Source organism: Bidens hawaiensis, unplaced genomic scaffold, assembly GCF_021521415.1.
Source record: "Bidens hawaiensis isolate Kalapana, Puna unplaced genomic scaffold, B.hawaiensis_p1.1 tig00002525_1, whole genome shotgun sequence".
In the NCBI taxonomy this organism is placed as follows: domain Eukaryota; kingdom Viridiplantae; phylum Streptophyta; class Magnoliopsida; order Asterales; family Asteraceae; genus Bidens; species Bidens hawaiensis.
Genome location: NW_027491138.1, coordinates 565,456 through 637,054, shown reverse-complemented (window position 1 = coordinate 637,054; position 71,599 = coordinate 565,456). Strand labels below are relative to the sequence as shown.

At 34.6% G+C, this 71,599-nt stretch overlaps 6 protein-coding genes and 5 pseudogenes across 9 annotated transcripts in view; 6 read left to right on the top strand and 5 right to left on the bottom strand.

Moving 5' to 3' along the window:
* The window catches only part of LOC143619873 (uncharacterized), a 682-nt gene extending 56 nt beyond the window's left edge, over positions 1–626 (top strand). Inside the window, exons 1-2 of the mRNA XM_077091699.1 lie at positions 1–398; positions 487–626. The exon at positions 1–398 is cut by the window's left edge and continues 56 nt beyond it. Coding sequence (XP_076947814.1) covers positions 22–398; positions 487–559 — 450 coding nt within the window. The 5' untranslated portion in view covers positions 1–21 and the 3' untranslated portion in view covers positions 560–626. The remainder of the gene's footprint in view (positions 399–486) is intronic.
* Positions 627–10,488: 9,862 nt separating this feature from the next.
* Positions 10,489–12,880, top strand: LOC143619872 (inactive LRR receptor-like serine/threonine-protein kinase BIR2). Its single transcript, XM_077091698.1, has 2 exons — positions 10,489–11,378; positions 11,942–12,880. Exons 1-2 carry the CDS (start codon positions 10,497–10,499, stop codon positions 12,860–12,862), a joined length of 1,803 nt encoding a protein of 600 aa, XP_076947813.1. The 5' UTR covers positions 10,489–10,496; the 3' UTR covers positions 12,863–12,880.
* A 4,814-nt stretch (positions 12,881–17,694) lies between these two features.
* LOC143620051 (probably inactive leucine-rich repeat receptor-like protein kinase At5g48380) lies at positions 17,695–19,588 on the top strand (annotated as a pseudogene). The gene is made up of 2 exons (XR_013151283.1): positions 17,695–18,540; positions 18,719–19,588. The product of XR_013151283.1 is annotated as a probably inactive leucine-rich repeat receptor-like protein kinase At5g48380 (transcript).
* Positions 19,589–20,810: 1,222 nt separating this feature from the next.
* LOC143620050 (inactive LRR receptor-like serine/threonine-protein kinase BIR2) lies at positions 20,811–23,906 on the top strand (annotated as a pseudogene).
* Positions 23,907–27,700: 3,794 nt separating this feature from the next.
* Positions 27,701–33,565, top strand: LOC143619871 (cyclin-dependent kinase C-1-like). The gene is made up of 12 exons (XM_077091697.1): positions 27,701–27,828; positions 28,736–28,817; positions 28,953–29,043; positions 29,123–29,152; positions 29,295–29,404; positions 29,936–30,008; positions 30,097–30,217; positions 30,297–30,414; positions 31,594–31,733; positions 31,830–31,887; positions 32,767–32,837; positions 32,914–33,565. The coding sequence occupies exons 1-12, from the start codon at positions 27,719–27,721 to the stop codon at positions 33,452–33,454; spliced, it is 1,545 nt and encodes a 514-aa protein (XP_076947812.1). The 5' UTR covers positions 27,701–27,718; the 3' UTR covers positions 33,455–33,565.
* A 2,764-nt stretch (positions 33,566–36,329) lies between these two features.
* Positions 36,330–38,520, bottom strand: LOC143619870 (tubulin beta-1 chain-like; annotated as a pseudogene). Its single transcript, XR_013151245.1, has 3 exons — positions 38,101–38,520; positions 37,358–37,626; positions 36,330–37,260 (listed from the first exon to the last, which is right to left on the bottom strand). The product of XR_013151245.1 is annotated as a tubulin beta-1 chain-like (transcript).
* Positions 38,521–43,612: 5,092 nt separating this feature from the next.
* Positions 43,613–46,184, bottom strand: LOC143619869 (uncharacterized). Its single transcript, XM_077091695.1, has 5 exons — positions 45,936–46,184; positions 45,323–45,434; positions 45,120–45,193; positions 43,858–44,261; positions 43,613–43,742 (listed from the first exon to the last, which is right to left on the bottom strand). Exons 1-4 carry the CDS (start codon positions 46,149–46,151, stop codon positions 43,953–43,955), a joined length of 711 nt encoding a protein of 236 aa, XP_076947810.1. The 5' UTR covers positions 46,152–46,184; the 3' UTR covers positions 43,613–43,742; positions 43,858–43,952.
* A 1,050-nt stretch (positions 46,185–47,234) lies between these two features.
* On the top strand, positions 47,235–48,508 carry LOC143620049 (uncharacterized). The gene is made up of 2 exons (XM_077091843.1): positions 47,235–47,363; positions 47,477–48,508. The coding sequence occupies exons 1-2, from the start codon at positions 47,235–47,237 to the stop codon at positions 48,506–48,508; spliced, it is 1,161 nt and encodes a 386-aa protein (XP_076947958.1).
* Positions 48,509–51,916: 3,408 nt separating this feature from the next.
* On the bottom strand, positions 51,917–55,166 carry LOC143619868 (AP-2 complex subunit sigma). Its single transcript, XM_077091694.1, has 6 exons — positions 55,149–55,166; positions 54,949–55,047; positions 54,810–54,860; positions 54,096–54,269; positions 53,141–53,200; positions 51,917–52,111 (listed from the first exon to the last, which is right to left on the bottom strand). Exons 1-6 carry the CDS (start codon positions 55,149–55,151, stop codon positions 52,070–52,072), a joined length of 429 nt encoding a protein of 142 aa, XP_076947809.1. The 5' UTR covers positions 55,152–55,166; the 3' UTR covers positions 51,917–52,069.
* An 11,794-nt stretch (positions 55,167–66,960) lies between these two features.
* On the bottom strand, positions 66,961–68,388 carry LOC143619979 (malonyl-coenzyme A:anthocyanin 3-O-glucoside-6''-O-malonyltransferase pseudogene; annotated as a pseudogene).
* A 2,501-nt stretch (positions 68,389–70,889) lies between these two features.
* LOC143620048 (hypothetical protein At1g04090 pseudogene) overlaps positions 70,890–71,599 on the bottom strand; it is a 2,174-nt pseudogene continuing 1,464 nt past the window's right edge. Inside the window, exons 2-3 of the transcript XR_013151282.1 lie at positions 71,327–71,599; positions 70,890–70,990 (exon numbers count right to left, since the gene is read on the bottom strand). The exon at positions 71,327–71,599 is cut by the window's right edge and continues 927 nt beyond it. The product of XR_013151282.1 is annotated as a hypothetical protein At1g04090 pseudogene (transcript). The remainder of the gene's footprint in view (positions 70,991–71,326) is intronic.

Below are 71,599 nucleotides of genomic sequence, written 5' to 3'. Positions count from 1 at the left end.
GAAAGGAAAGAGTTAACGGAAATGATTGACGGCTTGCCAGAGTCATGGCACGAGTTGTCACTAAAAGATATAGTTGCAGATCAAGATCCATATGATTTAGGGTTGCCATTAGAAGATACGGTTGATATGAAGCCTAAGTTGAAGGGAAAGAAGAAAGTAGCGAAAAAAGGGCCAATTTCAAGGAGTGTGAGCCTTGACACTGGAGTTTTCCTTCTCAAGATGTTTGTCCCGAGTTCTTTTGGCTCGAAAAAACATACGGTTACTCGAAGTAATTCAATGAATTGTTTGAGGAAACGAGATATTGATGTGAAGCAATTGAAGAGTAGGTTTTTTGATGAGAACAAAAGTAACATCAGTAGCAGATCATATGAGGATAATAGACGCGCCAACAACAACAGGTTACAATATTTTTGTTGGTATCTTTTTTTTTTAAAGGAGGAATATGTACTTTTTAGACATCTGATTGTTGGCTTGTTGTGCATGCAGCTATGAAGAAGGGACGTTGAAGCCTGGATGCGGGTTTGAACCGACAAACCAAAAGTGGTGCGTCTTCTTCTGATTGAAAAGGAATAACAACAAACCCTATGGTTCATGTTTTCTTAGAATTATTCTAGATTTTTTTAAGGGTTATGTAGATATATCATTATTAGTTTTTGTTTAATTTCAGAACCAAATAAATATTTTTCATATGAAGTTCTGTTAAGAAAATTACTACATTGTAATTTGGATAACAACTTTGATCTTCTAACATCGGAGTTGCATCACCTTCATGGAAGGATCGATTCGAATATTTGATTAGTATAATTGGTTTTCTTTAATACCAGAATGAAATTAGAATATATATACTGATACAAGTTAGGACGTGTGGAGTGTACACTTGTTTGAGATTATTTTTAGGCACCAACAAACTCGAGGGTTTAGTAGTGACAAAGCATCAATAGTAGCATAGCATCAGGGATAAATGTTGTTAGCAGTAATTGGTCCACCAGTAGCAATTTGATCAACATATGGTTCATCAATCAGTAACAACTGCTAGCAGTAGCAGCCATTATTAGTAGGTAATTATGTATGTGCAGTAACAATTGGGAGATCATTAGTAACCAAGTTAATACAAGATGCTAAGCATTAGTAATAATTAAGTTACCATCAAAGAAGTTTCCGCTGACAATTTTCGTGTTGAATAACTGCTAAATGTTATAACCAGCAACTAGCACACTCTTTCATGCATGAGGAGTTGCATCATTTCATCTTAAATGCTGTGGTAATGAGTGTTTACGATTATGGGAAAAACGATAGCTGTGGCTTTGGAAAACAGCAAACCAAACAGGCTAGCTGTAGGGATGGCAAACAAACCTGCACTCGAAGGCCAATCCTGAAACCTGAAACATTCGAGACAATGTACTTATTGTAACACTACAATACTAAATGCATGTTTTCATAATTTACGCAATCCCATGGGTTCCACATGTTTTACAAATACATCTCCTGAGACGGGTTTTGTCATAGGACCTGCAACCATATTGTGCGTAGATATATACTTCATTTCTTGCGACCATGCCTTTGACATAAATATGTTTTTAAGTCTGTGTGCTTGGTTTAACGATGGATCAACTTCGGACCTTTTGTATATGCTATAGCGACTTGGCTATCAGAATTTATCGACACTCTTTCAATATGATCAGTAGTTACTCCCAAACTATTTAGAAATTCAGAAAATGATTAAGCCACATGGCTTCTTGTACTGCAACTGTAATGTGGCAAATTCAACTTCCATTGTGGATAACGCTATTATAGCATCAGCGTAACCTTTTATTTGCAGATCATTTCCATCATAGCAAAATGAGTAATTAATGGTACCGTTTAGGTACTTTAGTGTCCTCTTCATTAATTTCCAATGCATGAGTTTAGAATTTGATTGATACTAACTTATCATGCCTACTGCAAAGCATATATCTGGTCTTGTGTATGTCATGATAGCATAGACCAGACTTCCAATTGCACTTGAAAAGGGCGCATTTTTCATTTGCACCTTTTCTTGTGGAGTGTTGGGACACTTTCTTTTGCTCAACTCTTCATTACTCGTCATAGGAGTATCAACAGGTTGCAGTTTTTCATATTACTAAGTTAAGGCTTTAGAAATTAAGATGCAGCAACTTCTTAGAACGATCACTTGAAATCTTGACTCTTAAGAATTATGTAGCTTCACCAATATCTTTCATTCCAAAGTTAGATGATTAACTTCTTTTAACTTCAATGGCATATTGCCTTGTCATTTCTACCTATTTATATATCATCAACATATAATGATAAAATGACAGGTATTCCCTTACATGTTTTGTTATATACACAATGATCCTCAGATCGTATTGAAATCGTTTGACATGATAACATTCATGCATGTGCCACTGTCTTGAAGACCGTTTGAGACCATAGATAGATTTCAGTAATCTAAATAGTTTATTTTCTTGACCTTCCTTTATAAAACCTAAGAAAAGTGGTCTAGCTTTACATCCATTTGATGTAACTCAAGATCCACACTTGCCACTATAGCTTAAATTAGACGAATCGATGAAAACCTTACCACGGAGAGAAAGTCCCCTGATAGTCAACCACTTCCTGTTGGTCGTGACCTTTTGCTGCTAGTCGAGCATGCTTTGCATTTTTCAATACTCTCTTAACATGTCCCAATCTTGAAACTAGATGGTGAAAACATGCAGCGTGAATTAAAAATTATCAAATCAAGCATATGCTATAAACCTTAGCAGGATTTCTAACCTTCATGATCTTCTCTTAGTTTGCTGATTTTTGTTGCAATTTGTTCGTTTTTAAAATTATTAGATAATTAAACAATACTTAGGTTTATATTTATTTGTATTATTATTTGTGACATATTAATATTAGGATTAAAACATAGGGTTATGGGATTATGAAAACAGTTAACAAAAACCGTCATTAACGGTTTCTTGTTAACCATCGCATCCCTCTCAAACCCTAGGCTATATAAAGACTTATCTATCATTGTAAACTTCATCAAGATTAGTCATTAATCCAATATATAATCGTTTATATCTGCTATGCATATATTCAAGTTTGTGTTTCTGATTCTGATATACCAACAAACTGGTATCAGAGCGCACCAGGTTGAAGATCAAAATCGCTGCATAACAAGTCTCTATCCACGATCTATCATGATGTCCTGTCAACAGTGTATTATTAAACAAAAGAAGATGAATCAGAAAAGAGGCAGAAGGAATCAAAGGCAGTGTTTTTACTGCAAAGAAATCGGTCACTTCATTGCTTGCTGTCCGATTAAAGAAGAACATGAGGCTTCACAACTGATCCAACAATCTTTAGATGTGGAAATAAGAAATCAATTCAATCTAGAAGATTATCAAGAAGATCTACTCGTTGCTGGTTTTGATAAAGGTTTATGGGCAAACATATTGTAATACCCGTAATTTGAATTGATAATAATAATAATAATACAAGGATGGTTAAAATGTAAATGTTTAAATTAGTTAAAATTAGTTTGAGGACTAGTTTTGCCAATTTCTAAAACACAATTTAAAACCAGGCACACACCTACGTTCCTTTCCGATGACTACGTGAGCAACAACAAACAAGATTATATCGGGATTTGATTTTTGTTTATAACTCGTTTAATTGCACGCACACACACACATATATATATATAAACGATAATATCCATTCAGAAAACCATCTCTCTGCCGTATACACCGCCGCCGCCGCCCTGCAACTCGCCGGAGAAACCGCGAGGAATGCAGCCACCAGTTACAACCACTACAGCCTCCACGCACCGCCGTCTTGTACCGTTGTTGCTTCTTACCATCTGATTTCTTGCTCCGACCATCACGCATCCGTGTTCGCATTAGCTACGTTAGGTCTCGCGGCTATTGAGGTAATAGTCGGTTCTCTGTTAGACGTTCGTTTGCATGAGTAATTAGTTGAGTTAATTCCGATTTGTTTCCGGCGACTAATATGTTAAACGTGATTTGTTAAAGAACATAAATGATAATTTTGTCACTCAAGAGTTTTGTTTATTCGTTTTATACTCAGCTCCAAACAAAGTTTTGATAAAGAGTACAGATATGACTAACAAGTGTTCGGAAATGCATAATTACAAAAACAATATTATAGAATATAAAAGCCACCCAGGTAGGCCTGTAAACGAACCGAACGCTCGGTGAACTGTTCAAGTTTGGCGGGAAGTTCGTTTATTTACTAAATGAACTGTAATACTCAGAAATTTTCTTAAACAATAAAATAATATTTGTCGAGTACGGAAATAATTAAAAGTATTAGCGTCTTGTTAAACTGGTAGAACGTTAATGGTAAATAACCTAATGTTTTCATATATATATTATTTTAATATATAACTTAGTAATAGTAGTTATGAGTTCAGGGGTTAGTTAAAACAAATAATAAAGTAAAAGGTTTGTTGTGTAAATATGGAAATAAACTAAGGACCATAGTTGCTGTTTCTTAAAAACCAAATTTGAGACATGCACATCATCTAGTCATCTACGTATCCAGAACTAATGATTATATCCTAATCTCAAAGTTAAACGATTAAACCGAAACTTGTGGTCTTTATTATTATTCCTTTAAATATCATACATTGAACCATTTTCTTTGGAAAACCCTAAATCACTCACGCCACCCATCGTCCCCGTTCAAAGACCCATACCATAACCTCTACCGCCACCATCTTCTTCCGCCGCAGCCGCTTGTCACGCCACTACGGTCGTTGCGTACTGTCACTATTGCTCACCGTTTGACGTCGCGTTCCGCTTTTTGGCCGCCATCACGCATCCGTATTCTCTCACCGCTCTCGCTCGATCTTTGATACGTTCGGTTCGGCTATATATATTTATATATATTGAGGTAATAACCATGTTATGAGTTTTAATATGTTATCTTTGAATTTGGCCACTGACTTTTGATTCGTTTCCGGCGACTAACCAAACATACCACACGAAAAACCGATTATCGATATATGTATAAGAATGTTTTTGTCCAGTTTTTCTTCTGTTCGGCACATATGGAGCCCTTTGATTAATGCTTATACATAATTAATATGTAAAGTTGACAAGCAGCTTAAGAGTAAATTACGATGAATACAACATGATAATTCATGTGATTGTATTACAAAGAAGTAATGAAGTTGGTACTGCATAAGCTAAGTAACCTATATATAATTTTAGATGAAAACTCAGTTTGGTTTCATGCATACATGTTCAAATATAATAATCAATAAATCATGTAACCTTTATTCAATAAAGTATCTATTATTTATTACTGTTAAAGTCATCGAACCCATAAAAACATATTTTCTAGTTTTCTTAAGCCAACTTGTCTAACTAGCAACAAAAATAATTGGTATTGTTAAAAGTTATTGCAAGTTACTAAGTAATTATGAATTCTAAACAATAGTAAAATATATATATGTTTAAGTATAAAGTATTCGTCGCCGGAACATCAATCAACAAACGAATTGGATCGCGGTAAATCCTAATCAAGATGACTAAAGTGTAGGTGTTAATACAGTTTAAGGACGTTGCCATTGTGTTACTTTGCCTTGCTAAATTAAGGTACGGTTTCCGTCTTTGTTTCCTTTTAGTATTATTTCTATTCCGTTACTTTGTAGTACGGATTCTGTTTTTGTTTCCTTTTAGTATTATTTCTATTCCGTTACTTTGTAGTACGGATTCTGTTTTTGTTTCCTTTTAGTATTATTTCTATTCCGTTACTTTGTAGTACGGATTCTGTTTTTGTTTCCTTTTAGTATTATTTCTATTCCGTTACTTTGTAGTACGGATTCTGTTTTTGTTTCCTTTTAGTATTATTTCTATTCCGTTACTTTGTAGTACGGAATCTGTTTCGTTTACTCTTAGTATTATATATTCCGTTACTTTGTAGTACGGATTCTGTTTCTTGTTACTTCGTAGTACGGATTCTGGTTTCTGTCACTCATAGTATAAATTATATTCTGTTACTTCGTAGTACGGTTTCCTGTTTTTGCTATTTTTAGTATTAATTATAGTCCGTTAGTTTGTAGTACGGATTCTGTTTCTTGTTACTTCATAGTACGGTTTCTGTTTTTGTTACTCTTAGTATTAATTATATTCTGTTACTTGGTAGTACGGTTTCTGTTTTTGTTACTCATAGTATTATATTTTGTTCCTTCGTAGTTCGGATTCCGTGTTTTTCTTCTTTTAGCTTTATATTGTTTTCACCGTTCTCGTAGTGGTACGGATTCTGTTTCTTGTTACTTCGTAGTACGGTTTCTGGTTTCTTTCTCTAATAGTATTAATTATATTCCGTTACTTCGTAGTGCGGCTTTTGTTCTCGTTTACTAATAGTATTGAATCTATTCCGTTACTTTGTAGCACGGATTTTCGTTACGCGTCGGTCATATTTTGAGTTCAGTTATTTTATATAATATATTTTAGTTATATGTTACTAGTTTCTGTACTCTGTTACCCGAGCATTTTCTGACTTGTCGTTGGGGCGTCAACGACATGGCACTTATCGTGACAGTGCGTAATCAAAGTTCACGGCGTCTCTAACTAGTACTTTTGAAGTATTAGGGCCACTTAGAGGCGTATAGATCGATCTTAGCTCCGACTCCTGACTCCTGACATGGCACTTATCGTGACAGTGCGTAATCAAAGTTCACGGCGTCTCTGAAAGTACTCATGTAGTACCTTGGCCACTTAGAGGCGTATAGATCGATCTTAGCTCCGACTCCTGACTCCTGACTCCTGACTTCTGTTTGAGATGGAACAATGTGTGCACGCCACCCACACCGTCTCCTTGGTGCATGGACTAGCTAGCTGTGTACCCCTCTGTTTAGGCTCTGGGTGCTTCCGTATTACACGACCTATTTATTTTAACATCATCGTCGTGTATATTAGTAATTATATTTTGTTTCGCTATATTTCTGATCCGTTTTGATATGAGTATATGCATTTGATTAAATTTGAGTATATTCAGATTACGTCCCGATCGTGTATCGGATTATGTTTCGCATTTAATTATAGTTCAGTTAAATGTTACACGTTATATGTTACACGTCACACATTTTATGTTACAAGTTATATGTTTCTAGCTCTGGGTGTTTTCGTTATAGTTCTGATATATTTCCGCATGCGTTTGACCATGTTCTGGCCAAGTGTCGGATCATACATCCGAATTTTATTAAGTATATGTTTCAGTAAAAAAGTTGGTTTCGAGTTTGAATTGAAGTTCGTATATTTATTCTCTTACGTCTGTCCTTACCTATACTATTGTTCTTTCCGTTACTGGGCAATTTTTGGCTCAGCCGTGTTTTCTTGTTTTGTTTTTCTTATTTTGTTTTCAGGTAATCTGGGATTCTGGGTATTTTAGTGAGGAGAGATAAAAAAATGAAGTTCAAGCTTCTAAAAGTTAATTCATTTTGTTTAATAATATGACGTAGGTTGCATTAATTTTTGTTGTATTTTGGATTGTGGCGTTGTTTTGATATCTGTAATAGTAACACGTTAGCCTGTTCCGGGTTGGGGTGTTACACATATGGTACATAAGTCTCTATGCAAATCATCATGTATCGGGTAATTTAGAATTATTTGATCATATTAGAAATTCATATGGGATAGAAACGAATGTTAAGGGATTGGGAACTGTGTTCATAAAAGGAATAGGGACAACATCTGTAAAAACAAAATCAGAAAATTTACACATTCCTAATGTATATTATATTCCTGAAATTGATAAAAACATTCTAAATTATGATCAATTGATTCTTCAAGGATATACTATAAAGATAGAGGGTCCTACAGGTCAGATATTTAGAATGTTTAAAGGAAGTTCGTTTGATATAAAGAGTAAAAATGGAAAGGAAATTAACAGATTAAGAAAGGATAAGAGGAATAAGGAATTGGGTAGATTAAGAAAGGATGAGAGGAATAAGGAATTTGTGAAAGAATGTAACAAAGATTATAAGAATTTTTTAAGATATAAGAAAGGAAAATCTGTTAAACAAGAGAAGGGTAATACTTTGGAAAGTTATATGGAACATATAAGTCTTGAATATGAGACGTTTAATTGGAACAAGGTAATCATTCTTACTTTAGAGTTTGAGTCATTTAAAGATTGTATTACATTGATAAGTTTACTTGATGATTCGGAGTTTGTTTCTATATACAAGGAGCTCTTAAGAGATAAATTTGAATCAATGATTTATTAGTTCTTGAACATATACCTTGCTCTAAATCGCTTAGTACCTCCTTATCAAAACAAGAAGGTAGAATTGTTGGATCTTTATATGCTAGTTAAGAGAGAAGGTGGACATGAAAGAATAGAAGAGAAAGGGTTATGGGTATTGATTGCTAAAGAATTGGGATTTGATTGGAGTGATAGATATGTTATGAAATTAATCTATGCAAGATACTTGGATGTATTTGAATTCGAATACAGGTTATACATGAGAGATTTAGGAAACGTAGCAGGTTGCAGTCGAGAAGACGAAACTGAAACGCATCAAGAAGGTGAAAATCAAGATGATCAAAAGGGTTCCGGTGAATTAAAAGAAGATAATGCAACAGCCGAGATCAACAAAAGACTTCAAGAAGCACACGAGTATGCAATGTTTATGGGAAACGATTGGAGTGGAGCAAAACAAATGTTTAAGAAGAGAAATGGCGAACACAAAGTGCGAAAGACTGATTTCAAGGCAGTAAAGATCGCTCTAGATGATGCACATCAAAGTTTATCTCCAATCAAGAACTCTCTTAAACCTAACTATGTTTAGGGGAGTGTATCAGATATTTAAACAATACTTAGGTTTATATTTATTTGTATTATTATTTGTGACATATTAATATTAGGATTAAAACTTAGGGTTATGGGATTATGAAAACAGTTAACAAAAACCGTCATTAACGGTTTCTTGTTAACCATCGCATCCCTCTCAAACCCTAGGCTATATAAAGACTTATTTATCATTGTAAACTTCACCAAGATTATTCATTAATCCAATGTTCTGCTGTGCATATATTCAAGTTTGTGTTTCTAATTCTGATATACCAACAAAAATTTGGGTCGGTGTCTAAGTTGAATTTGTTTCAATTTTTTAACATTTAGATCAGTGTCTGATTCAGCATGGATTTGCTAAAATCCAAGATCAATGTCACTTGTAACCTAGATCTAGCTACAACTCGCATACCATATTCTAATGAATCTTGGGGTATGTTGAGCAATAACCGAACGGCTAACCGAATTAACCGACAGTCGTTATCAGTTATTTTTGCACCCTTGGTTAACCGAAATTAACCGAACTAAACAAAACCATTCACATTTTCATATATTTCTAGCTTTTGTACCTCAATTTTATGTATTTGTTATTGTATGCCTCCATTTCATGTATTTATACCACCATTTCATGTTGATCAAAGCGGAAAATTTTAGCCCAAATTTGGTTTTGGTTATTAACCGAACTTAACCGAATTGAACTGTAAACCAAAAAACTAACCGAATTAACCAAACCAAATGGTTTATAAAATCGAGTAATATATGACTTTGGTTTTGGCTAATAACCGAACCAAACCTTGCACACCTCTAAGTGAATATGTTGGTATTACATTTTCAAAATCCAAGATAAACAAGGACATGTAAGGATTAATAAAAACAATAATAATTCATGGTAAGTATAGTACATGCATCCAGTTTTAATTTCTAACCGTTGTGAACGATGTTCTAGATAAAATGCAGCTGTTAAAAATAAATAAATAAATAAATAAAATTAAATAACAAAAAAGATTAATAATTGGTAGGCTATTTGGTTGAGCCACTTTGACTTGCTCAACCATGACGGAAACATCTTTATTTCCAACTTTGACTAATTCTTCGACCTTAGTGATATTTTGGACCGAGTTCTATGCACCAATTTCATATACAAAATTGTTTTGTATTTATTCTACCCCGTCACTATATATTATAATCTTTGAATGTAGAAAGAGTATTTAGTCATAGTCATATCCATTTATTCTATTACAATCATTTTCAACTTTTTAGCACGTTATTGCCTTTGAATACCCGAATTTCTTTGTAGTAAGTCCCACAAGAGACCTGGATTAATGGAGTTGTTATCTTATCCTTATTGGATGTGCATTACATGGCCATCATATACCTCCATTACATATTACAATCTAAGTGACTCATGTTTTGTGATCATGAAATGGGGACAAATGCTTGAAATTAACGGTTCGATCGGCTCAGTTATATTTCCCCTTCCTTTTAGGGCCAATTTATAGAGACTATAGTTTCATTATTATATTATTTTTTATTTAACTTTAGTTTTTTTGAGATCGAAAAGAAACATACACCCTTATATAACCCTTATATAGTAGTATTCTTCTTTCAACCCAACATGTTTCATATACTTTATAATATATAGTTTTTTTATTGAGTGATTATCATGCAAGATTAGACTCGTGATGGAAAGAAATAGCACTTGTAGTTTGCTGATCAGCTTGCATATGTTAATCATACTAGCTTACTTTGTTACACGCAATTATGCGGTTCAGTCAGATATTGATTGTCTGAGATCCATCAAGGATTCCCTGGAAGACCCCGAAAATCTCTTGTCTTCGTGGGATTTTAGCAGCAATACTGAGGGCATCTTATGTCGATTTACTGGAGTCGAATGTTGGCACGATGACGAGAGCAAGGTTATGATTATTCGCTTATCAGACATGGGACTCAGAGGACCATTTCCAATGGGCATTAAAAAATGCACTAGCTTAACCGGATTAGATCTTTCTAACAACAAACTTACAGGACACATTCCTTATAATGTTGCAGAAGTTTTATCATACGTCGTAACTCTGGACCTCTCATTCAACAATCTCTCAGGTTCAATTCCATCTAGCTTTGCCAAGTTAAGCTTCCTCAATGTTCTGAGGCTTGATAACAACCAACTTACTGGCGAAATCCCCCTAGAACTGGGAAGCCTTAATCGTATCAAGGAATTTAGTGTTGCTAACAATAGATTAGGACAAGTACCCATGTTCCAGAATGGCTCCATCTCAGAAGAAAGTTATGCAGGCAACCTTGGGCTTTGTGGAGGTCCCTTGCCTCCTTGCAAGATTAACGGGAACAGCCATCATGATCTCTTTTACACAGGGTTTGCTGTAGGATTTCCTTTTTCAACTCTAATTACGTTGATTGTGGTCTGTTTATCGCCTAGATTGTCTGTGAGAAACATGAGATATTTTCTTCTTCTCATGGTCAACAAAATAAATCGAAGGAAGCGTCACATGATTACACGAAGCTCCCATATCCTATTAACCGAGCAAAATAACTCTGAAGAAAGCAAGGTTAGACCCCCTCTCTCTCTTAATTACACAATGGCTAAGGCTGTACCTTTATGTCTAACACTCTAATTTCGATTTTTAACAAGTTTGATGTTCAACAATAACTTGTGTTGATTTTTTTGTTTTTATTCTTTTGCAAAATAATCAAAATAATATTTTACAACCATAAGAGGGTAATTATGCAATTTACTCAAATTAACAAAAACATTTGAAATCGAATCCCCTCTACTTTATCAAGTTTAGGCAACAAGCTAGCTAGCCCAACTAAGACGCATGCTCGTCATCATCAGAGTTGTGTCAAGTATTTTTTGAAAGTAAGACATGTTGGATTCACTTGGTGCCTAGATGTGCCCAATGACCTTATGTGGACAATTCCTATTGGATATGCCTATTGTGGTTGGGTCTTTTTTCAATGCCCGGCAAAGAAGTTTATTTTGATAATTTTTCCTTTATTTAATTAACTCGTATACACACACATAAATGTATGTGTGTACACAGCATATGCATGCACACACACCAAAAAGTGTACAATTAAATACTCACATGTAACAATGTATCTAAAACAGATAACAGCAATGGAAAAGTATGTTCGTCGATTGAGTTTGGAGGAACTCAAATTGGCAACTAATAACTTTGACACTAAAAAGGTAATTGGCTATGGAAATATGGGACTTATGTATAAGGCCATGTTTCCAAACGGTTTGATGCTTGCGGTGAAGAGGCTTCATAAGTTTGAGAGCTTTGAGGAAGAGTTCTTATTAGAAATAAAAATTTTAGGAAGATTACGCCACACAAATTTAGTACCGTTATTATGCTTTTGCTTTGAAATGGAGAAGAAATTCCTGGTTTACAAATACATGTCTAATGGAACTCTCCATCAATGGCTACACTCTAAGCCACAAGTGGAAGGTAAGAAGATGGGATGGAGTTTAAGATTGAGGATTGCGGTAGGGATTGCACGAGGACTTGCATGGCTTCACCATAACAATGTCCTTCGAGTAGCCCATCTCAAAATCAACTCAAAATGTATCCTACTAGATGACAAGTTTGAGCCTAAGATATCAAATTTTGGAAATTCAAATATTATGGTGAATACAGATGTCATCATTTCAAGTGGTATCACATTTGTGGATCCACATTCTAGTCATGGTTCTTACCGGGAGGATGTTTATAGCTTTGGTATTTTGTTGCTCGAGTTAGTTTCTAGTAGAGAAATGCCATTTGAAGAGACCAACTCATCTGTGAGAGATAATGCACATCTATTCGATGAGGAGTTTAATATGATTGATGAATGCTTAGTGGGACAAGGATTCCACGAGGACATAAATGAAACACTTAGATTAGCAAAAAGTTGCTTTCGGTCACACAAAGATGGGGCAACAAGTATGCTTGAAGTATATCAATCAATCCGTGCCATTGGAATATCAAGAAACGAAATTTCTGACAATTCGCCTATGGATTTAGAAGGTAGTGAGGAAAATATGTAGCTTCACACGTACGGTTCATGTTCTTACTGGAAAGAAAAGAATATTAATACACTTGTTGTTAACACATGAGTATTGTCAATATATTGTATGCTAGACATCTCATATTTCAAGATTTGAGTGTAAGTTAGGGTGGTTAAAAATGACCACGAAATATGTAGTACATAAATACTTCGAATTGCAATGAACTAATATAAGAAGTGCTTCAAATCTATAAATTATTGAATACTTAGCAAGGGTTGTTAATCCTCGTTCTCTCTCTCATTCCAAAAACTAGAGACCCGTTCCTTTTATTGGATTGTAGACCGCTTAATTTAATTGATTGTATGTACAAAGTCCTTTCTAAACTTCTTGCTTTGAGCCTCAAAACAGTCATGTGCAAATTTATTAGCCATAACCAATTGACTTATGTTAAAGGGAGAAGCATACTTGATAGTCCTCTCATTATTAATAAGTGTTTCTTAATGGGAAAAAGGTGAAGAAACGTCTGTTTTTTAGAATCGACTTTGATAAGGCTTTTGACTCGCTCAACTAGAAATAGTACTTGGATTCGGTTATAGAGCCAATGGATTGTGATAGGAGATGGATAGGTTGGATCAAATGTTCTCATGGTTCGGATAAGGCTTCTATTCTTTTAAACGGTTCCGGAGCCACTAGCTAGAGAATTAAGTGTAGTTGAACAAGTGGATTAACCATTAATATACAAGCCATTTAAACATGAGTTTTTAATTACACTATTGAGTAATGACCCCCACCCCCCCCCCCCCCCCCCCCCCCGCAAAAAAAAAAAAAACTCCTCTTCTCAAATTTAATTAGAATTTTCATTTAAATCCTATACTATTTTTATGTGTCTTCTAATATTTTGGCCCAACCACTTTATGACGAGTTCCACATATAACCTTTTTTTAGTTGATACTTTCTAAAATGTGTTTTTATTTTTTATAAAATTCTTAACTTAAAGCTGCATTATGCTTATTTTTATCTATGTTTTGATGTAAGTTTTGTTCAAAACGGAGTTATGCATGATAACGTACAAGACGTCGAAGCATAGAACATGCTGTCAAAGCTTTTCTAGGCTTTTTTTTTCTTTTTTATTTTTATTTTTTTTAGGTTTTTTTTTAATTAATAAAACAGATTGCTTTTAAATTAATTTAACTTTTTATTAAATATATAGTTTTTACAATTAATTAGTTTTTTTATCAAATTTGTATACGTTCCATTAAAACTTTTTCCAAAATGACTCGCCATTAATATGTGCTTACTTTTATTAATATTTCAACATTAATTTTGTTTTGTGAGGCTAATCTTATACCATTATAATATAAAAAGGCTACTTCATTTTGTCACCTGTCAAACTCTCATCACTCCTCACTTTTTTAACACATATTTAATAAATGGTTTTTTTTATTTTGAGTCAACCAGCCCAAATAATAGTTTCTGGATCATTTTATTATTCTGTCAATTTCTTTTCATAATACACGCCCAACCCAAATAACATACCCTAATTCTCACAACCGTTTATCCCCACCGCTGTCTCTAATAAAAGACTACATATTCTTGCCACTTATCAATCTCATAGTCATCCTCATATTTTTTTCAACCCAATTCAATATATAGTCATTATTCTTTAAGCCATTTCAATATATGAATTCAATATTTTTATTAAATGTTAATCATAATCGATTTATTCATTAGCATTAATGGTGAAATAAGAAAATGAGAAATTATCAAAATTGAAGTTGCAAGTTTGTTAGAATAAAATTTTAAAATCACAAATAATTGCAAATTAAATAAAATAAAGGTGCATCATCGTCGAAGAATTTGAATTTGTATGGTAAACTACATATTGTTTTAAAATGCGATTTGAGCAGCAGTGCATAATTTTTAATACAAGATTGGTTTCAAATTTGGATTTAATAATTTCTCATATGCATTTGAACTTAGGAAAATGTCTATTTCTTAATTTTCTCAAAACATTTTATATAAATATTGCAAACTTAGAGAATACCTATTATATATATATATACGGGTGTTTAGAATTAAATCATTGGAATTGAATATTATAATTATAATCCTATGTATAGTGATTTACTATATAATTTATCTGTCATTTATTAATGTGATTTTTTTTGTGTAGTATAAAGGGTTTAAGCAATAAGAAGACCAATATTTAGTTTTCAGTATTTTTTTCAATAACTCAAACCAAAATGCTACATAAACATATATTTTATGACTTGATTTATATTTTTTTATACATTTAAATATATTTAACTTAATATGCTTTATAAGACAAATTATTTAATTAAAAGCATTCAAAATGTTAAACAAAAAAATCTGTATCAATCACATTCCATTATTTGTGTTTTCCAAAAATCATTTAAGATATTGAAACCTATAATATCGTTTTTATCAGTTATTTACATAATTTCAATATTATATTAACTTAATTAATTTTATTAATATACAAATACAACGAATTAGGGTTATATTGGTGTTACCTGTTGGTTAGTACATAATATACAAATTCATTATGTTTTATATTCAAACAATAAAGCTATACAAAATTTTTTTAAAAGTACAATTATAACCTTTATTATTAAAATCTGTTACAAAAATTCATTAAGATTCACGGCTTAATATAATATAATTTAATAAAAATATTTATTACTTTTTTATTATTTGTAACTTAATCATGCTCCTCATTACATTTCAAGGATATTCCATTTTCACATTAATTTAAGAAAAAATTAGTTAATCCAGTTAAAAGCCATTTATCATGCTTCTATAAAATCCAAAATCTTTGGATCTTTTTTTCTTTATAAGTTGTTAATATATATATATATATAGGATCAGGATCATGTGAGAACTTTTTAGGAATTGAGAACTATGAGAACCATTTTGGACCACAAAAAACCCAAAAATAAAAAAAATCATTAAACAACAAAAACACAAAAATAAAAAAAGTAAAAAAACAAAAATTCTTATTTATCATCCGGGTTTCTAAAAAAAACACGAAAAAAAAATTTCTCGGTTTAGCTAGATTATACATATATGTATAATATGTACATATATATACACATATGTATAATTTAAGGTAAATGATAATGTACATATGTGTACATTACGTAAACTAGAGATTAAATGAAAGTATACATATGTGTATAGGCATGATATGAATAAAAAAAATTTGATTTTTTTTAATGAAACCGGAATGAAATATAAGAATTTTGTTTTTTTACTTTATAAAAATTTTTGTATTTTTTTTGTTTTATAATTTTTTAAATATTTTTTTAGAGATTTTTTAGTGGTCCAAAATGGTTCTCAAAGTTCTCAATTGCCAAGGGTTCTCTTAGGATCCTTACCCTATATATATATAATATATATATAAACGAAAACCCTAAAATCCTACGTGTCGTGATGTGGTCGCTCCCCCCCTTTTATGGAAGCCTCCAGATTACTTGATTTTTAAATGAAGGCCTCTCATTGATTTAACCCAAATTCATGGGTATGGATCTTACCAAAACTAGATAGCTCTTAAACGGATTATAATATCTCATTAAATTAAAAATTAATCTTACCAATTAATGGATATGAAAATCCTATAAAATAGGGATATACTAAAAATTAATATCCTATTTTATTTAAAAAAGATATTACTTATAATTAAGAAACAATTTTATAATAAAGAAAATAAACGGGTAATAGGTATCACCAAACCCAGATGGCTTTTAAACCGGATTATAACATATCATTTATTTGTGAAACAATTTAATCATCAAACCTCAAGTATATTAATTATTAACTTTCTTACAATAAATTAAATTAAAATCCATATATATATATATATAAGGTCTGGCTTGGGATATACTAAAATTTAATATCCAATTTAAAAAGAAAAGAATATTATTTATAATTAATAAACAATTTTATAGTAAAAAACATAAGCGGGTCATGGGTCACCAAATCCAGATAGCTTATAAACGGGTCATAACATATCATTTATTTATGAAACTCTTTCATCATTAAAGCCTAAGCATATTATTAACTTTCTTATAATAAAGAAAATTAAAATCCAAAAAATAAATATTAAAAAATGAAAAATGTAAAACAAACATTCTCTCAAGCCATCAGATTGCTTTATTTGTAAATGAAGGTTTCTCACGCATTTGACCCGAATTCACGGGTAAAGGTCTCACCAAACCCAGATAGCTCTTAAACGGGTTATAACATCTCATTATATTAAAAGTTAATTCATAAAATATTTGATATGAAAATTATATAAAATAGGGATATACTAAAAATTAATATCCTATTTTATTTAAAAAAAGATATTACTTATAATTAAGAAACAATTTTATAATAAAGAAAATAAATGGGTAATGGATATCACCAAACCCAGATAGCTTTTAAACCAGATTATAACATATCATTCATTTGTGAAACTATTTTATCATCAAACATCAAGTATATTAATTATTAACTTTCTTACAATAAATAAAATTAAAATCCAAATATGCATATATAAATATTAAAAACGAATAATGTAAAATAACCCCCGTAATACGGGGGATAAAATCTAGTATATATATATATATATATGGAGAGGATTAAGAGAGAACTCCTTTTTAAAGAGATAACTAGAGAAATAATAAAGAAATATATTTAATTTAATTAAAAAAATATTTTTAAATTTTTGTTTTTACAATTATTCTTATATTTTGCCTTTGAATACCTATTTTTCTTTGGAATGGGTCCACAAGAGACTTGAGAGTTGAGATGTTAGGCTATAATTTGAAATAATTGTATTCACGGTGTCAACAATTAATAGATTAACCATGCAAATGAATGGCATTAGGAGTTTGCTGTTTCAGATGTTAATCATACTAGCTTGCTTTGCTATACACAATTACGCGGTTCAATCAGACATTGATTGCCTTAGATCCATCAAGGAATCCCTGGGAGACCCTGATAATATCTTATCTTCGTGGAATTTTAACAACAATATTGAGGGTTTCATATGTCGATTTACTGGAGTCGAATGCTGGCACCCTGATGAGAGCAAGGTTCTGAATATTCACTTATCAGACATGGGACTCAGAGGTCCATTTGCAACCGGCTTAAAAGATTGCACCGGTTTAACCGGCTTAGATCTTTCTAGCAACGAGCACACAGGGTACATTCCTTCTAATGTTGCAGATGTTTTACCATATGTCATAACTCTGGACATCTCAAACAACAATCTGTCCGGTTCAATTCCAACCAACCTTGCCAATTTAAGCTTCATCAATGTTCTGAGGCTTAATAACAACCAACTTACAGGCCAAATCCCTCCAGGATTGTCTGACAATACACGACTTAAGGAATTTAATGTTGCTAACAACAGATTGTCAGGACGGATACCTGCATTCCAACATGTGAACATATCTGAAGAAAGCTATGCAAACAACCTAGGGCTTTGCGGAGCTCCCTTGAGTCCTTGCGAGAGCCATCATGATCTCTTTTTCTCAGGGTTTGCTGTGGGTCTTCCCGTTTCTACTGCCATAACTACGTTGTTTATATTCTGTTTGCCTAGACTGAGTAATCTTTCTATGATCAAGAAAATTAAGGGAAGGAAGCATCACCTGATTCCACGAATCACCCAAGTATTATTTAAGGAAGAGAACAACACAGAAGACGGCAAGGTTAGATCCTCTCTCTCTCTATATATATATATGTGTGTGTGTGTGTGTGTATACACACACACACACACATACACATGTGTTTGCACATATGTATAAACACACTCACATAGATGCCCACACACACGCTCCAGGATTCTACATGTATAGATACTCATATGTAACAATGTCCTTAACACAGATAACAGCCATGGAAAAGTATGTCCGCCTATTGAGTTTGGAGGAACTCAAACTGGCAACCAATGATTTTGACATTAAAAATGTAATTGGCTTTGGAAACATGGGACTCATGTACAAGGGTGTGTTTACAGACGGTATGATCCTTGCAGTCAAGAGGCTCCATAAGTTTGAGAGCTTTGAGAAAGAATTCTCACTAGAAATAGAAATTCTTGGAAGACTGCGGCACAAAAATTTATTACCACTGCTAGGTTTTTGCTTAGAAATGGAGAAGAAATTTCTAGTATACAAATACATGTCAAATGGAACCCTCCATCAATGGCTACACTCTAGGCCACAAGTAGAAGGTACGAAGATGGGATGGAGTTTAAGGTTGAAGATTGCAATAGGGATTGCACGAAGCCTTACATGGCTACTTCACAACAAATTCTTTTGCGTAGCCCATCTCAAAATCAACTCAAAATGTATCTTACTCGATGATAAGTTTGAGCCCAAGATATCAAATTTTGGCTATTCAGACGTATCGATGAATACAAGTGGTTGCGCTTACAAGGAAGATGTTTATAGCTTTGGGATTTTGCTACTTGAGTTAATTTCTGGTAGAGAATGGCCATCTGAAGAGACCGGCTCGTTTGTGAGAGATAATGTATTTGGTGAGTAGTCTGATATGATTGATGAACACTTAATAGGACAAGGTTTCGATGACGACATAAATGAAACACTTAGAATAGCAAAAAACTGCATTCAGTCGCATAAAGATGGGACAACAAGTATGCTTGAAGTGTATCAATCAATTCGTGTGATTGGAATGTCAAGAAACGAAATTTGTGACGATTCGCCTATGGATTTAGAAGGCAGCGAGGATGATATGTAGTGTCACACATACTTTTCCTGTCCTTATTTGATAGAAAAGGATACAAATGCACTTGTTAAAACAAAATCATTGTCAGACTTGATAGTTGTAATAATTTAGACTTATATTAGCATTGAATTATTGTGAAATTAGGATTACCCCTTCGAATTGTTCTTCATCCTATATATAGCTCAATTGCCCTAAATCAAACCCCTGTTCTTCGTCGATACCTGCACTAGTATAAGAATCAAAGATTCACTTGATTGTTTCTAACTCTAATTAGGATATAATCCTTTGTTGATCAAATTGAAGCCATTGCATCATGGTTCGATCAAATTACATTGAACCCCTGTTTTATAACCGAAAAAATCGAATCAACATTTTCTAACATTCATCTTTACCCTTATTTTGCTGATTTTTGGTGCAATTTGTTTCGTTTTAAAATCTGGATTGGTGTCTTATTTGAATTTGTTCTAATTTTTTAAAATTCAAGATCAGTGTCTGACTTGTAACCTAAGTCGAGCTACAAATGACATACCATATAGCATGATTATAGTGAATTTGTTTGTATTACATTTTAAACCCAAGATCCTTATTCTTGTAAGGATCGATAAAAACAATAATAGTTCATGGTAGATATAGAAGATGTATCCAATATAATTTCTGACAGTTGTGAAGGATAGTGGGAGATGATTAAAGAGTTTTCTTTAAAGTTTATAAAAGTAAAATAACAAAAAATATTAAAAAGAAAAGTAACTAGAAGATGTTGCATGACTAAGATTTTATCATTGGTAAGTTATTTGGTAAGTGAGCCACTTTGACTTGTTCAACCATGACGGAAACATCTTTGTTTGCAATTTTGACCAATTCTTCGCCGTGAGTGATATTTTGGACGGAATTCTACTCATCAATTTCATATACTTAATTTGTTTTAGTCCTCCGAGTTTGCTAATGCTTGGGTTAGCAGAAATCGTGTTTGGTATAAGTGGTCGGAATTGAATACATAGTTCTCTAAGAAACAGTATAAAAAGTTATCCGTTTGAACAACATATACAAAAGCTTTTTATTCTATGCGTCACTTTTAGATATTTTGAATGTAGAAAGAGTATTTTTAGTCATATCTATTTATTCTATCACAATCATCTTTAATTTTCTAACACGTTATTGCCTTTGAATACCCAATTTTTTCTTTGGAGTGAGTCCCACAAGAGACTTGAGGTCAACCTAACACGTTTCATATACTTTAATATAATAATAACCTTTTCACCTAATTAATATCATGCAAGATTAGATTCAATCACCATGGAAATAAACAGTACTCGTGGTTTGCTGATCATGCATATGTTACTCATACTAGCTTGTTTTGCTGTACGCAATTATGCGGTTCAGTTAGATATTGATTGCCTTAGATCCATCAAGGATTCCCTGAAAGACCCCGAGAATCTCTTATCTGATTGGGATTTCAACAACAATACTGAAGATTTCATATGTGGCTTTACTGGAGTCGAATGTTGGTTTCCTTATGAGAGCAAGGTTATGAATATTGATTTATCAGACATGGGACTCAGAGGACCATTTCCAACAGGCTTACAAAGCTGCACCAACTTAACCCGATTAAATCTTTCTAGCAACCACCTCACAGGACACATTCCTTCTAATGTCGCGGAGGTTTTACCGTTCATCGAGACTCTGGATCTCTCAAGCAACAATCTCTCAGGTCCAATTCCAATTAGCTTTTGCAATATAAGCTACATTAGTGTTCTGAGGCTTGATAACAACCAACTTTCTGGCGAAATCCCTTACAAATTGTCACTGCTTGATCGCATGAACTACTTTAGTGTTGCTAACAATAAATTGTCAGGATAAGTACCCATATTCCGCGATCCCTCCATCTCTGTAGATTCCTATGCAGGCAACCTTGGGCTTTGTGGAGATCCCTTGCCTCCTTGCAATATTAATGAGAACAACCATCATAATCTCTTTTACACGGGGTTTGCTGCAGGATTTCCTTTTTCTACTCTAATTACGTTGCTCTTGATCTACTGTTTCCCTAGAGTACTATCTGTGAGAAACATGAGATACTTTTTTCCCGCGGTCAAGAAAATAAATGAAAGGAAGCAATACTTGATTCCAAAAAGTGCACACATCCTATTAACAGAGCCAAACAACACTGAGGAAAGCAAGGTTAGATCCCCTCTCGATCTTGATCGATTACACAAAAGGCTAAGGTGTACCTTTCTTTCTAACTTTTATTTGTAACAAGCTTGATGTTTAAAAGTTAACTTGGGTTTAGGGGGTGGCAATCTTGACCCAAAGCATTTTAAACGGGTCAATTTAGGTTTGAAAATTATAAGGGTTGGTTTGGGTCAGCTATTTTAACTAAAAATGTCAAAATGAGTCACTTGAAATTCCACCTTGTTATTTTCTAGTCAAAATGGGTCAACAAATTTAAAGAAATGAGTCGATGTGGGTTAGTGTCCTAAGGAAATATACTATGTTCGGGTCAGACAGGTTTCGACACAAAACGGGTTTTGGATTGGAACGAGTTCGGTTCGGGTTTTGGACCGGAACAGGTTTCGAGCCGACACAGGTTTACTGGATGGGTTCGGTTCGGTTTTGGTTTCGTTCTCGGCTCATTTCTCGAGTTTCTTTCTTTTTCTTAATGACGACAACGGATGAAACATTTTAGTTTTTTTTTTATGTTTTTTTGTTTTTGATTTATATTTTGAGTTATGATTTTTTTTTTTGGAATTATTTAAGTGTTTTTAATCTTAATAGAAAACCCTTTAAAAAAATTTCAAAAAAATAATTAAAAAACCATAACTCAAAATATAAATCATAAATAAAAAACCTAAAAAAAACTAAAATGTTACCACCCTTATCCTCGTTGTAAAAAGAACAAACGAAACCCGTTCCGATCTTAACTTGTTCCGACCCAAACCAAAACAAGCCTTTTTTTAATTGACCTATTCTTACCCTAACTCATTCCAACCCTAACGCTTTTCGACCCATGACCCGTTCGACCAGCCCATTTGCCACCCCTACTTGGCTTTATTATTATTATTATTATTATTATTATTATTATTATTATTATAAAATAATCAAAACAAAAATATATATTTTACAAACAACAGAGGCTTGGGGAACTCATCCGAAAATCCAAGATTTTGGTGGTGTTTGCATGGAGGACATGCCGACAGGCACCTGGTAACTACCCACGGCTTAATTTTGTCTGTCACCTCTGGGGTTTTGATTACAGGAGAAGGGGAGAAGGGGAGGAGGGGGCGTGGGGTTGGATTTCAATTATTTTATATAAATACCCCTCTTAAGTTTGTAAATTGTATTTTGTGTGTGTAGACACACTTGTGTGCATGCTATATATATATATATATGTATAAGCTCACTGACATACATGCACACACCAAAACGTACACAAATACAAAACTCACATGTAAATGTAACGTTGTTTAACACAGATAGCGGCCATGGAAAAGTATGCCCGTCGATTGAGTTTGGAGGAGCTCAAATTGGCAACCAATGATTTTGACATTAAAAATATAATTGGCTTTGGAAATATGGGACTTATGTACAAGGGTGTGCTTACAGATGGTCTGATGCTTGCAGTGATCAAGAGGCTCCATAAGTTTGAGAGCTTTGAGGAAGAATTCTTACGAGAAATATAAATTCTTGACTGAGGTCCATAAATTTAGTGCCATTGCTAGGTTTTTGCTATGAAAAGGAGAATAAATTTCTGGTATACAAATACATGTCAAATGGAACCCCCCATCAATGGCTACACTCTAGGCCACAAGTAGAAGGTACGAAGATGGGATGGAGTTTAAGGTTGAGGATCGCAGTAGAGATCGCACGGGAACTTTCATGGCTGCATCATAACAAAGTCCTTCGCGTAGCCCATCTCAATATCAACTCAAAATGTATCTTACTTGATGATAAGTTTGAGCCCAAGATATCAAATTTTGGCTATTCAAATGTATTGATGAATACAAAGGGGACCCTTTCAGGTCCTGGTTCTTTCAAGGAAGATGTTTATAGCTTTGGGATTTTGCTGCTTGAGTTAGTTTCTGGAAGAGAATGGCCATCTGAAGAGACTGACTCATGTGTGATAGATAACGTGCGTGCCTTTGATGAGTTCGGTATGGTTGATGAAGGCTGAATGGGACAAGGATTCCATGATGGCATGCATGAAACACTTAGAATAGCAAAAATTTGCATTCGGTCACATAAAGATGGGGCAACAAGTATGCTTGAAGTGTATCAATCAATTCGTGCCATTGGAGTATCAAGAAATGAAATTTCTGATGATTTACTTTCGAATTAGAAGGTAGCGAATTTATTGTATGCTAAACATGATAATTGTATATCTAGCTTGTGGTAAATAATGATTTGCAGAACCCCTCATATTTCAAGATTTGTGTGAGTTGGAGTGGTTAAAAATGGCAACAATATATGAACTAATATAAGAAGTGCTTAAAATCTATAAAATATTGAAAATTAGCCAGGGTTATAAATCCTCATTTATCACTCTCATTCTAAAAACTGGAGACCTGCATTTTAAAGGATTATAGGCCGATTAATTTAATAAATTGTATGTACAAAGTCCTTGACTCCGTTCTTGTTGGGTTTAATTTATGTTTACGGCCCGTGTGGGGTCCGCCCGAGGGAAGGAGGCGATGAGGCCAAATTCTAAATGGGTTGGGTGATATTAATTTTAATTTCTTGTTGACTAAGTTATGATTAGCAAGGATTATAATTATAAGATCTCATAACCGAGTTATGTTTTTGAGATAGTTTTTATAATCAGGGTGTTTTGAGCCTGTATTTTCCTTGATTAATAAAGCTTTGGGAGTTATCCACGTTCTTGTTTTTTGTGTTTTGATATCAATTCAAACTTGATTTCTAAACTTGTTGCTTTGAGACTTAAAAACGTTCATGTGTAAAATCATTACCCATAAGCAATCGGCTTATGTTGTCGGACCTCACATTAATATCTATATTAAAAAGGGGATTGAATCCCCCTCACTAACTTACTATTTAATTTACTATTCAATATTTTAATATTTTATTAATTATTATAACTACTAAATCACTAACCATAATTTCATAAATAAAAATAATGGTTTTTATTTTCTTTATTGTACTTTTTTTTTCAACTAATTAAAATATATAATAAACTATATTTTTAAACACTAAACTTGGACAGGTATCGGCTTTACATGTTTTATTTGTCGGTTAAACGATTTTCTTAAACTTTGCTTTTATATTTTTTATAGTCCGTCTACACAATGACTGAAACTTTGTTCATGATTTAAAAATATCCCATCATCGCTCGGTTTTATATCCGCGTTTCAACGTTTGATAAGTCGCTTTATAATTTTTTTTTGGTTTACTAATATATGCTTACGAATTTGTGTTGGTACCGATGATACTAACCGAATTTGTGTTGGTTTGCAGTTGTAACGTGCCGGATTTTTTGGTTCTACATATGATAATTTGTTGTATTCTGGTATTGACGGGTTAATTTATTTTGTTTGGTTTCAATGTTGTAACATGATACCTATTGACTTCCCGTCGACTTGCAACGAGTTTATGGTTTAACGTTTTTACTTATGTTTTTTTGTTTGATTTAACGGTCCCGTCGCGAAGTGCGGGATCGTAAATCCTAGTTTATTAATAAGTTGGTTTCTTTATGGGCTACAAATGTGAAGGAGCATTATGTTATTTAAAGTTGATTTTGATAATTAATGAGGCTTTCAACTCGATGAACTAGAAATACTCGGATTCGGTTATACAACAAATGGATTGTGATCGATAGTGGATAGGTTGAGTCAAATGTTCTCTTTCTTCGCGTAAGGCTTCTGTTCTTTTCCTTTTCAGGAGGCCTACATATAGGAAATCTTACATCTTATCTCTTACATCTTACATAAGTAATAGAAGAAAACCCCTATTGCATTCTTGAGTTTTTTATTTAAGGGTTTGGAAAAGAAAAGATAAGATATTTTTTCTTTTTTCATTCTTGAGTTTTTTCATTAAAAGAAAAGAAAGAAAATGGAAAGACAAAGTAGGGTTTTTTTCCTCCAAAACTTTCCAGCCAAATATGGCCTGATTCGGAAGAAAAGTTTATAATCATGTACAATATTACTAATTTACTCTATCTTTTTCTTCATATCTAACTCAATAACTAGGACATGATTATAAAGTTACAATGTTTTTGCCTATCTTTTCCTTCCTATCTAACTCAAGAATGTAATTAACACTTTCTTTTCTATTCTTTTATTTTAACTCGAGAATGTCTTTTAAATATATATATTTTTTTTCTTTCTTTCTCTATCCAATCTTATCATTTATTTTCCTTGTATTTTAAACCCGAGAATGCAGTGATAGTGTCACATGGCATCTTCTAACACCTCTCTATCCTATGTGGCACTACATAAGTCTGTCTAATCCCTCACTTTACCACATATGAACTAATAACAAATAAATAATAAATGCAAACTAATAATTAATAAATATTAATATTAATATTAAATATGGAATAAAAATAATATTAATGTTACTAATATTATTTGTATCATCATTAGTACTATTATAAGTAGCCTTTTAGTATCAATAAAGAGGTGTGAAAAAACAACAAAGTAGCTAAGAAAATAAAGATCGATCATCGGAATTTTATAAGTTTCTGAGTGCAAAAGAGTATTTTGTAATAGTCAATTTTTTACAATAGATTAGTTAAACTGAATAAAGGGTTTTGGATAATTTGAAAAAAAAATTGATTTCAGGTTATAATCATTAGCAGGGGCAGTTTAGGAACAACGTTTTTTTACTTCAAAATATTGTTAATCGATTCATAATTTGATACAGGTCGAGGTGGTTTTTTAAAAGCATTTTTATTTAAAAAGAGTCAATGGGCCAAAGTGTATTTCAACTTTCAGATCATGACTTTGTGATAAATCTTTGGGGTCATGAGTTTGGTGACATATCAAAATACTGATTTGGAAATTTAAAATTTGGTTTCGGATTAGATTCAAAGTCAATATTTTTTGTCATGATATTTTTTTATTTGATAGAGGTTAAATTTCTAAAAGTAACATTTTATGCTTTTGGTTTCTTTTAAACTACTAGCATGTCAAAAAAGAATGAATTCGTGCAAAAGTTTGAAGAGGTACATATGTTAGTCTATTTAGGTTATATGTTAGCCTACAATAATATCTCATTGTATGTATAATTTGTTTAAGTTATTAAATTTTGTGCATGATGTCGTGATATAGGCCACAAGAAAAAAAACTTTAATAATGTCATTGATATACAAAAGTTTGAAATGATTTACTTTCAAATGTAATTTAGGGATATGCATGTTTATTGAATATTTTATATATCTTGATTTTTTTATTACTTACATAATTTAAAGACAAAATAGCAAAATTGATCGTTTATTTTAATTGTTTTTTTAATGGACGATCTTTAAATTGTTAAACCTGTGTAATACACGGGTATCTAAACTAGTTAATTATATAATAAAAAAGAGTGGTGTTACGAATAGCAGTATGTGAGTGGATTTAGCATCAACATCATTGTACAAGACGTTTAAACATGAATTTTCATAAATTACACTATACAAGAAGTTACAATATGACTCCCTCAACATCTAATTAAACTTATCATTTAAACAATATACTTTTCTATACTATAGCAATACCGTAACAAACCGAACAAATACCGACTTAACAACAATAGCACTGGTGTCAGGACTTTTGTGAAAAAGGGTTTTCATACTTACTTAAAAATTGAAAATTTAAATACTTAACAATTACATTTATTTTTATTGTTCGATCTATTTAGATTATTTGTTTCATTTTATTCATGAAATGAGTTGGATTGCTATTAGTTTGGATACGACAAAATCGATCTATTCGAAAGTACATTCGATTCGATCTGATAAATACCCTGTGTCTGAATGTAAAAATTAATTAAGTAAGATGTTTTATTAAAAAAATATATATAAAAAGGTAAAACTTAGGTTGACCTATTGATACATACATACACAAAACACAAGAATTCACAGATTCCTCACAAACACTCCCAATTACTACCCGCCTCTTCTGCAAACTCCGATTGCCGGAAAACAAGAGACACATGGCCTGCGCGGCGTACGGTCAGCTTAATCTGGAAGAATCACCGTCCTGGGGTTCTCGAAGCGTCGACTGTTTCGAAAAACTCGAGCAAATTGGCGAAGGAACATACGGGTGTTAATTCTCTAGCCCTAATTTCAACATTTTGATTTATATTTATTCGATTGTTTCTCCCTGTTTTAATCAATTCGTCGTTTGTATATTTGGATTGGATTCATCATTTTTTTAGGCATATAGGGTTTCCGGTTACCGATTGTGTGTTGCTTAAATGATTTGTTATTGATTATACATATAGGCTAGAAACTTGTTACCAATTGATTTCTGTTTACAGTTGTCAAGTGTATTAACTAGATCTGTAAATATTATGGTTTTGGTAGGGCTAGGTTAGGTTAGGTTTAACATCCAAATCAAACGTATGTATGGACTGTTTGGAAACTATTAAATTGCACATTTATAAAATGTTGCTTTCTTTTTTGCAAGCTGATGGTTAATTGTTAATATTAATACATGTCTACATTTCCTGTCACAGTTATAAGTTTGTCAGTTTGGAGTTATTATGGTAACATACTAGTATATGTTCCATGCTTAATGATACTAATATGCATGTATTTGTTTCACGTGTTGTAGTTGTGCTAATAGAATTTGTTACTTCCAGTAGTTCTATGGCTCTTTTGGCCATACGCGTGTTGTTAGTTGAGCTTATGTTTTAGCTTGTATATGCATGTTTTAAACGTGCTAAGAGCCTTTTATGGATCTTGATTCCATTTAGGTGTGTTGTTCCGTACGACTGTATATCAACGAGTTAAATACTTTTGTAAGTGAATGTGCTTTCCAAGTATGACGTACATGGTGATACGAATGCAGTATGTGTATTCCGATATCCAATTTCTTTTTGTGTATGTCGCTGTTTCTAGAACAAAATCTTTACTTTTTTGTTTGTTGGATTAGACATAAATCTTTATTTTTTTTGTTTCTTTTGTGGGTTTTTTTTAATCTTTTTTTTCTTTATGTTTTATTCCAGTCAAGTGTACATGGCCAGAGAGATAAAAACCGGAGAAATTGTTGCTTTAAAGAAGATACGAATGGACAATGAAAAAGAAGGGGTACATTTCTTCCTTTGAGTCAAATTTTATGTGGATAATGTTTCTTAAGTGTGCTCCTTTTTTCACCAAAAAAAAAGAGAGAGAGAGAGAATCTTGATGCAAATCGCTCTTTTAATTGTTGTCTTCTTTATGTAGTTTCCTATAACTGCCATACGTGAAATTAAAATTTTAAAGAAGCTTCAGCATGAGAATGTTATTAAGTTAAAAGAGATTGTGACCTCACCAGGTAATTATGTTACCATTTTTCATTGCGACAATTGTTTACCTGTAAATCTTACGTTTTCCAACATCAATTCTTGTTACAGGTCCCGAGGTTGATGAGCATGGGAAATCAGGTGAGTGTTTTTATATGACTACTTTTCCCCTCTTGTCTAGTTTTATTTATATCATATGGTTTTAACTTATACTTCTAAAGGTGGTCTTCTTAACCCATTCTAAGAATAATCAATGAATTGTACATTTGTTTCGAGGGTACAGGTGGTCACAAATACAAGGGCAGTATTTACATGGTTTTTGAATACATGGATCATGACTTAACGGGCCTTGCTGATCGTCCTGGATTGAGATTTACAATACCGCAAATCAAGGTAATAAAGTGAAATTAATGTATGCAGCAACACATGATGTTGCAAAATGAGCGAGTCGGATAATGGGTCAAAATTGGTAATTTATTTATGGAGGTGATTTTTCACCATCCTTCTTATGTGATCCGGCACCATAATATTTGAATTGGTGCCATTTTTTCCTTAAACCAAAGAGAGTGTGATAAAGGCGCTAAAATAGTTTAATGGTAAATTGGTAAAGTGCAACATAATATTGCGGTGGTGGGTACATAAAAAGGATTTGTATAAATTACCACCCTGTAGGAAAGGGTCAGCTCGGGCTGGTTAATCAGAAAAAGTTTCAAATACTTTATAAACATTAGTGTGTCAACATGATTACATCAATAATAACCTACTTTCTTTTGAAAATGAAAATGATCTGGGGGTTTTATACATCAGAAATCCATTTAATGTTAACCATTTTGACCCGCTAGAGATGAACCATAACCCGTATCTGCTCTTTCACAAATAAGTGCGCCATCAGCATATCTAACTCACGATGGTGTTTATTTGCAGTGTTATATGAAACAACTGCTGACAGGACTTCACTATTGTCATGTCAATCAAGTACTTCACAGGGACATAAAAGGTAATTGCCAATTTGCGATAATAATTCTTTAAATACCAATTATATTCTCCTCTTTTTATTGCTTATATGTTTTAAACTTTTCTTTCAGGTTCTAATCTCCTTATTGATAATGAGGGGAATTTAAAACTTGCTGATTTTGGATTAGCGCGTTCATACTCCAGTGATCATAAGGGTAATCTCACAAATCGGGTTATTACTTTGTGGTATAGGTAAGTAATTCTTAATTGCGTCAATACACTGTTTATCAACTATTTGTATCATCTCAGTTTTATAACTGTTTTTTAACAGGCCTCCAGAATTATTGCTTGGAGCTACAAAATACGGTCCGTCTGTTGACATGTGGTCAGTTGGTTGTATCTTTGCGGAACTTTTGAATGGAAAACCAATCTTAACTGGTAAAAATGAGGTCAGTCATGTAACTAATTATCTTTTGTTCTCCTAAATACCCATATTCACTCAATCTATTCATTTAAATCAAATTATATAATAAAATGATCTCATATATAATGTTTTTCTTGTGCGTTAATCTTTTCATGTGAAAAGTATTAAACTTAATTAACTGCTGCATATCTGTTGTTTTTAATCTTATTTAAATGTTGAAAGTTGAAACCAATAAATTTCACTCGTTATATTATGACTTCATTTCAGGTGTGATATTTTTCTTACTGGAAGTGTTAATTAGGTTTCATAATTTAACCTAGAAAAAACACACTCACTGCAAATGAAGTAAGAGAGCTAATTTAACCTTTTTTTCCTTTCTGCATAAACTATACTTTAGTCAGCATTCTGCATTATACCTTGACTATATTTTGGGCTGTGAAAATGCTAAAAGAATAAGGTGAATATTCATATGGGTATAAACCTATTCTTGTATTCCATAAAGTTATATCATGTCATGCTTGATGCGTATTTTAGAAGCCAATATTCTGTTATTTGATTTGATATCAATGTCATGCTTGATGCGTATTTTAGAAGCCAATATTCTGTTATTTGATTTGATATCAATTTTAACTAACAATAGCATGTGATGATGTTAAAACACAGCGAAGCCAAAACTTATGAATGTCCATGCCACTTGTCCGTTCTTATTTTGAAAATCACAATCTTTTCAACTTTTTAATTGAAAGTTATCCACATTTCAGAATAAAGGTGGTAGATCTTGAGATTTGGATATGAAATAAAATAAAATAGTTAAATTTTGTATGGAGAAAGAAAGCTGGTGGGTACCCAACATACACAAATATCTCTATATGTTAACTGTAGAGCTAAATTTTTTACTATCTCATATGTATGTAACGGTGGCCATTGATTTGCACCCAGATTCTGCAATAAAGCAAAAGATAATGTTATAGAGGGGTATTTCAGTACTTTCACTTGATATAATATCGTCCATTCCCCTTTTTAGCATATTCTTTTCCATATCTCCCCCGTTTATGATAACACACAACTCATATTGATCCATTCACATGTAGATAGGTTGAAATTGTCACCTCTAAAATCTAAATTGGTTTAATTAATATGCTCGTGTTCTTACATCATGATGATATGGATTGAAAATTAAATATTTTGGTTACATTTCTTGCAGCCGGAGCTATTGAACAAAATATTTGAGCTATGTGGGTCCCCTGATGAGGTTAACTGGCCTGGAGTTTCTAGAATCCCTTGGTACAACAAGTTTAAACCAAGTAGGCAGATGAAGAGGCGCGTTAGGGAGGTTTTCAGACAGTTGAGCACATTCCATGCTTACTTTTCAGCTTAAGTATTAACTTTTAATTATAAATGAAAAGGTTTGAAATTCTTTTGGTCATTTTCCCTTTGCAGCTTTGATCGAAATGCCCTTGAGCTGTTGGAGAAAATGTTGACTCTTGATCCCTCCCAGGTATGTTTTTACTTGTTATAACGTCCATCTTGATTTGACAATTTCGACCCAAATATTTCTCGACAGGTTGAACCCGTTAAGTTTTATCATTAATATGTTAAAAAAACAGCTAAATGAAAACGGGCCATGTTTCGAATGGGTCAAAAGGGTCGATAGTCAACCAAAGTGTTTTTTTAATGCATGAAAACATCTTAAATCATTTTATTCAAAAAAATTAATTATTGAATTAGTATTAATTACGTAATCATATGTAACCACTAGATATTTACAAATAACAGCTTAGGATATAATGTTTTGGGTCAAATCAACCTGACTGGTGTTGAGTTCGTAGGCCTTGGGCCGATTGACCAAGGCCGCGAGAAAAGAATAATCTAGTTGTCGTGGTGGACGTTGGTCAGTTTAGACCGAACCAAGCTGAATCCTTGTCTCTTTTATTGCTTTCGTTCGTGTTCGTTGTGTCGAAGTTTACTCGTTTGGCTTGTTGCCAAACGGGAACATTGTATGTCACCTTGCAATTCTGCTTAAATGAAAGTGTCAAGTTCGTGACTTTGTTCTTCGTCCCTGGGGTTTGGCCATTTCAACCACTTCAATCCAAAACTGAAACCTTTAACCCTTTTCGTCAACGTGGTTTCATTTTTTTGTGTTTTAATTATAAACATTGGTAATTTGGTCATTTCATAAAAACTAACAGAGAAAATCTAACAAATTTAGTGACATTGATCAGAATGGTTAAAAAACAAAACCACATTGACTCAACGACAAAAAGGGTTGAAGGTTTCAGTATTGTACTGAACTAGTTAAAAAGGACAAATCACAGGGACCAAAACTGAACTCAACTCTAGATGAAATATAAGGTCTTTTAAATCTTGTTTTGTGTAGAGGATATCCGCTAAAGATGCATTGGATGCTGAATATTTCTGGGCAGACCCGCTGCCTTGTGACCCAAAAAGGTACTACCACTAAATGCCCATTTGATCGGGTTGACCAAAATTGACTTACACGATTTTTTTATATTGATCTCACCAGTTTGCCAAAGTATGAATCTTCACATGAATTCCAAACCAAAAAGAAACGACAACAACAGCGTCAAAACGAAGAACAGGCTAAAAGGCAAAAACTCCAGCACCCGCAACAGCATGCCCGCTTGCCACCCGTCCAGCAATCAGGTCAAGCCCATTCTCAGCCCTGGGCCGGCGGTCATAACCATCCAGGTCAAGCTCCCCTTGCCACAGGTGGGCCTGCCCATCACCAATACGGTAAGCCACGTGGGCCCCCTGGTGGGCCCAACCGCTACCCCCCAGTTGGCAACCCTAATGCAAATATAGGTGGGTATTATTCTGACCGACCAACGGGTCAAGCTGGTGTGGGGTTTAGTAGTGGGCCATATCCTCCACAGGCTCGGACCCCATCTGGTGGTGGGCCTAGAGGATCTTCTTCAGGTTATGGTGTGGGCCCGCCTAATCATGCACAAAACGTTCCTTATGGTGGGAGTTCTGGAGGTGGGGGTAGAGGCCCGAATGCGGGGGGTAACCGAAACCAGTCGTACAACTGGCAGCAACAGCAATAGCGTGTCAGTGTATGGGAAAGAGTTTTGAAGAAGTGTTGACTTTGGTTTTGACTTTTGTATGCAAGTTTGTGATGGATACATGTACAGCTTTTGTTTTTTCAGGCGTAGTTATTTAAGATGTATTGCATTTTAATTGACTTTTGAATAATTTTTGGCCCGTTTGACCTTTCTTAGTTATTTATCTTTTAAGTTTGTAACTTGATAAAGGTTAAAAATAACTCAACTCAACCCTACTCTTTTTTAGGTATAAGAACTGCAACTGTTTTTTGTGAAGATTTTTGAACTTCTAAACTAAACCTTGCAATCTTGACCCAAAGTAAAGAAAGTAGTTCCAAAAGTAAAAATTGCAATAGTTCAGTTTTATTTATTCTGAACAGGTAGTAAATTTTTAAGTTTTTAAATGATGAAAAGGAAAAATATGTTTGGTCAATCTGGCTAGTGTCCCTGGTTTTAAAACAAACCGTTACGACCTGAAGAAGTTCGACTGGTGATTCAACTTTCCTCTTCCTGCTCGTCTTGCCTAAAATGAATATAGTTGTGATTATTGTATCTGTCTTGTTATTTGATACTTTTTTTAAACCAACTCATTTCGACCTATATTCATCTTTGACAACCCCATTCTAATCCAAACCAAAATGACCCTTTTCTTTAAAGTGACCAGTATTTTATCCCCACCATTTCCTTATTAAAGTATTTTAGCACTACCATTTCCTTGTTATAGGGGTGTTACCACGTTACTATTTCCCCCTTTACCGCCTGTGAGCCCCGGCAAGGTGTTAAACGCTTAAAGCTCTGTTAGTCTGTTACCACACCACATCACTTTTACAGCCCATATTAAAGCCTCACAACAACCAGTCTTATTATTATTATTATTATTATTAGAATCTGACATTCCGACTTGCATCGTTACGGGATTGTTAGAGCCAATGTTCCGTTTTGAAGGGCGGAATCTAAGAAGCGGAAGGGAAGGCGTGAAGCCTCGATCCTAGCTATTTTAATCTTTAGAAATAAGGTTCGATCCAGACACATACTTTATGAAATGGTTCATGCATGTTTGTGTAAATGCCGGTACCAGTACTTCATGTAGGTGACGGTATTGCTCACTATAATTGTAGATGCCCAGATCAAGGCCTCAAAAAATCTCTTTTCGTCTGATAACAGGATAAGTGAATTTATATAAAAAAAAAAATAATAAAAAAACAAAGTTAAATATTTAAGTTTGCGAAATAGAGAAAGAGGGGGAGGTAAAAGCAGTAAAGGTCCGTCAAAGAACCTTCATCCGCCGCCAAGTTGCAGACGGTTTCAGGTTAGAATTAATTAATATATATGCATATATGTTTTCATTCTGCCAGTGACTGACTACGAAATTTAATATATGTAATGCAGATACATGTTTATGATTAATATATTTCATGCGTGTTCTTAGAATAATGGAAGGGAGACATAAAACATCTAAGTTTGCACGACAAGATTTTATCAGAGCAGCATGTCGGATATTGTGATAACTAATATTCTGGGCTGATTGCATTTACAAGGTGCCGTGCGAACTGGTGTCTTGTTGGGTAACTAGAGGTTTAAGTGGACTATGCTTAGCCAACTCGTATTTGATGGCAAGTTTGAGTATTTTAAGAAAAACAAAAGGCAAACTTAACGATTTGAGAATTATAACCAGTGTTCTTCTTCAGCTTAAAGGTACCATTAATTACAAAATTCGTCCTCTCTGTAGATTACCTATTGCATGTTGAAGATGAAGATATCAGTCACTGGATTTTGTTCTTGTTTAGAAAAGGAATTAAGGACCTCACTATCAAGATTTTGGCTGAATCACCACTTTTGATGCCTATCCATTTTTTCTCTTGTTTCGAGTTAACATTTGAAACTTTATAATTGTTGTCTTCATCCGCCACCTAGTTTTCATGGTTTTCCAAACCTATTGAGCTTTGAGTGGCAATATAGAGAAGACAGTGAACTTGGGGACTTTTTTTCTCGCCGTCTCTCACTTGAGATTTTGAAACTGGATGATGTTCTTTTTCAAGACAAATTGCTAAACTTGAAAATCTCAAATTATTATATTGACACTTGTGTTAGACATCAAATGTTCCACTACTATCTTTGAGCTTCTAGGTTCTCTTCCAAAACTTCAAGAGCTTCATTTGGATTTTCACCGCTACGAGGTAATGCTAAGTTGTGTCTTTGAAGTTTAGTCTAGTTTTTTCATAATCTAATAACTAATAAGTAACAGTGTCTAGTATAATCTAAATTGACCTTAGTACGAGTTTATGGCTTTATGATTTCTTTCTCTAACCATTTTTCTTGAAGTTGATTGAAGGTGGTGCTAACAAGAGGTTCTCTACCGCCTTTTCCTGCCTCAAGGCTCTTAAATTATCAAGAATATATATGTTTAGACGATGGTATGAAGTTATCATGTGCTTTTAAATTGATTAGGAGTTTCCCGAATCTGCAGACTCTTGAAATCACAGCATATAAGTGGGTATGCATCATATTATCTGTCTTATAGTCTCATATATAGTTTTGCATGTATTTTAATGCTAGTTAGCTAATCTTGCAGGATGTTGCCTCGCCTCATGGGTGACTAGAATACAACGGGGTTGTTGCAGCTTCAAAGTGTGATGTTTGAATATTTGAAAGGCTCGGAGAATGAAATATGCTTGATAAAGGATTTACTTGCGTCTTCCCCTTTCCTTAAAAGATTGTTATCCGTCCCAACTATTTCAGTGGCATTACGTCGGATGAAAAGTTGGCTTTTTCTCTGAAGCTGCATCGATCAGCCTCCACCGTAGCTGAAATTGATCTCTTCCTTGAAATGTTCAGTTCTCTAGCTGTGACAAAATACTTGACTCATGTGCCACGGGTTGGTTACGAGTTTCTGAAACTAAACGTTTTGGATAACGTCTTAGTTAAGCATGAAATCAAATAATTCAACAGTTAAAACATTTATTTGCTTTTTAGGGTGGGTTTGGTACAATAAAGTTATGCAAAAGACAAAGAATGTAATAAACATAAAGTGACATGGTTGTGTGAAATCCAATATGCATTATACAATAGAATGGATCCATCAACACATAACTCTTGATCATTACTACAACATGGGTTGTGTGAAATTACCAATCACTCCTCCTCTTCTTCATCCTCTTCTTCTTCATCATGACCACCGTCCTCCGCAGTGGCATCCTGGTATTGTTGGTACTCCGCCACCAAATCATTCATATTGCTTTCTGCCTCCGTGAACTCCATCTCATCCATCCCTTCTCCAGTGTACCAATGCAAAAACGCCTTTCTCTTAAACATGGCCGTAAACTGTTCACTCACTCGTTTAAATATTTCTTGAATTGAAGTCGAGTTTCCAACAAATGTGGTAGACATTTTCATCCCTGTTAATGGGATGTCACAAACGCTTGATTTAACGTTGTTTGGAATCCACTCAACAAAATACGAAGAGTTCTTGTTTTGGACATTAATCATTTGTTCATCAACCTCTTTGGTACTCATCTTACCTCTGAACATATCCGATGCTGTGAGGTATCGGCCATGTCTAGGGTCAGCAGCACACATCATGTTCTTAGCATCCCACATTTGTTGAGTCAGCTCTGGGATGCTAAGAGAAACGTATTGCTGGGACCCACGAGACGTCAATGGTGCAAATCCTACCATGAAGAAATGGAGACGTGGGAATGGGATTAGGTTAACTGCTAGCTTACGTAGGTCAGAGTTCAGTTGACCAGGAAACCTCAAGCAACACGTTACACCACTCATGGTTATCGATATCAAATGATTCAAATCGTCAACTGTATTAAAACCAATAATATAACTGATTATTTTGCAAACTTTAACATTCAATTCAATAAATCATGAGGAAATTATTTTCATGTAATGTATACTTACAACTTGGTGTGGTGAGCTTCAAAGTCCTAAACAAATGTCATAAAGCGCCTCGTTGTCAAGGACCATACATTCATCAGCATTTTCGACCAACTGGTGCACAGAGAGCGTTGCATTGTACGGTTCAACAACCGTATCAGAAACCTTAGGGGAAGGGAAAACAGAGAATGTGAGCATCATCCTTTCAGGGAATTCCTCTCGTATCTTAGAAATTAAGAGTGTCCCCATCCCTGATCCCGTGCCACCTCCAAGCGAGTGACATACTTGAAAACCTGTCGCGTGAACAACACCAGGCCCAAGTAGACCATATTATAGAAAGAAATACATGTGTTGATATCATAAACTTTTGTAACTATATGCATATACATATACTTATATGTGTGCATATGAATGCATACTGCAAACACGCGCATCTATATGTATATACATGTAAATATATGTGTACATATGCATACGCATACGAATAGACCATAATATAGAAAGAAACGCGCACACATATGCATCCATATATGCATATACATAGATATAATTGTACGTATCATATACATAGACGTGACGCATATATATGCATCGTATTATGCATCCGTATATGTACATATATACAAACGTGTGCAAACCTATATACACATGCATATGCATATCCATATAAATATACATATACATACACATAAGCGTCTGCATGCATTGCTAACATTCATATACATATACACACAAGATTAAGCAATTGGTGTAATAACGTAGCATACCTTGCAAAGCATCGCAATTCTCAGCCTCCTTACGAACAACATCAAGAACCGAATCAATCAACTCAGCCCCTTCCATATAATGTTCCTTCGCCCAATTATTCCAGCACCCGACTGCCCGAACACAAAGTTATCCGGCCTGAATATCTGCCCATACGGACCCGATCTAATGCTGTCCATAGTCCCCGGTTCCAAATCCATAAGCACAGCTCGGGGAACATATCGACCACCTGAGGCTTCATTGTAGTAAACATTTATTCGTTCAAGTTGCAACCCTGCGGTTGAACCGTTGTATTGTCCAGTGGGATCGATGCCATGCTTGTCGCAGATGACTTCCCAAAACTTTGCACCGATCTGGTTGCCGCATTGGCCTCCTTGAATGTTTAGAATTTCTCTCATTTTTTGGGAATTTTGATGGAGTTGAAGAGGTTGTTTGGGCAGTATTTGAATGGATGTGAAGGGTCATATTGGCCAGAGAAATTTAAGGGTCTATATTCTTTCTTAAGGGTTTTTTTTTTGTTGGTAGAAAAACTAAAAAAAGTTTGTTGGTAACCTGTATAACATTTGTTTTATCATTGTAGCATCCATGATATATAAGATCATTTTCTCATCATCTAATTAATCTTCTGTATTAATTTAGTTCACTATATTGAAACTCTTGGGTAAGTTCTAAATTCATCAAAGTCCCTCAAATGCGGGTTAGCTAGAGAACAAAATAAATTTCTAAAAAGTTATTGATGATTAATAGTTGAGGTTAATCACCAAAGGTGGATATAACTTCACCAAATGTTTACTGGTTACCAAGTTATATGCTCTATATTTGAAAAGTTTGAGCATTTGATGGTTTTAAGTAATTCGATGTAAAAGTCATTCGATTTCACAAATTTGGAATGATTTTAAGTTTGAACAAAGGTGGAATAAGAGTAAAGAATTCACGAACTAATCAATCTTAGTGCATGATAAATTTACAGAACCTGAAGCATTAATTGATGATTAACAGCTTAGATTCATCGCCAAGAAGTGGATAAAAGTTGTTAGAATCAGTGTTGTAGCGCTCCCGGGCGCTAACCAGGCGATGGGAATAACAATTAATTAGGATTAATAAGGATTACAAATCTTTTAGGAAAATTGGTTTTTATTAATTCCAACTATTTCATTTTTGTCGGCGCTGGTCCTAACTTTCATTTTGGCTGGCAACAGTCCCAACTTTAACGTTCGTTTCTTCCACCAGTCCGCGACTGACGGAGTACTAACTCCGTTATGTTTTTGCTGATGTGTCTATCTGAGTTGTCAAAAAAATGTTACGTGGCAGCCATCGTGGATATGAAATTGAACGATCATTTATTCTCAATCTCAAGTTAACTGTCAGTCAAAACCCTAACCCCACCATGCAACCGGAGAATTAGAAACCCTTGCCGACCTCCTACCTCCCACCCATCGCCGCCATCTAACTCAAACCCACCTCCCCACAACACCTTCCCACCGCCACTCCTGCCACCCCCACCACCACCGCCCAACGCCGCATCGGCCACCGTCACGTTCACCATTTCCGGGCACCGTGTCCATCATCATCTCATACCACTACTAATCTACTACAACCTCATTATGATTCACACTTCTGTTTTGCTTCTGCAACATGACCAATTCGTCAGCCTCCATCTCCGGTCGGGCGGCCGGCCACCATCATCTTTGTGCATCACCACCATCATGCTTGCGGAGTTTTGAATCTGCTCAAGCCACTCCCCCATATTCGTTATTCATCTCAGTTCATATCCAATCGCCACATCCCATTTTTCCAGCGACCCACCCCCGTGTTCCGATTCAGGAACCCGATTCATATATGATAAATTGGGGGGATTGACATGTTGGTGGTGAAGAGTTCAGATCTTGGAGGATGGCTAGCGATCTCTTTCTCTGGTTGCCGGAAAAGAACCGTCGCCGGAGTTGGTGGAGGAGAGAATTGGGGATTTTGATTATGAATGTAAAATTGTTAAGTAAAAACTAATATCCACGTAGGCTGCCATGTCATATGTTTTTGACAAGTAGGATGGACACGTCAGCAATGACATAACGGAGTTAGTACTCCGTTAGTCACGGACTGGTGAAAGAAACGTATGTGAAAGTTGGGACCGCTGCCAGCCAAAATAAAATGATAGTTGGGACTAGCGGTGATCAAAATGGAATAGTTGGGAACATAAAAACCAATTTTCCAATCTTTTATATTAAAAAATTAAGTCCTATAGTATGAGTTCTTAGTAATATTTGACTCATCCACTAAATTTCTGGAAATGAATAGTAGTAGAATGATATTTATTGGTGTGGATATATATCACAACAGGAAAGTCAAGTGGGCATAAGGAGTCTTGGTGGTGGAATGACGCAGTGCAAGACAAGATAAGGGACAAACAAGGATGTTTTAGGGAGCTAATGAGGTGCACGAATGAGGAGGAGCGAGTGGATTTGAGGGACAACTACAAAACGGCCAAGATAGAGGCAAAGAAGGCAGTGGCGGAAGCAAAGAAGGCGGCCTTTAAACGGATGTATGAAAGTCTAGAAACAAAAGAGGGGGAACATGCTATGTTTAAGATTGCCAAAGCCAGGGAGCGTAGAAGGCAAGATCTAGGACCGGTGAAGTTCATAAAGGATACAGATGGGCATGTACTGGTCAAGGAGCAGGACATCAAGCTAAGATGGCAAACCTACTTCCACAATCTTTTTAACAATGGGAGAGCTTACCAAGAAGAACATGACAACACAAACTTTCATCGACAACAATCGAATAACTGCTACTGCCGACGGATCACACGAGAAGAGGTGAATGACGCACTTAGGAGGATGGGAAGGTCTAAGGCGGTTGGCCCAGACAACATACCCATCGAGGTGTGGAAGTGTCTGGGGGAGGAAGGAGTCATGTGGTTAACTACTCTGTTCAATAGTATTCTCAAATCAGGTAAGATGCCAGACCAGTGGAGGAGCAGTGTTGTAGTTCCTATCTATAAGAACAAAGGAGACGCCCAATGTTGTGGTAACTACCGAGGAATCAAACTACTAAGTCATACTATGAAGCTATGGGAAAGAGTGATTGAGGTTAGACTTAGACGAGAAACTCATGTTACGGTCAACCAATTTGGCTTCATGCCGGGGCGTTCCACCACAGAGGCAATGCACCTTATAAGAAGATTAATGGAAAAGTATAGGGAGAAGAAGCGTGATCTACATATGGTGTTTATTGACCTAGAAAAGGCCTACGACATTGTGCCACGACAGGTGCTCTGGGAGTGCTTGGAGGGTAGAAGAGTGCCCAGGAAATACATAGAGATAATTATGGATATGTATACCAGGAGTGAAACAAGTGTCCGTGCGCCAGTGGAGGATACTGATTTCTTTCCTGTAGAGGTAGGTCTTCACCAGGGGTCAGCGTTGAGCCCGTTTCTTTTTGCAGTAGTCTTGGATGAGTTGTCAAAGTCGATTCAGGGGACTCTCCCGTGGTGCATGATGTTCGCAGACGATATTGTGTTACTTGCTGAGAAAAAACAAGATCTAAACATGAGGCTTGAGGAGTGGCGAACAACCTTAGAGACAAAAGGTTTAAAGATTAGCCGATCTAAGACGGAGTACCTACACTGTGATTTTGGTGAGATAAACGACAGTGAAGACGCACACATCACAATTGAAGGGCAGGTGGTCCCGCAGGTAACGAAGTTCAAGTATTTAGGATCATTTGTACAGAGCGATGGGGAATTAGACAGTGATGTGACCCACCGAGTTCAGGTAGGATGGTGTAGATGGAAAGCAGCCACAGGTATATTATGCGACAAGAGTTTCCCGACTAATCTGAAGGGAAAATTCTATAGGGTGGCAGTTAGACCTGCAATGCTATATGGAACAGATTGTTGGGCCATCAAGAAGGCACAAGTGCGGAAGATGGAGGTAGCAGAAATGAGAATGCTACGTTGGATGTGTGGGCACACAAGGCTAAACAGAATAAGAAACGTTGTGCTTCGCGAGAGATTAGGGGTGGCGAACATAGCAGACAAGATAAGAGAGTGGAGATTGAGATGGTTTGGACATGTAAAGAGAAGACAGACGACGAATCCTGTTAGATCCGTAGAAAACATTACTATAGAGGGGAGGAAGGGTAGAGGACGACCGAAATTGACTTGGGATGAGAGGATTAGGCATGATTTGATAGACCTAAACCTCTCCGAGGACATAGTTGAGGATAGGAATTCGTGGAGAAGTAGAATTAAAGTTAAGGATTTTTAGAGAGAATTGAATACCTTAGGGCTTAGACTTAACTTATTTAGGTCACATACCATAATGGTATTTCCCTTACATATTTTATTATTATTATTATTAGCTTTTATATTGCGGTTAAACTGTGACCTTTTTATTAATATTATTATAATTAGTAGTAGTTTTTTATATAACTGTTAAACTTTGATTTCCTTTTTTTACTTCATACACATGTTCTTTGAGCCGAGGGTCTCTCTGGAAGCCACCTCTTTATTCCTTTGGATAGAGGTACGGTGTGCCTACATCCCACCCTCCCCAGACCCTACCTATAGCTCTGCTGTCGGTGAGATTTTACTGGGTATGATTGATTGATTGATTGATATATCACCATAGTGAATACAAATAGGGTATTGTAAGATATCAAAATAGTGAAAATGCTTAGTTATAAAGTTTTAACTAAAAACACACTAATGGTTGAGGAAAGAGGGTTGCAAATTGGTTATCAAAAAGATAAAAATAAGTAAGCTAACCCTTGAATTTTAAAAAGAAATTACACTTGTAACCTATATGGTATATGTATATATATAGGTTAGGTTGTAATTGTATGAAATACTTTAAAATGAGATCAATCTCAAGGTGAGTACTAAAGGTCCAACAGTTTAAAAAATAATCCTGGAACTAGACTTGAGCACCTCGATCACGGTTTAATAAGATATGCACCTTCTAAGCACCTAGGGCACACCTTGCCTCTTTCGCCTAGATGCGTGCCTTGTACACTTTAGACAGTAAAACTTTCATCAAATTTTTTCTTAATCAAATGCTCTTTAGTTAAACCAATAAATGCATTATTTCTAAAAATAACAGTGTAATTTAGGAATAGAATTAGATAGCGTGAGTTGAAAAAAATAATCCGTTAATTCTAACTGTATGAGACGGAAGGGGTCGGGACTCGGGAAATGCAATTGTTACGACATCCTTCAATGTCGCTTTCTGTCCTAGAAAAAGAGTACACAAAATAATACCAGGGTGAAAAACATGTATATATAGAAAAAATGTGTTACAATTGTTACACCATCTTTATTAAACAGTAACATAACAACAACATGCAAAAAAAAACATAGCAAACTAAATCTTTACATACATACAAAACTAACCTCAAACCAAACAGAACAACCATTAAGCAACCTGTAATGTTACCTTTTGACCAAGCCAAGAGTTTGTAGTTGAAAACAAACTCTGCAAAAGGGCACAAATTAGCATCTAAAAGTTAAAACAAATTATAAAACTACAAATTAACATACTAATATAGCCCAAATGAGATTTCAGTTTTTTAACTTTGGAAGTTTAAATCTGGATGTAAAAAGTCTCGGTTGGCTTTCAATGGCTTTTCTCTTGGAACTTCTTACTTCCTGCAAAGAATGAAATTGCAGTTAGAGCATACTTATCCTTTTCAATTTCATTTTATTCTAAGGCTGTAAACGAGCTCAGCTCGTTTACAACCCTAATTAGGTCAATTTTAACTACCTTCTTGACAATCGCCACATCACTCGAATGACTCTTTTTTGATGTCACCATACAACGACGTAGCACAGGTGTAATAGAACTATTGTTATCACCTCTTAACATCTCCAATTCTTTATTGAGTCGAGAAATTTCTTCACTTTTTTTTCTCGATCATATTCTAAAACTGCTATTTGATCTTGTAAGCCTGAAATCCTTCTGTTTTTTTCTATATTTAACGACTGTGATTGCTCCAAGTCAGCAATCAGTCTCTGTATTTTTTCATTAGCAGATTCAACTTCAAATCGGGTTTTGTTAATGAGTTCTTGCAACTTGTTGTCGGTTTTCTTGAACTGATTCCATGCAAAATCCCTCTCAGCTTTTAGTGCTGACTCTTTAACGTCCTTAGTGTTGCTTCGGGTTATACGCTGCTAATATAAATGAAAATCAATAAACATCTTAATAAATTTAGAGGTGGCAAAATGGGTTGATTCGGATTGTGTTCATATGGGTCAGTGAGTATAATGAAGTAAAAGTTAGCTAAAAAGAAATGGGTCAAGATTAACCCAAAGTAGGGTGCAAACGAGAGCTGAGACAGGTTGAGCTGGGGCTCGGCTTGTAAAAAGCACGAGCCAGCTAGTTTTCTTTAAATAAAATAATTTTATGTTTTTAAACATACTGATTTTATATATAAAAGAAAAAACTAATATTTTCAACATACACATAATGCATAAATAATAAACTACAGAATTTATAATTTATAATATATATTAGATTTGAGTTTGGAGTATAACTTATACAATTTAAAATCTGGGCTTTAAATTAAACGAAACAACGGACCACTAAACAAGCCTAACAAGCAAGCGGCCGAGCGAGCCAACAAGCAGAACTTACAGTGGCTCGGGGCCTCAGGGTCTGCTTGTTTAAAAACCAAACCAGCTCGATTAGTTTACAAACAAGCCGATTCTAAGCAACCCACGAGCTATTAGAACATTCTTAGCCAAAAGTGTATTTTTAATGTATAAAGCCTCTTAAAATAATTTAAATCCAAAAATTATTATTATTATGGAAATAATTTGATATTTCTAATCTCATTTGCACACTAATTATTTAAATATTTTTTAACAATTTTGACCCTGTACCAAACCTTGCTATTTGTATCAATGACTTGGCATTAGAATGTATGAAATAATATAATCTTTGTAATCATATTTGCCCAACCCGGTTGACATGAACCAAAAATTACCCCTTTGGCCCACTATGATGTGGCATTAAAATAAACTTACTTTTGGCTCAGCCAAAAACTGAGAGACCTCCTCAAAGAGAAGCTTCAGATCAGCTCGCTCATCATCTGCTTCTTCTGCAATATATACAAAGTTAAGCTACATCAGACTATTAAGTTACAAAACAGAAAAAGTGATCAACATGAATGCCATTCATTCTATGTAATTCATAGAAATGTTAGAAATATTAGAACAGCTGAACTGACCAAATTTAAGATTGTTCATAATTGCTTCCTTTCGCTTCATAGAGATGATTAAATTCGCCTTTGCATTCTCAACAAAACGAGCCATATCTTTAATTTTGGAGTCTCTTCTCATCTAAAACAACAACAATTCTTATCAACAAAGCCCTAAAAATCCAAAATCCAGATTAAAAAAAAACCTTATAGCTAAATTTCAGATTAAAGAAAATCCTAACAACCAAAATTCATATCAATAAAACCCTAACAAAAACCAAAATTCACATCAATAAAACCCTAGAAAAAACAAAATTCATCAATAAAACCTTAAAAGTCATAATTCATACCAAGAAAACCCTAAAAAACCAAAATTCACATCAATAAAACCTAGAAAAAACAAAATTCATCAATAAAACCTTAAAAGCCATAATTCATACCAAGAAAACCCTAAAAAACCAAAATTCACATCAATAAAACCCTAAAAAACCAAAATTCACATCAATAAAACCTTAAAAGCTATAATTCATACCAATAAAACCCTAAAAAACCAAAATTCATACCAAGAAAACCCTAAAACCCAAAATGAACACCAACAAATAAATAAAGATTGAATATAATAACAGAAAGTTGTGATTCTGACCTGGGAAATATGATCTTGTAAAAACTTAATATCAAAACCCCATCTATCCTGCTGCAATTGGAATCTTTTCTCAAGGGATTTACGTTCTTCAACGAGAGACTCAAGTTGTCTCTGTTGACCTTCAATCATATCAACCAGTCCTTTAAAGATCTTCTTCCATGAATCTTCTCGATCTTTTGACGGATTGTCAGCCACGGACAGTCTACGTTTTCCCATTTTATTACTGCACACCAACTGTTCGATCAAATGCCTCAAAGAAATCCAATGTTTTACTCAACTTCAGAGATTATTGGATTACAGATAACAGCAGAAAAGTAGAATAATTGAAGACGATTGCAGATTATAGCAGACAAAGTGAAGATTTAGGGCTTTTTTTTATTATTATTGTGATGAAGATGGGAAAATGATCCAACGGTCGAATGGGTTCGTATTTATACGCTCTCTTAACTTCAAAATAAACGTTAGTCACGAGGGGAAGAAGTTACATTCATGTTTTCGTATCAGCGCTAACAGGGCCATCTCTGAGAATACAAAAACTATCGTAGACCCTGTGCGAGTATAAAAGTAGGCTCCTAAATATAAAAATATTTTTAAATATGAACAAGAGAATGACCCCCAATTGGTTTATATGGGTTAAAAGATAAATATGTTTTATTCTTTAAATTAGTCGAAACTAAACAGACATTTATTTTTATAAGTTTTAGTTTGAGTTTCAAATTTAATTGTTACAAAAATTATGTGTATAATAACATCTTAATATCAAGAAAGAAGTCAACTATGCGTAATATAGTCTCAACAAGTAGAAAAAAAAAGAATTTTGTTGTTGTGGATCATGTGATAGCTACAGGAAACCAAAAAAGGGAAGCTGCATGACTCGAACTTGCATCCTTACGTCCAACATTATAAAGAAAAAGCTGTCGGAGATCTTTATGATGGATGAAGTCTAATGCATGTGAAAGGGACATGTGCATGTGCATGTGCATGTGCATGTGCATGTGCATGTTTGTTTGAAGAAGTCTTTAATTTGTTTTTTAGTTGGTTTGAATAAGTGGTCCACTATAGCACGTGGGTTGTACCTGCTTAGCCCGGATCTTTTGCTTTTGATTTTTTCTGCAGTTAGTTTCCTTATTTGTAGTAGTTCTAGTTTATTTCCGTTGCATCTTTGCTATATTTATAGCCGATTATGGCCATTTATAACACTTAAGCTTTTTGAGCAATTATCATATACCATTGAAACTCTTTCAATTGGTATCAGAGCGAAAACAAAAAACTTCAATCACTGAAAAGAGTGCTGCGAGTATGAGTGACGAGAATATGAAGATACCTGTGTTCGATGGTCATTACGAACACTGGAGTGAAATGATGGAGAATTTGTTGCGTGCAAAACAACTTTGGAACCTAATTGATCCCGGAATCATTGAGCCAACCGTAGGCATTGCCCAGAGTGAAGCCCAGAAAAGAAGCTTGAAGATCTCAGAATCAAGGACCTGCAAGTGAAGCACTACTTGTATCAAGCAATTGATAGGATCACGTTCGAACAGATCCTGGACAGAAGATCGTCTAAAGCCGTATGGGATTCCATGAAGAAGACATTCGCTGGAAACGAACGAGTGAAGAAATCTATGTTGCAAAAATTGAGAAGAGACTTTGAGGTCCTAGAGATGAAGAACAACGAGACTATACTCGAATACTTCGGTAAAGTCTTAACCATCTCCAACCAGATGAGAAGTAATGGAGATTTGATGACAGACACAAAGATTGTTGAGAAGATTCTCAGGACTCTATCTGAGAAGTATACGTATGTAGTAATCTCAATTGAAGAATCAAATAATATTGAAGAAATGACAATCGAAGAGCTGCAAGGCTCACTGGTTGTTCATGAACAAAAGTTCAAGAAGATTGAAAAAGACGATGAGCAGGCTCTAAAGATGGAGGAAGGTGAAAGCTCAGGAGGCCGAGGTCGTGGAAGGGGCCGTTTCAGTCCAAGAGGAAGGGGACGTGGACGTGGTCGGCAATTCTTCAACAAAGAAACAATTGAATGTTACAAATGTCATAAACTAGGACATTTCTCGTATGAATGTCCTAATACAAAGGAGGCAAACTTTGCTGGTTTCGATGAAGGTGATGAGATTATGCTAATGACAGAAGTGAAGACAGAAGAAAAGTGTTTAATGACGCATGCTAATGAAGAATGCAAGAATCACTTATGGTTTCTAGACTCTGGATGCTCCAATCACATGTGTGGAATAAGGGAAAGGTTTGTTGATCTTGACAAATCTTTCTCAACTTCTATTAGGCTGGGGAACAACACACACATGAACGTGGGTGGAAAGGGAGTAGTGAAGTTGATGCTGAATGGGGCAGTGTTTGTAGTAAATGAAGTATACTATGTCCCAGATCTAAAGAATTGTCTGCTGAGTATAGGACAATTGCAACAAAAGGGGTTGTCTTTTCTGTTCCAGTCTGATGCATGCAAGGTGTTCCACCCAGAAAAGGGGTTGTTGTTCCAAAGTTCCATGAGCACAAACAGAATGTATCCACTTTGTGAAAAGTACTCTCTCTCAAAGGAGTGACGGATGTAACTACACAAGTGATGAAGATGTGTCAAGATTGTGGCATGATCGTCTAGGGCACATCAGTAAAACTAGCATGAACATACTCCAACAAAAAGGCATGGTCAGAGATCTTCCAACTTTTGTTGTTGATAACTCAGTATGTGGAAAGTGCCTGACTGGAAAACAAACAAGAGAAGATATACCCAAGGTGATTACATGGCGTGCAAGTGAACCACTAGAGCTCATACACTCAGACATATGTGGGCCAATAACACCTCATTCCTACTCCGGTAAAAGGTACATGCTAAGTTTCATTGATGATTATAGTAGGAAGGCATGGGTATACTTGTTGTCAGAAAAGTCACAAACTTTAGACATGTTTAAAGAGTTTAAAAGTAAAATTGAAAATGAATGTGGGAAAACTATTAAGTGCCTTCGTACTGATAGAGGGGGGGAGTACTTGTCAGATGCTTTTATTAGGTATTGTAAAGAGCATGGAATCAAAAGACAGTTGACCACAAGATTCACCCCACAACAAAATGGGATGGCAGAGCGCAAAAACCGATCTCTTATTGGCATGATCATAACTTTGCTGGCTTCCAAGAATATGCCAAAGATGTTCTGGGGTGAAGCAGCAGTTTGGAGTTTCTATGTGCTCAATAGAACTCCAAGCAGGTCCCTTTCAAACATGACTCCAGAAGAGGCTTGGAGTGGTTCCAAACCAACAGTTAAACATTTTAGAGTGTGGGGTTCGCTGGCTTATGTGCATGTACCAAAAGAAAAGAGGAAGAAACTTGATGACAGAAGCTTCATTTGCATACTCACTGGTGTGAGTGATGAGTCCAAGGCTTATCGGTTAATTGAGCCGCATACAATGAAGGTGGTAATAAGCAAAGATGTAATCTTTGAAGAAAATAAAGAATGGGACTGGAGTCAAATAGAAGAAAGACCGAGTGTTGATGCACTCACTTGGGGTAATTACACTTTTGGTGATTCGGAGAATGATGATATGGAGAATGAATATGAGGGTATGCATGAAGAACAAGAGGTAGTTATTGTGGATGAGCCCATAAGTGAACCTGTTGTTGACCCTGGCACCAGTAACAGTGCAACAGCTAGGGAGGGTAGACAAAGAAAACCTCCAAGTTACTTACAAGATTATGTCACAGGTGATGAACTACATTCTAATGATGAAGTAAATGTTGTGGTTGCCATAGATCAAGATCCCATTAGATATGAGGAAGCTGTAAAAGAAGAAAGGTGGAAGAAAAATATGGATATGGAAATTGAATCCATACATAAAAATCAAACCTGGAGCCTAGTTGACTTACCAAACGATACTAAGTGTGTTGGTCTAAAGTGGCTTTTTAAAACAAAGTTGAATGATAAAGGTGAAGTAGAGAAGTATAAGGCAAGATTGGTAGCTCGAGGTTATGGTCAGAAATATGGAGTGGATTACTCAGAAGTCTATGCACCAGTAGCACGAATGGATGCGATTCGTTTAATGATTGCCATTGCAGCTCAAAAGGGTTGGAGCATTCATCAAATGGACGTGAAGTCAGCTTTTCTGCATGGGGTATTGGAAGAAGATGTGTATGTTCAACAACCCCAAGGTTATGTTGTTAAAGAAAATGAAGATAAGGTGTACAAGCTCCACAAGGCTCTATATGGCTTGAAACAGGCCCCTAGAGCCTGGTTCACACGTATAGAAGCTTACTTCATTCAAGAAGGTTTCATGAAAAGCAAGTCCGAACACACACTCTTCATCAAGAGAAAGTCAGAAGGTAACATGTTGTATGTTAACATTTATGTTGATGATCTTATCTGCACAATAAATGATGAAGCTATGTTGAAGGAGTTTAAATGTTCTATGAAGAAAGAGTTTGAGATGACTGATCTTGGAAAAATGAAGTATTTCTTGGGAATAGAAGTAAATCAGTCATCTGAAGGTATCCACATCTCACAAAGAGAGTATGCTATGGAAATTCTAAATCGGTTCAATATGAAGAACTGTAATGCCGTGGTCAATCCTATAGTTCCTGGTTGCAAGCTCAAGAAAGATGTTGGAGAACCTGTGAATGACACTTTGTTCAAGCAGATTGTTGGCAACTTAATGTATATCACTACTACCTGTCCTGATATACAATATGTGGTGAGCTTGATTAGTCGCTATATGTCAAACCCAAGGGAAGATCATTATGCTGCAGCAAAGCGAGTGATGCGGTACCTTCGAGGAACTTTGGATTATGGTATTTTGTTCAAGAAAGGAGGAAATGGTGAGATGAAAGTATTTACAGATAGTGATTTTGCTACGGATTTTGATGATAGAAAAAGTACTTCAGGCTACTTGGTTCTGTGGGATGGCGCAGCTGTGTCTTGGTCATCAAAGAAGCAAAGTGTGGTGGCTTTGTCATCCACTGAAGCTGAATATATGGCAGTAGCAAGTTGTGCTTGTCAAGTTATGTGGATTCGTGATGTGTTGGATGAGATTGGAATGAGGGCAAGTCTGTGATAAAATGTGACAACACTTCTGCAATAAAATTGTCAAAGAACCTTGTGTTTCATGGTAGGTGCAAGCACATTGGAGTTAGATTTCACTTTCTCCGAGAGTTGGTAAATGAAGGCAGAATTGAGTTGGAATTTTGTGGAACAAATGATCAAGTAGCTGACATTCTCACCAAACCCTTGCCTAGGGAAGTGTTTGAGATCAGCTTGGAGTGACTTCTCTTAAAGGCAAACAGGATGTGAAGACCCTATCCAGTTTATTTCCGTTGCATCTTTGCTGTATGTATAGCCGATTATGGCCATCTATAACACTTAAGCTTTTTGAGCAATTATCATTGAAACTCTTTCACTTTATTACGAAACAATTTTATTATATGGACGTTTGTATAGAATTTATGTATATAATGAACTTCTGTTTTTTGTTTGGGCCTCAGATTTTTTGGACCCCTTGGGCAAGGCCTTGTGCACTGGATAGTGAACCAACAACTTTGTTGTTCATTATAGAACTGGTCGAATTAGGTGGATCGAAACCAAAAATCAGATTCACTTAATTAATAGCATATTGTTTTGCTATTAGTGAAAGCCACTTTGGTCTTTTGAAAATCTCTAATCATTGGTGCATTTTATTTGCTTTCCAATTGTTAGAAGACTTATGCATCTTTCGCATTCTATAGATTTGCATAGTTATGCCACAAAAGCAAAAAATCTGAGTTTTTGAGTTTCTTTGTTTCCAATTTTGAGTGTTTCTAAAACAATTTCGGTAACAGAAACTAACAAAGTTAGATGTTAAAAGTTAAAACCCAAACTTATTATAAAATGAAAAACATATAGTCCAAGTATACAATTTTATAAATTTAGGCATCAAATAATTCCAAAAGACACAACCATAAGTATAAGATCCATTAAAACTTAAAACCTTTAGAAAGCAGTAAAACTTGTGTTTAATATCATCACTAACAAATGAGAAACCCAAACACAACTAAAACGCAAATTACATGTTCCGTCTCAACACAAATAAGTGACCAATGAGCTTATGAACACACCACAACAAAGAAAGAAAAATAAAATCACATCTCACTCTTGCTTTTCCAACTCCCCCATTCTTTCTATGATTGCCTGTACACAAAAATGTAACAACTTCAACATTTAACCAAAATTAACATGCCTCAGCCCATATTTTTCTAACTTACTGTGTCAAATTAACGTGTTTGAACATGTTAAATATTTATGTTCAACAGTATATTATATATGAGTTTATGCTTACCAACTAGCTTTCACTATCTTAGTCCTTTCACTTTTTCTTATAATGGTTTGTATTCAATAAAACACTTTTTTTCTAGTTCACTTTTTTTTGTGTCCAAAAGGAATAAACCACTACAATGTAAGTTGTAAACAAAAACAAACAGGGCCTTGTCCATTTTACCACGACCAGAACCAAAAAAAAACAAGTCTAAATCGTTTAGCTTTTGATTAATGGTCCATGTGTAGCTTATGTACATAAGAAAAATAGTGCATAATGTTCAAAATTTCTACCGTTTACCTACACATGTGTGCATACAGACATATATATTACACGCGTTCATGTTGAAGGTGAAAAATACAATTTTGGAACACGATGACTTTGGGGCATATGAAGAAACTCAACTTGTTGATTATGAAGTTTGTAGTTTATGCATTATGTGTAATGTATAAATATTATTTTTACTTTTTATATAAACTGAAGTGTAAAATACATAAAATTCTTAAATATCAACAAGCTGGCTTGAGTTTTTGACAAATGACAAACCAAGCTCAACATTCCAGCTTGTTAAATCCCGCCCTCGTTCGGCTCTTTTATAGCCATAGGAAACATTCAGTTCGGCCCATTTGAGATAAAACACAACTCAACCGACCCAATAAACGAACCTTAAAGAACTGACATACATAAATGAACAAATGCGACTTGTGTTCGTGTCCGTTATATAAACGAACAAAAAATGGTCTCCATGTGTGTTCGTTTATTAAAATAAATAAGCATAAACAAAATTTATTGCCACATTAACCGAAGTTTCATTTGCACTATCAAAATGGGAGATTTCAATTGCTGCTAAAGAATCTTCAAGAAAATTCAAAATAAATAAACAAAGTGCAGTTAAGAAGACATACCCTCTTGCTTGTTTCTTGGAGTTCCCCAGCAAGAATGAACTCATCTAGTATCAGATACACCTTTTAACAAAAACACAATCAAATATTATGCATAAATCACAACAATATAAGACTTTCAAAAAAAAAACAAGAATCATCATGCATAAAGTTCCAAATTACAGATTCACAAATTGTTCATAACTTAAGGTTAATTAAATTTATGTTTACTTCTTTGCTCTCAAAGTAAGATTAACCAACTGGTCAAAATATAGTATGTTTACATATTCTTAAATTTAGAAATATGTTGTTTGTCTTAAATAAAATAGGTACATAACTACATAAAACATGTATGAATAAGCATAAATCAAACAAAATCCAAAACTAATCTACCAAAACGGTAAATAAGATTAAAATTTAAAACTATAAATCCTAGATTATTAATGAGCTCAAAAGCCTAGGCAATTTTATATAAGTCCAGCACATCATATGAAACATGATAGAACTTAAACAATCAATAGTAAACCAAAAAAAAATAAAAAACAACATATATTCAATGTGCAAGTGACGAATTGATAAATAATATGCAAGCGGAATCAAACTAAAGTACCCAAAAAGAGATGACTAACTAGTGAAAAAAATAGAAAAGGAGTGGTTTTTGAAGATGAACAGATCCATTTCAACTGGTACCAACCACCAGTTAATTATGTTAAGTACATTCTTCATGGGCTTTAATGAAAGATAACAAACACTGTGTAAAGTCTCATTAGGATAACATAAGTTTCTTGGTGTTACTTCTAAATTAATCTCTAGCTTCATTGATTCATACATCCATATCACAAGTATATTCAGAAGTAAAAGTTACAATAAGAAGTAGAAAAACCTTTTAACACACATAGATCAGGTTTGGAAAGCACAAGGTGACAACACATTCTCAATGTGAGCAGCCAAATAATGTTAAAAGCAAGAGCTTAAATACCTTATGGAAGTTGAAGACCAAATCTAGCTCACAAACATTGCTGAAGAAGTGATCCAGTATTTCTACAAACAAGTGGATGCACTCCAGATATGCTAGCTCGTTATCCGTGATATCAACACAAAGTGAGAAGAACAGTCCAGCATACCGCCTATATATAACTTTGTGTGTACGGAACTACAAGAGGAAGCATAATATATAGATTCATCTTGATAACAACAATAAGCATGTGAAAAAAAAAAGGCAAACTCGATGCAAAATTAAAACATGGCAAGATTCCACTTAGGTGTTTAGAGAGTTAGATTTGGGAAAAATTTTGATAGCAGCTAAGAATGATGGTGAAGCGGATAAACCGTGTTATGTAAATGAAATGTTCAACAACTTCAAGGTCGAATTTTCAATTTTAGTAGTGCTAATAATAAATGATCTGCCCCAATTCATGTTTCAATGGAGCAAAAGATATTTGTTTAACTTAGTTTCAAAATTGATTATTATTATTATTATTATTATTATTATTATTATTATTATTATTATTACTATTACTATTACTATTACTATTATTAATTATTATGTTAAATCCAGCACTTGTGATATGCAAAATTAGTATTCTACTTTGGCAAATCTTTTCTGAAACTTTTTAAAACCTAATTTCAAATTGAAGCTGTAGCCTAACATGATAAGCATTTCAAATTCAGGAGAATATATATATGTATATACCTCAACGAAATTAGTGAACTTGGGATCTCTATTAACCACCAAGCGATGAACCTAAAACACACAATAAACTTTGAATTAGAAGAAAAAAAAGCCTAAATTAAATGAGAGTGAAAACATAAAGACCTAAAATAAAAGTTACCTCATATTCGACCTTGTGCTTTTCGGATTCTTCAAGAGGAATGTAATACTTGGCCAGACGAGTCTTTCCTTGCCTGTTCTGAAGAAGTATGAATCGGATCTGATAACCATTTCACAAATCAGTTACAAATAATAATAATAATAATAATAATTGTGCGAAATCGAGAGGATTTCAGTTGAAGAAGAAGAAGAAGATAGCACCATTATTGTTATCGCGTCAGGAGAATGAAACTATGGAGAATTTGCAGTTGCTTAGTGATTGTTGCTTGTTGAATTGGTCTGAAATTGAAAAGAGGTCGTCGATGTTCTTTCGGTCAAGATTTACGCACATAGTAAACGTTGAAATATCAAGGCTTAAACCCAGAGGTGTAAACGAGTCAAGCGATTTGCGAGCTATTTGCGATCGGTGTTAAAAACCTTGAATTAAGTCGAGCTTCACGTATTAAGTTTAAGCTTATATGTTTATTTAATAATTATATTATATATAAAATATGATAGAAATAACTAGATTATATACAATTATAGTAAATAATTATATTTAAAAACATATAAATTAATATAATAAATAATAAACAAGCTGAGTCTAATCCAAGCTCGAGCTTGAAAAACCGCTCATGAGCCGGAACTTGAGCTTTAATAATAAAGCTCAAAACGAGCTAAAATCGAGCTCTCTTTAAGTTAAACGAGCCAAACTCAAGCTTAGTCGTGCTCGGGATCAGCTCGTCTCGTTTATACTGCTACTTAAACCCTTTATTTGAGACACTAGTAGGCCTAATTTTCTAAATCAAACACTTGTAGGCCTAATTTTCTTCTGACAACATAAAAGTGTGAGATTTAAAATTTGTGAAAGACTCATATGTAGTTTGTAGTTACTTCAAATTTATGTAAGTATGGGTGATAACTAACATTTGAAAGGAAGTAGTAGAAACAAGATCAGCTATTCAACTCCAACATACTAGTTCTTTTGAACGTAAAATGTCAAGGACACGTCGAAAGAAAACAATCTTTTGATGGTATTTAACAAGAAGGGAAAAGTTAAAATGCAAGAGAGATAAAAATGAGTAGTTTGAGAAGGATTTGTGAAAATAAAAACCTGGAAGTAATTTTTTTTTGAATAATCAAAAAATCATAACTCAAAATACAAATAAAAAAATTAAAAAAAAAACTAAAATGTCTCCCCGTCATTCCCGTTCCAAAAAAACGCCAAAAAGACACAATGTCGAGAAAAAAGGCATAACGACAAAAATAAACAAAAAACACAATGATAAATAAAAAAGACACAATATATCGCAAAATATAACACAATATGAGTAATATAATACAATGTTAAAAGAGAGAGTCAAGGAAAAAATACACAATAAATGACAAAAATAAACAAAAAACATAATAACAATAATAGATAAAAAGACACGATAATTTTTTTTCCTTAACATTGTGTCCTTTTTTTAGAACGAGGAAAACGGTGGAAACATTTTTGTGTTTTAATTTTTTTTTGTTTATTTATTAAATTTTAAGTTATATGATTATTATTATTATTATTATTGAGTGGATTTTTTATGACTACAAATTCTTCTCATTTTTGTCATCCTTTATAAAATAACTTGATCCTTAACAAGAAAAGATGTAAGGGCCTTTTTGAACAAATTCAAGGCTACTAATAAGATTAAATGTTTGAATTTTTTTGTTCTTCGTACTCTTAAAAAACATCAACACTCCTTTTTTTCTTTCTAATCTACCGCCAGTGTGTTAGAAAATAAGAATAAGCGTTCAACCTAATTTAATAACCCAAACTCATGTTTTTTGGACTTAGAGGGTGTTTGGGATTGCTTATTTAACTCTAAAAGTGCTTTTTGTCAAAAGTGCTTATTGACTTATGGCTTTTTGAAAATGAGTTTTTAAAAAAGTGTTTGGATTAGCTTATGTGGTTGGAAAGCCAATAAGCACTTTTTAAAAAGTGTTTGGCTTAGCTTATTTACGTAAAATGACCAAAAAGGCGATTCTTACATATTTTAAATGATTTACTACTACATCTTATTTTAATGAAGTTAAATCCATTACTTTGCATGACAATTTTTATAATTTCTTGATTATACGATAATAGCATTATGTTCATACAAATTGTAAATTCTCCATAGAAAAAATCCAAAACGCTATTTTAGTACACTCATCCTCGCGATTCCATTATATCTTGCGCAATCGAATCCCGTATCGCTGCCATATACAAATCTTCATTATTCGTACGGCGTGCACTTGGACCTTCTTCATGAACTTCGTTATTAGTACCACCTTTTGTGGGATTGTAGGATTCTTTTTGTGCCCTATTAAATGCTTCATCAAACCTACTGGCCTTTCTAATATAGTTATGGATCGCCATCGACGCTATCACAATTCTCACTTGGTGGTTGTACTTGTAATTAACATGCATATCTCTCAATAACGCCCACCAACCTTTTTTCATGTTGTCCCATTTGTTTTTAAGTTGTTTCTATCAAAGTTTTTGCCAGATTTTTCCTTCATGGTTTTTTCTAAATTTCCTCACCCAACCTTATTGAAATGAGTACAGGGCCTATTTCCTTTTCTAAGTTCAGTCAAGCAAGCATCGATAAACTTCATGAATGTAGCATTATCCCATACGATTTTTGGTTTAGTCTTTCTATTTGATGTTTCAGAATCAACAACATTAGAGTTGTTTTCATCCATTGTCTGATAATAAGGTAGTACCACAATTCAACAAGAAGATAATAACAATCGACAATAATGTAAAACACATACCTATCATGTAAAACACATGATATAGCAATAGGCAATTACAATCGTCTTAAGTAATATCAATAAAGCAATAGGCAATAAAGCACATGATGACATACATGATAAACACCTTATAATCATCTACAGTAATAATATCAACAATAAAGAAATATGCTATATTTTGATTGCTTTCTCATAAAGTGATTCATCAGCCACACATATTATGATAAACTGAATATTTTACTCTTTTTTTGTTAAAATGACAATATCATAAAATACCAAAAAGCACCACTCATAGGGAGCAAGATGCCAAAGTCTATAAGAAATAAAGGAGATGACGTACTGGTCGGCAGCAGGAGAAGAACTACAGCAGCGGAGAAGAAAACCTTTTTTATAAATATTTTGGATTAGGGTAAAGGATGGGTAGATTAGTAAAAATCCAATCATAAAACCAAAAGCATTTTTGAAAAACTAGGATTTGGGGCTTTTGGAAAAAGACTTTTTCAAGCCAATCAAAAAGCCAAAACAAAAGGGGGTTTTACATTTGCCAAACACCTTTTTAGCTTATTGGCTTCTTGAAAAAGCCAATAAGCCCATAAGCACTTTTCAAACTCAATCCCAAACACCCTCTTAATAGACCGAAGGTATAACCTTATTCTTGTGAGAGTGACAACACCAAGTTAAGATGATCCTCGACTAGACTCACGTGAAAATTATTGTCTTTAAGAACATGTCTATTTACTGAGAAGAGGCTTCATGACTTTGATCAATTCCATGTGTGCCTCCTTCGTGAGTTGAAATATTAGGATAGGAGTTTCACATCTGACATCACATGCCCCCTAACATGAGATGTGACTTGTGTCCTGTTTTCATCCACTTACCCTGTAGGTGTACAACATATTCCGTCTGCAATATGACTAAAGCATTCTAGTTTAGAACTTAGATGTTGATGTTCGATCATGTTTTCAAAGGGTTCCTTCTAGTGGCCTCGCGCATTTACACATTATAGAAAAAGCTATGGCGCATCTAAGCTTGGCCTTATCGCGTTAAGGTCGACACACATAATGCCAAAGGTTCAGGTAAAGCAATGCATTCACACTGATATGTTTTACCATATTATGGATGATACATAGTTGATAGCAAAGGCTTGTCCCCATCTATTTAATTAGCTTAATCAAAAAAACATCTTTTAAACCAGGAATCACAATCACTCAAAAACACACCCAAATGATATTAGCCCCAAAACAGGGGCATCATCCTTGAAATACGACATATCCTTTTTTAGTAGTATCCTTTTTTGAGCCAAAATCTCGAGGCTTCTCATCTCGAAGATTTGAACAAATGCATAAAAAGATTGATCTTGTCAAAGGACTATACTCAAACCCATCCTCAATCTCCTGTTGGAGAAATAATTAGGGTCGAGGAACTACCACAAATTTGCTCGCTGCACTAGTTAAACATTTTTTGAAAGGCCAAACTTTATTATTAATTAGTGAGACGTAAGAAAGGAACAAAAATTAATTACAAGAAAAAACGGATTTTTAATCTACTTGACCAACTAATCATAACTTTACCATCTCTATAACTAATCCATCAAAATTTGATCTTTTCTTCTCGCTTCACCCAAGAGAACGTCATTCTGAAATTTCCAAATCATCCACCAAGGTGTAAGAAACATACCATGCATATTTTTTTTCTTCTAGACTGACCTAGAAAACGAATCAAACAAATTCAGAACTCCCAAGACATAAAAAGTTTGAATCAGTTGCATATCAAGTCATAAAGGGCAAAGGACTGACGACAAATCAATACCTCAAGCCACCAATTTACACCGAATAGTAGAGCCGATTGGAGAATATCCGTCAACCCATTATATTGACTTATAATATGGACTATATGATTCCAGGCAGGAAAATTTCCTTAAGGAAAGAGCATAAAATCAATGTATCTCCAAATCTGAAAAACTGGAAATGAATCATCAACTTCGAAATTCCAAAACCACGAAGCTCTGTTATTTAACTGCCACCTCCGATAATTCATCTAATATAACATCTAACTGGCTCCTCCCGTTGTATGTCTCCTCCAAGACCATATCCACTCACTCCACCCCATTTGGAAGCAATGGAATAGTTCGTGTCAAGTTCCAAACAGTATAATACTATAATCTCTAGGTACTATTACAAAGTGGGTTGCATAAGGTTGTGAATGTGAATGGTCTCAAAGCTCGTATAAATTTGTTTGATATAAGCATTTAACATTTAAACAAAATTCTAACAAAAAGGTCAAAAAACACTATAAAGTATACGCACCATATAAAATTAAAAGTTAGTTAATATTAGCTATCAAATATAATGAATATACCTTTTTTCTCATATATTATACGAATAATGGCTTTAATTACTTATCGAGTTCATATCATTTTCATAATGTTTCGAATTTGAAATCGAATAATGAAATAGATGTGGCACCAACTAGAAAAAGATCACAATGTCAATGTGGATGCTTAATCAACCTTTTGAAATTTAATAAAAACAAACATAAGTGTTATGAGTTTGAATATGGGTGTCATCAATATCGACTTACATGGTGTTGGGTTGAATTGCTGAACACGAAAACGACCTTAAATATTTTTCAGGTTAAAAGGCATCAATCTTAACACATACACACTTACAATCGGATAACCTTGTGAGTCGAGACTATTTAGTGAGTCATAAGCCAATACAAAGTGATCACAACTACTACAAAATTATTTGACTTTCAAGTTCGGTCCTTGTACTCTAGTGAGTTAATCCACTAAAAATACACTAGTAAAAAACTAGTGATAATGGTGATGATTAAGAAAGGTGATTTGTCATAAACCATCAATGGTCCACCTACCAAAACCATTGTATTGCGACAAAAGGTAGTATATTTTATCAATATCACAACGTTTATACAAGATCGTCTTTGAGGAATTAAATACCTCAGTTGAGTTAAAAGAAAAAGGGTGTAAGCCCTCATAAATAACAAAATACATAAGATAAAAGAAAGTTTTGGTGCTAATAGTTATGAGATGATCAAGATCCAATCTTATTTTATAAGGTTTATATTAAGTATATACACATATATCTATACACACACAATATTAAAAATTGAGGGCATTAGAATGTCCGGATCACACTACCCACAGACTGGCCCTGTGTACATAATTAAATATAACATATACTGTATAATTTTTATTTTTATACTTATAATGATGTATGTAATCATTGCTATGATATTAAAATCATAAGTTTTACAAAACATAAGTTCTATTTAAAGGAGTTTACGGTCAGATTTTAACGGTTTCGAGTTCAAACTGTTAGAAAGAATATTTTATTATTGAAAATTCAAACCAAGCCGTTGAACATTTAACCTAAATCAAACCATTTGTAACATTTTGGTTTTGATAATTTCATGGTTTTCTTCATATAATTTACATTAATGACAGTACATCAATAAATTAATAAATGCTTCTAATAATTGTATTCTTTTATTAAATCGATATATTGGCTTACTTCTAATCTACTACGTTCACTTATATCGAATCTGTTATGAGCCAGATGCTTAAACCCAAAACATCTAAAGCATGTATATGGTCTAATAATCAGGAACGAGATCACTCTTGAAAAGTTTAGTGGGTATGGGATTTGAAGACACACTCGTTTACCCGATAATATATACCCGCTTACCCATTATATACCCTAAATGATAATATACCCGATTACAATTCATTTTAAGCATACCCAACATATAATACACCCGAAATCAACGAGTATGACTGATACCTGGTGAATAATTACCCAAAAGATACCAGACAGGTTTCGAGTCGGGAACGAAACAAGCTTTATAGTTAGGTATAAGGTTTGGGATTATCTAAGCCTGTCCCTAAATTCAAACCCATGTTACTGAGAGGAAAATGGTTATCATGACATTTCTAGTATAAAGTTTAAATGGTTGTTCATTGTTCGTTTAGAGACGTTTAAAGGAGTGATCGCTACTTGTTTGATAATACATGTGTAACGCTGGTCTTTATCGACTTCGAAAGAGATTTTAGTAGAAGCAAACTCTCATTTGAAGAACAATTGGTAGACCTAAAAGGATTCTTAACATCAAAGATTCTAATTTCTAAGCCACTGTACATCAATGTCTTTTTGAAAGCATTAATCACCAAAAACAAGGTAGCTTTTTGAAAATGGATTTATTGAGAACCAATAGATGTCCCTCCGTAATCAAAGGCAAACCCTTCCAACTTTTATTCCGTGATGGAATCCGATACATGAACATTTGTATTGGATAAGGCTAACAGGTATATTTCATTTTCTTCATTTACTATGTCTACGCTATCTCAATACCAACTTAACTTTTCCTTCATTATTCAACCTCATCCATCAACCTATGTTATAATTCATTCCCTTCATTCTTCATCATTCTCCACCGTTATATTATTTGGTTTTGCGATTCAAAAAGGGGTAGCGGCGCAGCTTGTTGCCCGCTTGCCTTCTGTTTCGATGTAAGCTGAATATAACGTACATTATAATAAAAAAAAAGTTTATGCATGAAAAAAATAAATAAATAAAAAATAAAAAAAAAAATAAAAAATTGATTGGCTCTCTCCCCTCACCCTATGAAATGAGGAGCATGAAAGTGGTCGGTAAGCTCATTTCACTAGTGATATGATGATGAAGGGGTGGTGTTCAAAAGGTGTCATGGAATGACCAAGTGGCCACGTTGAACCCCTCAATGACCCAAACACAACCATACACACTAGTGTTTTCCTAAAATAGTTAAAAAAAAAAGTAAAGATTGGTAAAAAAAATTGCGAAAGTAGGGATAAATCAGGGCATACGAGTAAGAGACCGGATATAAGATGAGCATTTTTGTACATGATTGGTATCAATGTCTATATTATCATAACCGGTATTTGTTTATGTTTTTGTAGTTTTTGGTTCGATAGCATTTAGGCATATTACAACTCTGATTTATGAGTTACATGAGACAACTTTTGTGTAAATTTTATGGTTTTTTGTTTCGATACTATATTTTTGGATATTTTCATTACCGGTACAGAAGTGTTAACTCGATAATTTAAGTTTGTAACTTTTATCTAATTACATTTGTAATGATTATTTTATATTTAATTCATCTATGAAATTCCCACCAAATTCTCGCTGCAACACACTAAAGAATCCCGCTACTCCGCTAGTAATTTTTGTATTTTCCAAAAATACATTATTATTTCTTTTTGAAAATGGCCTGTTTAAGAAAGGTGTTTATGCATTTAGTTAAATATTTTAAATTAAACAATATCTACACATGTTGAACATATTTGTAAAAAAATTAAATATGATTGGAAACTCAATTAAAGTTGAGTGACCATTTAAGAAAAAAGAAAACACTTTGAATGAATGATTTTATTAGATCACTTAGAAAACGTCGTTGACATTCTGGTCTAATGGTATAGAGGTGATGGTAAAGCTTGGGATCCTTAAGGTCTCAAGTTCGAAGCCTGACTCGAGGGGCTTTTCCCGCGGTAGTGGTTTTCCTCATTAATGGTGTTCTTAAGTGAGTCAGGCCTGGAGCGTCAAAATCAGTATGGACGGTTGACATCTCGTCTCAGAAAGGCTCGCTCATTTTCATATGGCCGGCTTATACTAACCATGTGATCAATGGATCACAACTTGTATTGAGCAAATGGCCTTCAAAAGTATGGCTAAGGTGTTGGATTTTCAAGTAAGGAACTAACTCCGGAAATATGATGACTTATCGTGTATAAAAAATATGTTGCATAAACAGTTGTGCTTGGTGAAATTATGTTGCTAGTATCATTTATCAGGACTAGAAAGATACTTCGTTGTTCATTTTACAAGTAACCATTGATAAATCATATTGATATTTCCATACATAACATATCAAGATTAAAAAGATATTTCATTAATGTTCATTAGTATACTTGTTCTGACTTCTAGGACCAGACCCTCTGCTAATAGCTTTTCAATTGATGAGATTTTTAATGGGTATAATTGTTTCTAGGAATTACATTAGAAGCAAATAGCGCGCAATTTAATTATTTACATTTGAGAATATGATATGTGTCAATTCCCGTAATAATTTACATCGATAGAGATATCAAAGAAATAATAGAAGTGCTATAAATAGAGTGAGTATAAATGAGTTGAGTGGAATGCCAATTAATTTAAGTTTGGGTTTTTGATAGTTTGAAATTTTGAATTGACGGAGTTACAGCTTGGTTTGTGAGTAATTTTTCAAACTTAAGTATATAATCTAAGTTGACTTGTTTATTATTTATTAATTATATAATTTATATAAATATATAATTACGTGTATATTATAATTTTTTTATATTTTATTTAGTTGTTTTTCATAATTATATAAATCAATATTTTATATATAATAAGACACACACAATATTAGAGGAAAATAATATATTTATAAAATAATAGGCTCGTTTAAATTTACGATTCTAGTAAAACTTGATACATGAAGCTCATGCATGTTTATTATATAAACAGCAATTCATCCTCTAGCTCATGTAAGCTCATGTAAGCTCATGTGGATTTAAGTTATTAGCAAGCCATCTTGAAAAGTTTAAATGTGTCTCAGCTCGTTACTTTCTTCACAGAGAGTCAGAGATCAACAAAGAACACAAAATTAATTGTAATTCACAAAGAAGTGGAGATTCTTAATAATAATTTAAATCTCCAATAAATAATAATCATTTTTTAAACAATGATAGTGATTGGTACATTGTATATATAGGAATTATATGTTGTTGAGACAAAACTGAATACTCATAATTTAAATGCATTGTTGTTTAATCTCATATTTTATCTTAACTTTTGGTTTTTATTACATGTCTACTATTCTTTTGGTTTCTTAGGTTGTATACAAGTGTATCTGATGTTTCCTAATAATGATCTGTCTATTGCACAATCTAATGACAACTTTAATCTAGTTTTATTGAACTTTAATATTGAGTAAATAAAACATTTATTCAGTTTTTCCATTTCAAGCCATAAATTTCTTTATAAATTTGCTATTATCTTACTAAAATATCATATTTATAAGTAGAAAACATGCCCAAATATTTCAGAAATTAAAATTCCCAGACCATTTATTGTATTTCCCTTCCAATTTCTTTCCATGACAACAAACAAAAATGAAGATTAGAGAAAGAAGTTGTTCAGTAAAAGCCAAGCTTCAGACTTGCCTAAGTTGTCACATAGACATGACTCAACTATTTATCCGGCGATGCTCTTGTGAGGCGGCGATTCTCACGTTCCATATATACCGACATGACCAACCGCAAGATCTTGGCTGTTCAGCCACCGTCTCTGCCACTGTTGCCACCATGATCAGCTTGCTTGTGGCTGCACAAATCAATGGTTATGCAGAATGATATGGTGGAATGAAGAAATGATAATTTGGTGGGTTGTATATAATGAGTTGGGTGTGGTGGATTCTTGTTAATTCATATTTGGTACAAGAGCGGATTCAACTAAGGAAAGGCTAATAATTATATAATAATACAATAAGACACGTATATGTAGGGCCCATTTATAAAGTGACATGTATTTGTAGGGCCCATCTTGTGAACACGGTTTAGGTTAATCATAAGCAATGCTTTCAGATCCGGCCCGGATGTTGATCCGACTTCTTACCGGGTCAAAGGTCAGACCGATCCGGGAGGACGGATCGGTAATTGACCTGATGACGTGATAAATAATTAATATATACATATATATAATTAAATATTATATTTGATAGTAAGAGTGATATTAGAGTTTTATTTTTCTTTTTTATTCTGACCAACCATTATATTCTGGACAGTAGTTGTGCGCTTGTGCTTGCGCTACATGTTATTTGGGCCAACAAAAGTCCACCCAACTTGACCAAATAAAATGCTTATTAACCCATACTTATTGCTTATCCCTACCAACTATTGTTACTTGCTTCTTTACACAGCAGCAGCCGCACTATTTTCAGGCTAGCCACGATAGTTTACCAGTTGCTCTCAACCATTCAAGTTTTTTAAAACCATCGCTTCTTCTGTATACCTACTCTTAACTATCCCATTTTCGAGGGTCAATCTAAAAAATATGCATGCGGTACATGCCTTTATCATCATAGAACCATGGCCAGCCAGAGGGTCCGACCGAAGGTAGGCAACGATTAAGATATTTAATAGTCTGGTTGGATTTCACATGGATTTTGATTAAAAATTAAAAAAAAAAACTGTATTGCCGGATCACCCGACCATTAAAAAACGGGCCAAATAGTGCAACCGGCCCGATATGCTTAGCGGGTCCCAGTCCGGGTTTCAAAACACTGATCATAAAACCCCTTGTAGTGGGGCACTTTAGAGGGTAAAAAAGCCCTATACCATTGGTCACACCGCCCTCCGAGGCATTATGGAAACTCTATGGAGCCAAAAATGGCATGGGTGTTTTGTACTATTTTTGTTTTAACGGTCCCCCGTTAAAAAATACTTAACGCCGTTACGTTTTATACCGAGTTTCAAACAGATGCTTTAGGGCTTTTGATCGGAAGAATGATACGAGTCAAACTGATGTAAAACTTCAAACGAAATGATGTTTCAATTCGGGTGTTTGATCCAAACGACAAATGGATTGATTTTTTTTAATTGGAAATTCAAACACCCGAATTGAAACATCATTTCGTCGTTTGGATCACCGTTCCGAGATAAGTTTTACATCAGTTGACTCGTATCTTCTTCCAATCAAAAGCCCTAAAATATCGGTTTGAAACTCGGAAAAAAACGTAACGACGTTAATTGTTTTTTAACGGAAGACCATTGAGACAAAAATAGTTAAAAGATTGGACCGTTAGTAGTGATTTTTAAAGATGAAATTATTATAGGCCAATACACAAAAAGTGAGATTATTTATATCCAATTTACCTTTTCTTTATTTGCATCGTACTATCTATCGTAATTTAAACATTCACTTCTACCGTGTAATACATGGGTTCTAAATCTAGTATATATAAAGAAAACTAAAAGTAAACCGCGTGACATACGAGGATTATTCTAATAATAACTATATATAAGACACGGCTCTACAATTAGACTTTGATTATCAACACTTATCCAAAACTCATCCTATTTTCATCCATAAAACCGCTACAACAATATTAAAACTTCATGAATTTATTGAATGGAAATTGTTGCAACAGAAAACAAGAAAACTAGATCCATTCACTTCCAAGTGCTTTTAATAACATACTCAATCTTGGTCATAAATGGTGCTCTCTAATTCATCCCTAGATATGAAAACAAATGCATCCATTTGTTTAACAGGAAGTGAGATACCGATTTCAATATCAGCTGGTGAATCTTTCGAAGCGTTAACTGAAATAGACCCGTTGTAATCGATTGCCGGAGTCTCATGCTTTTTTGGCTTTCCCCATCCAAAATCAATATCATAAACATTTATCTTGGGAGTTCCAGACACCCCAATCGTTGGAATCGGGTCGAAAGCTTTCTCAAGCCATGTATCCGCCTCGTTTATAAGAGCGTCCTTATTTTTTATCGTCTCGCTTAGCGCCTTTCCGAATACTTCAGCGGCAATAAGAAACCCTTTGTTTCCAGCTAAAAGTGTGCTTTTTGTGGGAGTACCAAAACATGGCCCAACACAATTACCAAAATAATTTTGTGGAAGCGGCGGATGGATACGAGACCTCCAATCCACAGCACACATAAACCTTTCTAGCTCGTCGTCGCCCTTTTGTTCACCAATTCGTGCCCGTGATTTCGCTACGCAACTCCAGACATAAGCACACGCAACCGAAAACGATGACACATATTCTAGTGTTGGGAGTTGAGTCCTTAACCATTTCTTTAACCGGTTGATGTGGGCTTGCGTTAAAACAAGCGTGGCTCGAACTAAATCGGTCTCAGGATCAAGTTTGGTCGCTTCGTATCCCTCGTTAATAATTTCAAGCCCCGGTTGATTGAAATAAACTTCATTTAAGTGTTGTGGATATTTAATAACCCTCTCATACAACGGCAAAGATTCGGTAGCTAAGAACAACTCATCCGAACCATGTTTAGTGATCGAGGTCCACGCCTTCAAGAAATGAAACCGTGTGATGGCGTCACAAAGCGCATGGTGATTCGTGAGCCCGATGGCGATCCCTTTATCTGGGAAAAGTGTCACTTGCACGGAGAAGACAGGGAGGACCCGATAGTTTGAAACTTTTGATGCTTGTCCTAATAGAGGTACAAGTTGATAAAACTTGTTACATTCACGAGGATGGTTTCCTACAAGATGATTAAAATCGAGATCGCACTCTGCGAACGTAAGCGCGACAGAATCGCCTTCAACGTGACGGATTTCGGGTGTTTTTCCATTGGGAAACAAGATCAAGTTCCCAGCGAATGGGAAATAGTGTTGAAGGGTTATAGATAACGAGTGTTTAAGTTCGGGGACAAGGGTTTGAAGGAAATAGGATCTAGGATGAGGGAAGTCGTAAAAGAAGAGCTGGTGGATTGGAAAGAAGAGTAGCCATACGGCATCGAAGAAAGTAAGTGGCACGGATCTGTCTCCGATGGTCGCCGGTGGAGGAGACACTCGAGTGGTCTCTAGGACACTCAACATATCTATCATTTGTGGTGTCTTTTGGATCCATCTTTTAGCTTTATGTCATTGTTCTTATCTTATCTACTATTATAATAATAATAAAAGAGAGTTTTGTATGGACAGATGCTATTCTCACAGCAGCAATCAATCCATCCCTGTTATTTTAACATCCATACTATTAGGCTGAGGGGTGTGGGGCTTCAGCGGGGGCGCTAGAGCCCCTCCGCTCGCGCCCCCAGGCGCTAGCACCACACCCCCGGGGCACGAGAGGGGCGCGAGAGGGACGCGAGCACGGAATTCAAAGCAGGCGCAAGCCCCTTAGCGGGACCAATATGGCGTAAAGGGACATTGGGAGACGTGAAAGAGCCGTTGGGACATGAGAAATGAGCCGTTGGGCTCTTTAATTTAATAAAAAAAAAAATGTGTTCTTCCTATATATAAACCCAAGATCACATAAAACAATTACCACACCCAAAATCACATAAAACAATTACCACAACTTCAAAAAAAAACCCAAAATCAACCCATCTTCCAAACTTTTTTTTAAAAACATGGCTAGAAATTGGTACCCAAACCTAGATTCAGATTATATTGACGATTTATGGTCGTCACCGGACCAACCGGTGTTTTATTCGGAGCCGCAACAATCATCCGGCTTTCAACCATCCAACATACAACCGTCTCCTAACTTTGTTGTTCCGGAGACACAAGAATCACACGGTGAAGCTACCGGACAAAGAAGACGCGTCCACCGGAAAAAACAAGTTGCAACGGACGGGTCGGGACCTGCTTCGACTCCGAGGACGAAACGGAAAACCACTCCGTGGTCATCGGATGAGAAGGAAGTCTTGTGTCGGGCTTGGATAGTCATTTCTGAGGATCGGCGTTGCGGTAATTGTTTTAACGTTTTTAAAAATGATTTTTAATAAAAAAGTTAAATAAAAAAGTTAAATGACTTACAAATTTATTTATTCATTTTGCAGCCGACTACCAAAAGAGCAAGATTTTTTGGACAAAGGTTAGGGAGACGTTCTATACGCTCGTTGGGAGTACAGAGCGGAACGCCGATATGATTTCGGGTCGGTGGTCCGAAATCAGAAAATTTGTCGGCTTGTTTACTAATCTTTTCAACAGGAACAGCGGTCGTATGAGACCAAGTGGCAGTGATGATTTGGCGGTTTACAATTTCACTGTCGAAGAGTGGAAGCAGGAGTGTTTGCGGAGGTATGGGACGGTGAAGACGTGGGACGATGTAAAGTTGTGGGAGAGGTTGAAAAGGTGTTCCAAGTGGGTTGAGCTGGTGGCGCCGGACGTTGATGTGGAAGTAGGGCCGAAACGGACTAAAACTAGTTCGTCTGGAGCTTATAGCACTTCAATCGGGTCGGATTGCCGCGTTGGATTCGACCTAAACATTGCGGGGAAGGAAACGTCTTCACCGCCGAGGAGGCGGCCATTGGGACGGGACGCCAAGGGGAAACAACCGGCTGAGGGGGAAGCCGTAAACATCGCCAATCTTGTTGAATCCCTCAATAAATTCAACAAAACCATGGAGGTGGTCTCTAATGACAAAAAGGAAAAAAGTCGAATGAGAGATTTGGACTTCCTTACTAGAGACTTCAGTAACCTAAATCCGGTCGATCAAATGCTAATGGAAAAGCAAAAGGAACGTATCCAAAAGAGGTTGATCGAAGAAGAACAAGCCGAAGAATAAGAATAATGTTTTTTTTTAGTACTTTAATTTTTATTTTATTTTTAGATATTAATGTGTTTTTTTTAATTAATGTTTGTTTTTTTAAATAATTTATGAGTTTTTTTAATAATACGTTTTTTTAATACATTTATAAAAAAATAAAAAAGAAATCCGCTGGAGCCCTTACTGGAGCCCCTCCACACCAGGGCCAGGGGCTCCAGCGGGGGCTCCAACACCCCCCTTATCCAGTTTCTCTCTCTGCCACACGTCATAATATTATTGGCTGGAGCCCCCACTCGCGCCCCCATTAGAGCCCCCACACCCCTCAGCCTTATGAGAGCCTCTCCTTCAAGGTAATTTAATGGTGATTCGTTTGTAAATGTTATAGGTGGTTTATGATATTTCGTAGTTATAATGGTTATCCATTATATTTGTTGTTAATTTATGTGATTAGTAATGCGTACAAAAATCTGTACGTACGTGGAATTGTAATAATTTCAGTTTTGATCCATTTGATTCACACCAAGTTGTTTCCATCATTTGAGTGCATCCACCAACTCTTTGATAAAATATCCGAATGAACTTTTACATTATTAGTTTTAATTCAAGACCTAAAAACATGTAAAAAGGGATGTTTTTTGTAGTTCTTTGTATAAAAAGTAAAAATTCATTCAAAAATGTTCGTTAAAAACTACATCCACAATAAGGATAAACAAGTGATGTTGGTAAATACTCAAACACACTCTCTAAAAATGTCTTATTGGAGATGGTCTTACACCTCAAAACCTCACTTGTGGTTCAATGGTAGCGTGCTACAACTTTATTAAGTTTTACTCGTCTACCCAGGTGATGTTAATAAAATCATTAATGTTCTGCTGCTATAATCCGATACCGTTTGCTTGCGTCAATAAACTTATCGCTTTTATCAACATCGTTCTTCACTCCGATCCCGAGCTTCTTTGAGCCTTTTATTATAGAATATATATATTATTAGAGTTTATTGTTACGGGGAAAGTTAACGTACAAACTAAAAAAGTGTGCTAACAAATCGAATCAAATAGTGTAATTATATATAGGTAATCAAGTACTGTAATTATGTAATTACATTGTTGTATATATAATTATACTACTTGATTCGCACAGTTAGCACATTAATTTAATTTGTATTTGATCCAAACTCTATTAGTATTATATATTATAATAACTGAAAGATATATTATGTTTCTATGTAATTAACCTCATTGTATCCTTATATATAGTTGAGTAATAATATGTAACACCTTACAGGATTAATCCTATACCTTGGATATAGGTCCCTGCGTTAGGGAAACTAGCGTGCCCGCATTTGAGGAGTAAACGATTGGTTTATTTCCCACGATAAACTCCAAATTACTCGCATCCACCCACTCGCCCCCGCTATGCTCGGAAAAATAAACAATTAAAATTGCTAACACGGAGTGTGAAATGCTCCCAATCACCGACGTGCTCACCGAGCCGGTTCATCTCGATATTAATGTTTAAAAACTCAACTGTTAACGTAACTGGCCCATTAAACGGGCAGAAAATCCACATTG

Coding starts and splice junctions, on each gene's coding strand:
- LOC143619872 (XM_077091698.1), top strand. CDS start 10,497: ATGGAAAGAAATAGCACTTGTAGTTTGCTGATCAGCTTGCATATGTTA. Junction 11,379..11,941: donor ATAACTCTGAAGAAAGCAAG/GTTAGACCCCCT, acceptor TATCTAAAACAG/ATAACAGCAATGGAAAAGTA.
- LOC143619871 (XM_077091697.1), top strand. CDS start 27,719: ATGGCCTGCGCGGCGTACGGTCAGCTTAATCTGGAAGAATCACCGTCC. Junction 27,829..28,735: donor ATTGGCGAAGGAACATACGG/GTGTTAATTCTC, acceptor GTTTTATTCCAG/TCAAGTGTACATGGCCAGAG. Junction 29,044..29,122: donor AGAGATTGTGACCTCACCAG/GTAATTATGTTA, acceptor TTCTTGTTACAG/GTCCCGAGGTTGATGAGCAT.
- LOC143619869 (XM_077091695.1), bottom strand. CDS start 46,151: ATGGGAAAACGTAGACTGTCCGTGGCTGACAATCCGTCAAAAGATCGA. Junction 45,435..45,935: donor TACAAGATCATATTTCCCAG/GTCAGAATCACA, acceptor TTGTTGTTTTAG/ATGAGAAGAGACTCCAAAAT. Junction 44,262..45,119: donor AGTTTTTGGCTGAGCCAAAA/GTAAGTTTATTT, acceptor TTATATTAGCAG/CGTATAACCCGAAGCAACAC.
- LOC143620049 (XM_077091843.1), top strand. CDS start 47,235: ATGAGTGACGAGAATATGAAGATACCTGTGTTCGATGGTCATTACGAA. Junction 47,364..47,476: donor CCGGAATCATTGAGCCAACC/GTAGGCATTGCC, acceptor ACGTTCGAACAG/ATCCTGGACAGAAGATCGTC.
- LOC143619868 (XM_077091694.1), bottom strand. Junction 54,861..54,948: donor AGCACAAGGTCGAATATGAG/GTAACTTTTATT, acceptor TGTGTGTTTTAG/GTTCATCGCTTGGTGGTTAA. Junction 54,270..54,809: donor AGTTCACTAATTTCGTTGAG/GTATATACATAT, acceptor TTCCTCTTGTAG/TTCCGTACACACAAAGTTAT.